The sequence below is a fragment of the Chiroxiphia lanceolata genome, chromosome 6 (genome assembly GCF_009829145.1).
Source record: "Chiroxiphia lanceolata isolate bChiLan1 chromosome 6, bChiLan1.pri, whole genome shotgun sequence".
Lineage (NCBI taxonomy): Eukaryota > Metazoa > Chordata > Aves > Passeriformes > Pipridae > Chiroxiphia > Chiroxiphia lanceolata.
Genome location: NC_045642.1, coordinates 40,788,384 through 40,849,331, shown reverse-complemented (window position 1 = coordinate 40,849,331; position 60,948 = coordinate 40,788,384). Strand labels below are relative to the sequence as shown.

At 37.8% G+C, this 60,948-nt stretch overlaps 1 protein-coding gene across 1 annotated transcript; it reads left to right on the top strand.

The window, feature by feature from the left end:
- The first annotated feature begins 260 nt into the window (after nt 1-260).
- On the top strand, nt 261-29,345 carry SEC23A (Sec23 homolog A, COPII coat complex component). The gene is made up of 20 exons (XM_032691999.1): nt 261-325; nt 4,191-4,432; nt 6,259-6,316; nt 6,575-6,661; nt 7,835-8,071; nt 8,175-8,254; nt 9,043-9,187; nt 9,520-9,678; nt 10,406-10,521; nt 12,629-12,752; nt 13,901-13,981; nt 15,699-15,788; nt 17,051-17,157; nt 18,152-18,305; nt 19,002-19,079; nt 20,133-20,294; nt 21,782-21,868; nt 23,347-23,502; nt 24,096-24,161; nt 27,825-29,345. Exons 2-20 carry the CDS (start codon nt 4,212-4,214, stop codon nt 27,912-27,914), a joined length of 2,298 nt encoding a protein of 765 aa, XP_032547890.1. The 5' UTR covers nt 261-325; nt 4,191-4,211; the 3' UTR covers nt 27,915-29,345.
- Nucleotides 29,346-60,948: the final 31,603 nt, after the last annotated feature.

Genomic DNA, 60,948 nt, shown 5'->3' with positions numbered 1-60,948 from the left:
GGACAGAGCAGCGCATCCAGCACCTGCGAGCACAGGTGCAGCCCCAGCGCTGCCGGAGGGTAGAGGAAGCGAAACTTGCCTCCGATAGCCGGGACGCCTCCTTTCCTGAGCGGGTTCCGGATGCAGACGGAGGCCGGCGGGGCCGCGGCGCGGTGTCCCGGGGGCGGGGAGCGGCGGCGCTGAGCCCGCCCCGCGCTCTGCCCCTTGACGTGGCGCGGACTCTCCCATCAGCCATGTTGATGCGTCGGCAGCGCCGGGGCGGCTGCGAGGGGGCGGGTGGCGAGAGCGGCTACGGTGAGAGCGGCGGTGGCGGCCGGGACGCGGGGTAAGCGGGCAGGGCAGGGCTGAGGGGGCAGCGCAGGGTGCGGGGAGCCCGAGCGGGCCGAGCTGGGGGTGCCGGGGGAGGACAGTCCTTCGCCGGCGCCGTGGCGGCAGCCGCGCTCCCTGCGCTGCGGGGTTCGGGTGCACCGGCCTGGCTGCCGGGTCCGGAGCGAGTGTGCTGGGAGCTCCCCGCCGTGGCGTTGGGGGATCCCCGGGCGGCCCTGCGCTGCTCTCGGGGCCCCCGGTGGCCCTGAGGGACGCGGGGTACCGCCGGCGGCGGGTCAGCGCTGCCCGCGGCCTCCCGGGCCGGGGGTACGGGCGCCCTTCCCGTGCGGCGGGGAGCGCCCGCCCGGGCCGGGGCGGTGCTCGGACCGCCGAGAGCGCCGTGCTCGGCCGGGGCTGCCGGAGCTCGGGTAGGGCCGGCGGGCTACGGCCTTTGCACGGCCGTCGCTGCGCCCGGGGTAAAGGGCGGCTCGCTCCGGCAGCGGCTGCGGCGCTCCTGTGCCCAAGCTCTGCTGTACCCGCGTCGTTGTGCCGCTGGCGGGGGTACCTTGAGGTATAGGTAAAGCTATACAAAATGCAGGCCCTGCTGCTTTTGAATATGTGTTTTTCTTCTAATTTAGGCGGATTATCACATACCTTGGTTATTAAAAAACAAAGAAAGTCCTCAGTAAGAGGACTGGGAGAGCAGGTTTGGAGGATGACTGTGTTTCAGTAGTGAAAATGTTGTCAATTTGACAACTTGCAGTTGCTTTAGATAACTACTTAGCCATTCTCCTTGTGCATTTGAGTTCCTCCTTGAAACTGAAATAGATCTGTATCTGATGCATGATTTGGGCATAAAGAAATTGTTACCAGATTGTTAGTGTATAATAAACTGAAAGTAGGTGTTTTGTGAGAAAAGTGCACAGCGAACTGTTACTGATCTAGTTGTATTTAAACACATGGCCCTATGAGGGACTCTGGTCCGTCTGTGCTGAACTCTTACAATGCCGTAAAGAGAAATGTTTTGATTTTGTTTGTATGTGCTTCTGAGGATTAATGGATATTGTTTTGGGGATCTTCTGTATTGGGACAGATTTACCTGGGATATGTAGATGTTTAAAGGTGCTAAAAGTCAATCAGTGACTCTCTACGCAATTGAAGTGTGGCTTCTTTTATGACACAGATTGTCATGGTGCAGGGATGCAAGGTACATTTACCCTTAGTAGTGGGAGGTAGGAAGGAAGCCAGAAAGGTTTGCTGGTTTTGTCTGGATATCCTAATCTGCAGCAAAGGTAAAGCAGTGACACCCCAACATGGGAGCTGTTGCTTTCAGCTGTTCTGAAAATCCCTTCTCTGTGGTTTTCCGAGGGCAGTGAGTATTTTGTGGCATTTGGGTGTCCACAGTTTGGTGTGTACGCTGTAGGTCAGGAGGCTTTGCTGTTCTTGTATAATGCAGTACCTCTCCACAGCTATCCTAGAAAATGTGCCTGCATAGCTGTAAAAATGGTACTGAATGTAACTTGTCAGACCAAGAGTCCACATTGATGAATGATGAAATAGGTAAGCATTATTGGCTCTTGAAAAGGAAAAAAGGGATGGAAGAAAAGATGGAGGAGAAAGTAATTATTAGCAGGTTTTGCCTTCCGCATAGGGAATACACGCTTTATGAGAAAGTAACAGTATGTAACTCCATAAATCCAAAAAATCCTTTATGTATGTATGTGCATATTATTAGTCACTGCACACTGGTACTTGTACATTGCTCTCTAAGGAGGTAAAAGTAATGTCTGTGTAAAGCCATTTCAAACATTGCTAGAGTAAAATGTTGAGAAAACAGTTTGAAGTCCAGTACAGAAAGTGTGAGTTCACGTTGCAGTGTTTGGAGCTGGAGTTGGTGTACTCTGTAGCCAATGAATGGCTGAAATAGCCTTTAAATTGCAATTTGCTCTGTCTTCTCAGATCATTTTTAAAAGGAGGGATTATTCAGTTTGTGGTTATAGCAGAGATAGTTGCCTAGTGCAGATTCTTGCATCAATACCCTGTTTTTCAGGGATAATGCTCCTTCACCTTTTTTACAAAACACTGATGGATTTTAATCTGTTAAGAGAGAAATTTCTTTAATTCTATATCCTCTTGAAATACCAGGCTGTTCTTTCCTTTCTTAGCTGAATTAACTTCTGTCTCAGATCTCTCTGTAGCAATTATAACTTCCAGATATTCTCTCCTTTTGCTCAGTTTTGTCTGCTGCCTGATGGTGTTGCAGCAATTTGAGTAAAAGTGATGGTGGAAGTGCTCTTATGCACAAAGTCCCATATGCTCCCTGTGTTGCTATTGCAATGACATATTTAGATAGGAGCAGATGTGCACCTAGTATCAGTAAGACATGCCCATTAAAATGTTGATTATTTCCTAAGGATATTAGCTGTGAAAAGTGGTGCTTCTCTTTGTTTTATGTATTTTGTTAATCTGTTTTCTTGAAAGTCAGCATTAGAGTAAAACCACTAAGTCAAGCTATACTTTAAAATAACTTGAAAAGTTTTTAACTGTCATAGAAACGAAAGGTACAGTGCTATTATAATTTTGGTAAATAGAGGTAGGTTTTGATAAATGGAGAGTTTCTAGGAGTCTCACATAGCATATGTAATGGCAGGACTAAGAATTTCAGTGTGCTTGTGAGAATTCCTGATTTAAATCCCAGTTCAGGAGGATTCCAGCATTTCTGATAGCTGTTCATTAACTTAGTACAGTCTAAATTGAGACCTAGGAGCATTTCTACTTCCTCTGACAAGGTTCATGTAGACTTTTATGATAAATTCTTGATTATTAGCCAGTGTGAGTTTAGATATCCTAGTTCCTGGAAAAACCTGTGCTATATGTACTGTAAAAGGTACTGTGAAGCATGCAACAGATATTCAAGAACAGCGTGCGTATAGCTGAGGGGTTTTGTTTTGGAGGGGAGGGAGTGCACTCCTTTCTGGCTTTCCTGTTGAGTGTTGGTACCTGTTGAGTGTTTCAGATGTGTCTGTGTTCCCCAATGCTCTGGCTTCTAAGTAACCATAGCTGAAAATTTTGAAAGCCTTGGGTCAGTGCCCAAAATTGTAAACTTGAATTCAAAGAATTGCTGAAAAGTGCTTCTGGATAGACAATGTATTGAAATATGGCACTTGTATTTCTTATGAAGTTATTTACTAGCTTTGCTGTAGGAAATTACTCTTGTGGAATATCATGTTGCTATTCCTTTATGTTTGCATGTTGGCAGCATCCTGAGTTACCGAAAATATGGTTAGAAAACTCTTACAAAATTTTATACGGCAGAAGACATAAAACAAGTACTCTTAGGAGATATACTTTCTACTATTTCATTCTTAAAATAAGTTAGAGAATTAAAACAATTTGCAAGAATGACTGACTGATTTTTTTTGTTAATTAACAGAATGAACAACTAAATGCATTAGTGAAAGTCCTTAAAGCAGTGTGGTAACCAAGTCTTTTTTTATAGTATTAGTTTGCTGTATAATCTCTACTCTGACCAACCCTAGAATTATTGCTTTAGTTATATTACTCCTTGTCTGAGTTTGTTGCTTAAGTCAAGAAGTGATTAGAAGATAAGTATTTTAGCAGTATAAATACTGCTAAAACTTGCAATATATCAACTATTTGTTATTTTGAAGGAGTTGCTGCATCCTATGAGTCTTAATTTTTTTTGTTTCCTCTTCGAATTCTGCACACTGCTTTTAGGATTTAGGAAGTACTACTCAGTGTTTTGTTGATTGTAACTCAATTACAGTATTTGAATGAGTGACTGTTATAAAGTGTATTCAATGTTTAGTGGCTAAAAATGTTTGTATGTCAACATTCTGCTAATGGTTATTTTTTTATTTTAGTGATAAACAGAGAAGTTGACCATGACAACCTTCCTGGAATTTATCCAGCAGAATGAGGACAGAGATGGAGTTAGATTCAGCTGGAATGTTTGGCCTTCAAGTCGTCTTGAAGCCACAAGAATGGTAGTCCCAGTGGCTGCCCTCTTCACACCACTGAAGGAACGGCCAGACTTGCCTCCTATTCAGTATGAGCCAGTTTTGTGCAGTAGGACCACGTGTCGAGCTGTTCTGAATCCCTTATGGTAAACCTAATGCATATGTTATTCCAGTATTTTATCTTAAAATCTTGAGAATAGTGCTAGTTGAACTGCGCAAAAGATCTGGTGTGTGCAAGTTCAAGTGCTCCTCACATGAGTATACAGCTCAAACTTACAGATCTTAGATGATTCTGCACATAGATTTGTGTAGGTAACATATATACTTAAGACACAGCTTTCATTAAGGAGTCTTTTCAATGTACTTAATTATTGATTAGGTGTGTTATTTTTCTGGAACTATTCTGGAACGTCTTGGGAGTTAGTATACTCTTAACATTTTGCCTCTAGAAAATGACTTGCAGTAAAAAGTTATAATACTGTATCTTTTGAACTGTTGGGCCCTGATATAGTTTAATTTCCAAGTGAACTAAGCTATTTTTATTATTGACCTTAGTTCATTTGTAGATCAAAGCAGGTTAGCTGGTTTAGTTTACCAAAGCAGAAGGTGATAGACAGATAGATAACATCAGAAGTAGGCATGAGAGAGGGTGAAAAGCTGTTTAAGCTAAAGGGTAATATTGGCACAAGCTCAAATGATTGTGGACTAGTCATGGACAAGTTTAGGTTGGAATCAAAGGAGGCGTTTCATATGTCATTCCTGTTACAGAAGTATGGAAAAGAAACAGAAAAATTTCTAAATTGGAGTTTGATGGCATGGGAAAGATCCAGAGTGATAGTGAGAGATTAGACGTGATGTAAAAGATCCTGTAGAACAAATTCAGTTTTATGAATGACTTGTCCTTGCTTGGGAGAAAAGGCAGTTTTGAAGCAGATGTAAAATTGTGCTTCAGTATTTAACACAGTGGCTGATTGTGCTGGAAGTCAGGCTTAGCTGAAATTAACTTCTTCAGAAGCATTATCTTTTTTTGAGGACTCGAGAGCAAACAGTGGAAAGATAAAGTTGTAAAAGGTCAGTCAGATGCCTGACATTACAACAAGCTGTGGGTGTGTTTCCTGTATCTTGTGTGCAAGCCATGACTGGAATTTCTTTTCTTTTTTAAACAAGTGTGATGAGAGACTCAATATGGAGGGACCTTTTGAAATCTGTGTGGCACTTTGGGCTGGGTAATTTGCAGCCCCTGTAATTGGTATAGATAATTTGATAGCGGTAAAGCTGTGTTGTGTTTACAGCATACTGGGACTTATCTGAAGATTTGATGATATTTTAAAAAGATTTTTGCCCTTGCAGACAGAAGATATGGTAGCAGGAAGTGTACATTGAGAACTCTAAAGTTTACTTTCCCTTAAGATGTGAGTAGGGCTCTGTTAAGACATCTCTATGGCATGAAGATACAATTTGCATTTTTTGTATTAACTATATTAATAAAAATGTAGACAAAAGGAGATAGTCTTATCAACTGAAAAAAATGTTATTTTCATTATAGAGGTAGCTGTAATGTTGGAACCTGTTTTTTTAGGGCATAATGTAAATTCAGGATAGTCCCAGACTGACAGCTAATAGACAGAAGCAGAAAACAATGAAAAATGCAAAGGTAGGAAGAGTTAAAAAGATTTGCTAAAAGCATGGAGAAAGTCTCTAGTATAGGGGCTGAGTATTTTTAAGTTTCTTATTTTCTTCTTTTCCTTGAAGACCATTCTTTTGCCTTAAGCACAGTAATTTGCCTGATACATCTGTGTAAGACTTCACTTATTCTGAATTTGTAGTATGGGTATTTAGGAGACAGTATATTAGAAGGAAGCTTTTCCAAAGTCACTGTGTTTTTGAAACACTAAAAGAAATATGTTCCAGGGACAGTGGAGGAAAATGAATTGTTAATGCTATATAAACTTTTCTTATTGTACTTTTATAGCCAAGTGGATTATCGAGCAAAACTCTGGGCTTGCAACTTCTGTTACCAGAGAAATCAGGTAAGAAAATTAAACATTCAGCATATAGAAGATATTTTTATAAGGCAAAATGAAAATCTTGATTTTTCAAATTATAGTTGCAAGCTGAAATTGACAGCAAGAGCAGGAGTATGCAACTGTATCTTCAGACATTGCATTGATATTTTTTTCATAAAACAGTAGTGAACATCTGTTGCAAAGTAGTCCATATGTATGTTTTTGCTTTTGTAGAAGTTATAATCTTTCATTTATGCTTAATTTCTGTGGTTTTATTTGCAGTTTCCTCCTACCTATGCTGGCATATCTGAAATGAATCAACCAGCTGAACTTTTGCCTCAATTCTCCAGCATTGAATATGTAGTACAGGTAAAATCATTAGATAAAATCTTTAACATTTATAACCTTGCAATATACAAGAAGAATTCATTTCAGTTTTACTTCTTCACTGCATTTTAATGACTCTGGGTATATATGTGCTTGTTAGTAGATTGAACATTTATGTCATCAGTTGGAAAAGGAAAACATAACATTTTATAAGAACACTAGGATTGCTAATAGGACTGGTTTAAAAAAAAAAAAAGGAAAGAAAAAGAGAGACCTATTGTAAAGGTGATATTTCTATTAGGTCTGTTTCTTTACAAGGGGGCTAATTTGTGCCAGGAGGCTGCTCACTATTGTTAGTTGCTCAAGCAATTTCAGTTCAAATTTGACTGACTGTTGATTGACCTCTCATTAATAATTTGAATTGAAATTTGTATTGGGATGATTAGTAGTTAGTTTTAGGGCTAACTGGTTTGGAGACAACAGCTAATATGTATTCAATTCAAGTGTTTAAATTTTAATATTCATCCTTTTTTAGCATGGAGGTTACTTGAATAGAAACAAAAAATGGACCTAACCCCCTAAATTGCAAATATTCGCAATTACAAATTTTTGTAATATCTAAATTCCAGTTTTGAGGATTAAAATTTGTAGGACTTGAGTGAGGCAGATCATAATCTGAATCCTCACTGAAGTCTTACAAATTTTAATCAAAAGAAGAGTGAGCGCTGAACGGAATCTGTACTTTTTGCCAACTCTTATAATGCAAAGTAAATGGGTTGTTTGTTTATAGTACAGTTTGGATAGAATAAAAAGAACTGATGATCTCTAGAGTAAAATTATGAGGTGAAATGCCACAGAATGTCATCAGTTTGGAATATTTTATCATTGTGAATAGCTTTGTGACTGTTGTGTTCATTTGGAGCAATGAAAGTTTGTTGTATTTGGCACATGCTTCAAAACTGTTGTGACATCCTGAAAGGATTTTTTCCTTTCTTCTGTAGTAACCATTTCTTTTTTGTGTGGAGTTCATTATGGTAGGGGTTTTGTTCCAGATCCTGATTACTAATTGAGAGAGAGTTAAGGTAGATGGAACCTTAACATTATTGGTATGATTAAAGTTAAAACTTTTACAAAATGTACTTTACTTGTTAATTTTTGATCCTGTAAATATTGCAAGATTTGTTTTTCATGTGATTATAATTGTGTTTCTCAAAGCGTGGTCCTCAGATGCCGTTGATATTTCTTTATGTTGTGGACACATGCATGGAAGATGAAGACTTGCAAGCTCTGAAGGAATCCATGCAGATGTCACTTAGTCTCCTGCCACCAACTGCATTAGTAGGTCTCATTACCTTTGGCCGAATGGTGCAAGTTCATGAGCTCGGCTGTGAAGGAATTTCCAAAAGTTATGTCTTCAGAGGAACAAAGGACCTATCTGCAAAACAGCTTCAGGTAATGAATGCACTGAAGCAAACAAAAGGAAGCCATCAAAGTGATGATAATGAAATAGTCTGTAAACAAATTTTGTAATAAAATCTTATGTATTTGACTACAGGAAATGCTAGGGCTTACAAAAGTAGCTGTTTCACAAGTCGGTCGGGGTCCTCAAGTGCAACAGCCACCACCTTCTAACAGGTAATCTACTTAAAACACCTAAAACAGATACCTTGACTACCAGTGTTTTAAGACAATGAAAACAATCAGCTCAATGGATAATTGTAAAATTATCAGGATGATGCTTTGGAAGTGTTCTGAGATGCATGTTACAGATACATAAACGATGCTTCTGTTGGCTGGTGTGCTGGAAAGTGTTAATAGCTTCTTTAGTGCCCCGTTCTTATGTGGATATCCAGTTGTGCCTTCCCTTTTATTCCCTTTTCTACTCCTCTTCTGTCTCTCATTTGGAAATCACAGCCTGGTGTTTGGTTTTCTTGTGTGTTCCACTATGACATAGAAGAAATTTATGGAATGATAAAAGAGAACGACAGTTTTCCAGTCTGCCCTCCTGAAAATAGCTGTATTTGTAGACCGCCTGCAGCAGCACAGAAGATATTTTATATGTTAATTTGTCTTCTGATCTTAGATTTTCACTGCAGTAGTGGAACTTCAGTTTCTTTTTGAGATTCATAGGTCATCACCTGCTCTGTTCTTTTGACTAAGTAGGGTTCTTTCTGGATAGTGGTGGTATCTCTAAGTCAGCAAGTTTTAGTTTTACAAGCCCCTTGCTGAACTTGTCAAGCTGAGTGTGTATGTAATAATTCCAAATGGCTTTATCTTGGTGAGGCAGAGACATTGCTCTGAATCCAGACTAGAATCTAGAATTAGACATTGCTGGTATATGTCTAATATATTGCTAGTAAGCAACTGATAAAATGTTCATTTAACAATTTAATTCTAAACTAATTCCATGTATTCGTTTCCAGATTTTTGCAACCGGTCCAGAAAATTGATATGAATCTAACTGATCTTTTGGGTGAACTGCAACGGGATCCTTGGCCTGTTCCACAAGGAAAACGACCCTTACGTTCTTCTGGAGTGGCTCTTTCTATAGCTGTAGGACTCCTTGAGGTAATAGCTTTTAACTACAGCTGTGCTAATATGTAGATAATTTTCATGTGGAAAAGCTGCTGCAATCAATATGCGAAAACCTTCCTAATTGATGCATATTAGATTTGTAGGATGATCTGATGCATATCATCCCTTACATACATAGAATATTGTGGACATTTACACGTTTTAATAAGGCAAAATTGAGACTTTAAATTAATGGCAGATTTAAGTTTTGTAGAAGTGCAGTTGTTGTTAGAATCCTATCAGTGTGATAAATACCCACACAGCTATTTATTTTGTTCAATTTGTAGCAAAACCTGATGGGTTTATTTGTCTTTTATTTCCTGCAGTGCACTTTTCCTAATACTGGTGCACGTATAATGATGTTCATTGGAGGCCCAGCTACGCAGGGACCTGGCATGGTTGTAGGGGATGAATTGAAGTTACCCATAAGATCATGGCATGATATTGAAAAAGACAATGCAAAATATGTGAAAAAGGGTACTAAGGTAAGAGATGATGGTGTGGTTTTGTTCACTTGGCTCTGAATAGTGGTGTGTCTTAAGAATGTCTTCAGAAATTTCAGTATATTGAGTTAGAACTTTTCTAGTCAGATTAAAGTTCTTTGGAGTGTTTCTCTGGCTGAAGTCAGAAAAAATTTATATTACTAAATGGTATATCTAGTGTAAGGCTGGTACTTCTAAGGTAGTTGCTCAAAACTGCCTCTGTAGTTGGGGGAGGGCTAGGCTGTAGAGTTTAGACATGGTTAAGTTAATCTAAAATGTAGATTTGGGCTGGTGAACTACATCCAAAACCTGTTGAATTCATCTTAACTGATTATAATGGAAGCTTAAACAATTAGCTCAGTCGCAGGCACCTGTCATTATAGACACATGAGATTGGAATGATAAATTTGGTGCTGTGTTAGTACTAAATGCAAATTTTTGAAAAGAAAAAGATCAAGGTAATTTTTTAGATTTAGATTAAATAGCAAATTTAGATTAAATAGCAACCACTGCTCTCTCTAGTATGAACTGGGCTCTCAGCTTATCAGAAAAAATCCTCAAGTGTTGAAATTCCAGTCTTAATTTTAACTTGAGCTAAAAATATACTTTTATATGAATAAAGTCTGATAATGCTGTTTTAGTAAAATTCTGGGAGTTTAGGATTTAGTATGAAGATGAGGAGAGTTCATGTTGTAAATTGCTATGAACTGTATTTTCATCTTGGATTTAGCATTTTGAAGCCCTGGCTAATCGGGCTGCAACAAATGGTCACGTTATTGACATATATGCATGTGCATTGGATCAGACTGGTCTTCTGGAGATGAAGTGTTGTCCCAACTACACTGGGTATGTGTTTATTAATTTTTAGGTAGTATATGAAGATGTAATTTTTTGGTTTCTTGAATTGTTTAACAGGAAGCATTTACATAAAATGAACTGCTTTAAAAAAAAAAACACACACACTCTGTACTGTGCTGGTTGTATTTATACTGGAATTTTGGAATTTCTCAGCCTCTGGCAAGTTTGTCACCACAATTGTGGGTTTTATAAGAAGGGGGTTTTTCTTTTGATGTGATCTGTTTGAGGCTTGAATAACATGGATATATTTTAAACAGACAATTTATCATATGCACTATTTCTGTTTTTCAGTGTGTGTACATGTAAGCTGCAGGTTTCAGTAAAGATAAGGACCCGTCATCCTTGTTTTTCTTGCTCTTCAGAGTGGTACAAAACGCTCTGTTATTCTTTCTGTCTTGTTTATGCCATTCTTTTATATATTGTTGTTTATAGGTTCAGCTTGTAGTGTAGGTGATTATCAGGTACATCGCTTGCTCCTGATATTTGCTCCCCCTATCCAGATCTGCATTTCAGACACGATCTTGTATTCCCTCCAGCTTGTCTTGCCATCAGTTCGCTTTGATACAATTAAAGCAAGTTCTAGTCCTTCCCATGAAACCACTCCCCTATTTTCTGTCACTGTATAACACCCTTGCCTTTACTGTTACAGAGTTCTGTAGTCTGGTATAGCTCTTCACTCACACTTGTATTAATTTCGTAATTCACTCATTAATTTGGTAAATCTTCCCAAGTCTTCCTCCTTATTTTTTCAAATGCTGTCTTTTCTTTCTCTTTCTGAAAGCCTATTCTACACTTATGATACTTCTTCTTTCCTAGTATAGTCATCTGCTTTATGTACTACTTGAGTTTTAGGTTAGTCTTCTGTATTCACTCTGGATTCTTGTGCCAAACTCATTTCTTTTGCTTGTTACCATTAGTTTTGTCAATATGAAGTACAGGTTAAATTAAATGAAGCATCTTTGCTTATTAGTTTAATAACTGTTATATCTGTGAGTAACAGGCCTTCTTAGTTGTGTGTCAATATCTGTATATGACAGGATCCTAAGCACATGCTACATATGCTCTATTGAAGAGGAATGAGAGTGCAGCCACAGGTTGTAATGAGGATGTGCCACTGAGTTTCAGGCCAGCTTGACACTGCCAGATTGCTTCTTTTCAGAGCTGTGTGTATAGCCCTGGGTTGGGAGTTTTCAACTGCTCAGGGTCTTTGTTTAAATTTATTATTTTATCTGCATATTTGACACCTGTTCCTTTTTTGCATCAAAGTCAAGCTGTGTTTTTTCTATATACAGTGGTGTAATTTTGCTCTTTCTGTCTGCTCATGTGACTCACCCTGTTTTCACTCCTCTAGCAAAACTATCCTTAATATATAGTTTGTCTATTTCTCCTACAGCTTTTCCTATTTTCTTTTTAGTTACATCCTACATACAGGGAAGAATTTCTGATTCCACCCATGTCTGTTTTCTTCTATCTTTGAATATCCACCTGACAACTTCTTTTGGGTGTAATGTTTGACCTATTGACATATTTTACTAATAGAATTCAATTAATATTTTTAGATGAATGAAAATAGTATCTCCCATTACTATTTTCTAAATGCACTATATGGTATTTCATGGTAAGTGGCAACTGTTGCAGTTACATCCACAAAATATTGCTAAGCATAAAAATAAATCATGCTTCTTGAGCATAGATTTAAGCCTGAAATAATGAATAAGCTACCCAAAATAATATAGTTTGGAATTGTAAATATTAGAAGTAAGCTGACTTTGCATGACAGAGTTTTGAGATATCTAAAATGTTGAAGTCCAGTATAGTATATTCCCAGTGTTGTTACATATCTTAATAACCTCATCTTAATAACCTCAAGATGCATAGGGCAAGAAGCTAACTTAAAAATTTCATCCCTAACATTGTAGCAAAATAGTAATTTAATGTTAGTCTATTTTAAGAAGGCAAAAATGTGCCTCACAATGAACTGTCTTTAGTTTTAGTCTTTAATAGAAATAAACTATGTAAATCCCGTGTGCTAAATTATTGCATAATAAGTAATCTATTTGAACTCAAGGGTTTTGTTTGTTTTGTTGTTGTCTAGAGGCTACATGGTAATGGGAGACTCTTTCAATACATCTTTATTCAAACAAACCTTTCAGAGAGTATTCACTAAAGATATGCAAGGACAATTTAAAATGGGATTTGGCGGCACATTAGAAATAAAGGTAAGCATACGAAAATTCAGTCTAGTGAAACTCTGGAATAGGATGGCTACAAACTGTGGAATCTTTGTCCTTTAAAGGAATTTTTAGGAACATGCTAAACAGATGTGTTAAGGTTGACTTGGATATAGCTGTTACTGCTTAGCTATCTTTTTTTAGTTCTGTGATTCTGTAAATGTGAGTTAGGTATAGTGGCAATTCCTTCTTACTCTGCATTCAGTGACAGCTAAAAGAGAAGCTAAACTAAAATAAACGTCTCTGTTAGAAACTCAAAATGCCATGTGCTTTGATTTTGATGTCAGTAGTGAGTGTTTCTTGGGTTTTGGTCCAACTTCTCTACGTAGTTCAGGACAGGTTTCCTTTCATTTTCCATCCTTTTCAGAATCCATTCTGGCACTTAAACAGTGGTCATTTCCACCTCCACCCTTTTGAGAAGCTTAGAGCTGAATGTGCTATAGGTTCAGGTATTGTCTTCCATGATGTTTCTTGCAAAATATTGCAATCCTGCCTTGTAGAAGAATATGAGGTTATTTTCACTTTCAGTAAAATTCTGTTTTACTGGGACAAATCGTTGAACCCTTTTTTTTTTGTATATGTTTTCTTGTGAATTTTGTTGGAAGATCCTGGAAAATGTAAAAAGGGAACCCCAGGTCTAGAGGGATGTACAAATCACTTCAAACAGGAAAATGACATTGGAAAAATGTGAATAACTGGATCTTGCTTTTAGCTGCATATGTCTAGGAGGTAGACTATAAATGCATTTTGGGATATGTGTAGCATTATCTTGCCAGTCTTCAGTTTTACTCTTATCTTGTTAATATTTTAATCTCTTATTTAGAAAAGAGACATTACCCAGTATACTTTACAGGCTCTCACACTTATAAATTAGGCAACTTTTCTCCATGTTTTAATTTACGTTTGTGCTGTTGTTTCAGGTGTACTAATTGGTACAGCAAACAAATGTAATTAAGTGTAGAAAGTAAGCACATGGAAAGTTTCTCTAAGCATTATTGTATTCTGTATTGTATTGATACCTTTCCTAAAGGTATCAATAATGTGATATGCATTGAGGTTTTAATTATCTAATGATAAAATAAGACTGAATTCTTGAGCATGACATGGTAATGTATGTTTTTGTTCTAAATATGAAGACTTCAAGAGAAGTAAAGATTTCTGGAGCGATTGGACCCTGTGTCTCTCTCAACTCTAAAGGACCTTGTGTCTCAGAAAATGTAAGTAAACTTTGCTGAAAATGAGGGTAATATCCTACTATGGAAAAATAGGATTTAAGATTTCTGGATTTGAAGAGACGCTGAAACTTTTCCATAAATGGAGCAAATAGTGTTCAATTTTTACCAATTTTAAATTCAATACGTGTAAGCTTGTATTCATTACTAGATCACATTCACATTGTATGAAACCTTGCAGACTCCTTGTTCCTTGTTAAGATTTGTCCACTTGTTTAGATTTGGTTACTGTAAAATTATTATGCAAAAATTACACCCTGATGTAGCAGAAACCAATGCTTTATTGTTAAAATCAGAGCTATGTCCTTTTATCTAAAGTGAACAGTAAAAATACATTTTTTAGGAAGACTTGAGAGAAGAGAAGGATACGAGACTGTGGAAACATCCCTTTTTTCCTGATTCTGCCTTCTCATTTCTGTAGCTGTTTCACCAAATGCACATTTAATTTATTGGAAGATCCAACTGTTGCAGACTCCTGAAGTAACTCCTTTAAATTATACTAGGCTTAAATCATCTCTTATTTTCTTATCAGATAATATTCTTAACATTTGATTACTAATAAAAAACAATTCATGCAAGTAACCAAATGTCTTACAGTTGAGAAGTCTCATTTTTGTTCCTAACAGTCTGCATAATAGAGCACTTTCCAGATTGAAAATGCTCGCAAATGACCTGCTTTAATCAAGCATTTTTCATTCCTTAAATTTTCCTTGTATTTATGGTTGCATCTTCGTGAATTAAAAATCTCAATATAATCAGCATTTTTTTTCTCAGTCATCTGGTACAGATTTTATTATTTTGTTCCCTGAAGGGACCACATATATTATGATAAAAGTTAAAACCCCGAAAAACCAATTAAATGTACATCATCTTATTTAAACTACATATCTATTTCATAGGATATAATAGGAAATTCAGTTGTGAATTCATGTCTGTTCTGTCATTCTTTTTGCCTTGCAATTGTATAATTTATATTCCAAACACCTTTTTGTTGAAATTATCCAAATTAAAAATTTTGGGGTAAAACATGAATAAAATGAGGATGCATGCAGCTCATTTCAGTGGGAACTGGACAATTCCTGTAGCCATAATGCTTCTAAATTAATACAAGCACAGTGATAATATTGCCAGTATAATTTTCCTTGAATGTTTTATTCAGTTTCACTGTGTCCATCATGGTTAATGAATTATTTTAATGGGCTTTTCTGGATATGTATGTTCCTTTGATGCCAAAAAAGAAGTGTCAGTTGAAATAGGTCACTATCTCTGTACAGTTACCTTCCTAGTTGTTAGTTATATTATACAATATATTATGTAAGCTCTCTATGTGAAGTTTTACTGCTGTGCCCTAGAAAAGTCTTTCCACTTACATGTGCTTCTTGCCTCTGTCTTGGGGCTGTTTAAGCAAAGTCTGGTGCTTTTTCCTGTTTCTGACCTGCTTTTTAACTTTTTCTAATGCCAGCTCCTTGTCTTATAAATGTTTTAATCTTTTAAAACAACAATCTCTTTTTTTTTTTTATTATTATTCCCACAACCAGTGCTACAGTTGTTTTGCAGCAGTGTGTGGAAAAGTGACAGATTGAACAGGGAGAAAGCTCGTGACAGAGTAGTTCTAAACAGTTATGTATAATGGCTAGATGCTGTATTTCACAAACAAGCAAATACTTCTAGTTTGTAAAAATGTTATAAAATCTTTCTGCAGGAGATTGGAACAGGAGGCACTTGTCAGTGGAAGATTTGTGGTCTTAATCCTACTACAACACTTGCACTGTACTTTGAGGTGGTAAACCAGGTAATAAATATTTGTCTACTTGTCTACTGAACACAATAGTCTTATTTTATGTAACTATTGAAGCCTGTATTTTTGTGTGGTTCCCCCAAGCACAGTAGCAGGGATACAAATGATGCTGCCATTTTGTTTTGTCAAAATTTAGAGATGGACATGAACTGCTTAATGATGAGCTAATCTTCTTGACTATGGTAATGGGAACCAAAGAGCTCTACAAATTTTGGATAGTGTTCATAATTTTTTTAACTCCAATTTTTCCTTTCAGAGTGTTACTTATTAAATGTATTTCAATTGCATTATATGAAAATACTGTAATCTGCATATTTAAAAGTGCTTTTCAGTATTTCCCTGATGTTTTAGTTACAAGGTAGTTACTACATAATGTCACATTTTAATTTATGCTTCAATTGCTCAGTATTTCCAAGTAAAGATTGGCTTCATTGAAAGGTGTCAGGGACATATAGCCTGGTTTCCTGTTTCCCTGAGGGGCTGCTAGGAAAGAGGATGAAAATATGAGGAGCAAATGTGCCACTCCTTCCCATACTTCCTCTTCTTCCAAATATTTGAAACTCAGGAACTATGTGAGCTGACTGTAGTTTCTATATAATTAGTATGCTGTATTTCATAGTTTGTTATCTATGCAAAGGTTTGAAAACTTGAACTTACCTTAGCCATTTTTCATTTTACTTTTTGCATATTTATTTTGGTCTCATTTTATTAGTAGCTCTAAAACTGGCCAAGTCATGATATGTGGTAATTAATTTCAACTATCTTTCTCTTTTGAGTTACTTTCCTAGTTAGTGTGTAAACCTGTATTTCCACTGACTAGAGTTTTGAAATTTCGATTTACACCTGGATTCCAATCTTTGTTTTGACAGCAGTTTTGGAGATTCATTTCAGACTAATATCAGGTTTCTTGTCCTGTAATTCCAGGTCTTCAAATAGAATGTAATGAAATTAGCAATCATAAGGCCCCTTGGAAAATGTTGTCTCTGTAAGGGTATGTGGAAAGAGAGAGCATTGGTTGCTTTAAGGATGTCTGGTAGAGACAGCAACTGCTTCCAGCATATCACTTAATAGTCTTCAAATGCATTAGCCATATTTAGTAAGGATACTCAAAGCACTAGACAATTAATTTATATAATTTAGGCTGCCTGTTGCAAAGAATTTTATGATTTTCTAGCCATTATTTACGTATTTTCAAGTTATACTGTAAAATCTTGAGATTCTCCTTTATTTAATTTTTTTTTTCCTCCTGTACTTAGCACAATGCTCCCATTCCTCAAGGAGGACGTGGTGCAATCCAGTTTGTGACTCAGTACCAACATTCCAGTGGACAGAGACGTATCAGAGTGACCACAGTTGCCAGAAAGTATGTTCTGTTTGTGATGAATGAATTTTGAAAGATCAGGATATATATATGCCTTTTACTCTATAGATTTTGTACCTATTTTCTTATTCTGGGATATACAGTGCTACAGGTGGTGAAAGCATGAGCATACCTTTGAGACAGTTGCCTCTCTTGTTCTGTGGGATGATTTTTCTCTGAGAGTTGCAGTAGCTGTGATGGGAGTGCTCTGAAGTAAACCAAGTGGGTTTAGATGAGGGGGAAACTTTGAGTGAAATTCTGTGGTTTAAACTTGGATATGGTTGGACTTACACAATGGCAGCAATCACTTCATAACTTAACTTGAGAATGTCAGCTGCAGTTCAGGGGGAATGTAAATATCTCTTCTTGCACGTGTAACCCTTACCTACAGTTTCCTTGATTCACAATTTTAGGATGTGACGTTTAATGTTATAAAGGCATTTTTCAATGTCCAGTGACATTTCCTTTAAGCTGAAGGAGATCATTGCTTGGTTAATTCGATGGAAAATTCCATTTATTGAAAAAAACTGTGCCTTAACTGTTGGTATGATTATGTTGTTAACTTACATTAGTCGTATTAGTAAAATCTTGGCAACTGATAAAAGATGAGATTAATAGTTCACCTTATAAATTGAAAAGAACAATCAAGGTGCACAAGAAAGTTGCTAGTGTGGGAATATGTGCTAAGCTTCATGGATGGTGCTTTCTGTAACTTACCTTTCGTAATTAATTTTTTTAGAAAATGTAATAGCTGTTCTTAGTGACGTTATATTTTATTTCACTTGTTGAATGGCGTCTGTACAAATAAGGAACATTTCTAATTAAAGAATGGCTAACTGAGAGGCTGCTTGTTTATACCCAGCAGATTTTTTGAAGCTTCAGCATCAGTTTGTTAGACTGCTAACGCTGCTTTCTTTGCCTTAATTTTGAAGGGATATTTTGTGGTTGGACATCTTTCCTTTCACTGTGATGAAAATACTGTATTTTTCTTTTGCAGCTGGGCAGATGCACAAACCCAGATTCAAAACATCGCTGCATCTTTTGACCAGGAAGCTGCTGCAATTCTCATGGCTAGATTGGCAGTGTACAGGGCAGAGACAGAGGAGGGGCCTGATGTGCTTAGGTGGCTGGACAGACAACTTATACGCCTGGTAAAAAGAACCGTATTGAAAGAGTCAGATTGGTTTCTTGCTTGTAGACACAGAAGTCTTAAATGACTAGTGTTCAGTGATTGTTTCTTTAAAAATAAAAACAGAAAATGAGCTGAATGCTTCATTTTCATATGAGGGTATGCAGAATTAACTAAGATATTCTATTTTAAATGAAAAAAAAAGCAAGTGTGTTTTCCATTGATTAATGTTTCCTCAACATGTGGTAATTGCCAGCAGTTAAGAGAAATTATAACATGAGATTTGTAGAAATCAAAGCTTTCTCTACTTTCTGCTGCCTGTAATGATATCGTAGATTAAATTTTTTTAGGGGGAGAAAAAAAGGGAGGCAAAGTATCTAGAAACCTATATGGAATTTTTTTATTTTCAAAAGTTCAATTTTCTGTTTGGGTTTTTTTATTTATTTTCTTTTTTCTTTAAGTAGTTTTCAATAATTTAATCATCTAACTCTGCTTAGTGATTTTAGGGAAAAAAAAACCCAAAAACCCATTAAAGCCACATAAGCAAGAAAATCACTGCTTGTTGAGAACTTATGTCAATGTTTTTGCTAGGTTTCTGTTTACAAAGTTGTAAGCACCACAAGTCATGTGTCTGATAAACCCAAACTTACAGTAATTGCAAGACCAAGCAAGTATGTTTCTTAATTTAGAATTTAGATGTTTTTTTCTTTTGCCCCAGTGTCAGAAATTTGGAGAATATCACAAGGACGATCCAAACTCTTTCAGATTTTCGGAAACCTTTTCACTTTACCCACAGGTGAGTTTGTCTATTGGAAGGTTTGTTTATAAGTGATAAAAAGAGAATGCTCAGTGAAGAAAGAGGCCCTGTAGCACAGAGTGAAGTAAGACATTACGCTGGATATCACGATGAACAGACCCCCTGTCCCCAGTTACTGTCTGCCGTGTGACATTAAGCAAATCACTTCTGTTGCCTGTGCTGCTATATCCCCTTTGGTCCTCTACCCTTACAGTTAAACTTAGTCTAAATGTGTATATTTTTTGTTTCTCCTATAATGAAATCCTCATCCTACCTGAATTTTAATTCATATAATGATACTTTTTTAAGGACTGTTTTAATGAAGAAATTCAGAAATGTAAGAAAATGTATGGGTTTGCTTTATTGTTTCTTTCCCATATTATTTACGATACTGACCACAAAAGAAACATTATTGGTTATATTAAACTTTGAATAGTTTCTTTGCTAATAATCTCTTCTAATAAATTACTCCATTCTGATGGCTCCAGATATGTCACTTTTGGACTCTCCATAGACTTCCATAATGTTTCTATTTGAGCTACCTACCAGTCTGTCTCAAGGTGTTAAATGTTATGGAGAGGTTGATTCAGCATGTGGAAAATTTGATTCAGCAACGAGGGGATATACTTTTTCCATTTTACTAGCAAAGTTTAACTTTACTGTGGTTGATGTTCTTTTTTCTGTACACATGCGATAACTTACTTTGTTCCAGCACAGCAGCCTCCTTCACAGGAACAGTAGAACTTAGAGTAAAGAAAGGATTTAACAATATTTAGTCATACTATTTATCAGTTAGTACTGCAGAAGAAGAAAAATTAAATTTTTCTCTTACTTCGAAGCGGCTTTGTAGGTTTATACGTTCTGATACCTCTTCTGCTGTCATGAGAGTATATAAAAACTGGCAGAGCTGCATATACAAGTTAGAAATGTTAAAGGAATTAGAATTCAATTTTGTTGTAGCATTGGTCTCGTAGTTTGTGGAAAACATTTCTCTCCTTGTACAACTGTCCTTTTTATCTCTGAGAGTTTGGAAAAATGGTTCTTGTTTTGCAGTTTATGTTTCACTTGAGAAGATCTCCTTTCTTACAAGTTTTTAACAACAGTCCAGATGAGAGCTCATACTATCGTCATCACTTTATGCGTCAAGATCTAACCCAGTCGCTTATCATGGTTCAACCAATTCTTTATGCCTACTCTTTCAATGGACCTCCAGAGGTATCAGTAAATATAACTTCATAGTAGGTTAAGAGGTGCTTTTTTTGAGAGAAGTGATTGTTGTTCTCACTATTGCATGTTATAAAAGGTGTTGATTTATAATCTACTTTATGAGAAAGAATATTCATTTAATTTACAACATTCTATGAACAAGGCATATCTCAGAATTCTGATGTAGAAGTCTTGAGATCAAAAGTCGCTTTTTAAAGAGGTGATGTTTTAAACTAAGGAATGGGTTTTTTGTTATTTTTTGAGAGATGTAGCAGATTTGCTTTTGTGTTTGTGGTTCCAGAATGTAAATATAAACAAAAATGGGTTTAATTAAAAATGTACTTTTTCTGTTGAGTCTGAAAGAAAAGTTGGGGTTTTTTTTGAAATGTACAAAATTTCCTCTATCTTAAATAGAGGAAAGTCTAATCCAAAGTTTCTAGTTTTGATGTGGTTCCCGTTTATGTGTAGATTTGGTACAGAACCTTCCAGTTGACCTTGTCATGGCACATTCTGTATAAACCTAAAATAAAAAGCTGATCTTCCAAGAAGCTTCTGAAAGAAGTATAAGACAGGAGACAGCCAAAATAATCTGCTACATAAAAGAGAGTGAGACAGTGAAACAAACATAGTAGTAAAAGCTCTTGGCAGGTTGGAATTCTAAGTTCTGTTAGGATTTTTTTTTTCTTAAACTATCTATGGGGTTAAAAAAAAGGACTTTTAAAAGTGGAGTTTAAAATAATAAAGTGGCGCGTGAAGCTCACAGGTGTAAGATCATTCTCCCATGTATGAAAAACAAGCAATCACATTGGTGTGATGCAAAGGAGAAATCTGATTAAGCAGAGCTGATGTCTCAGTGTAGAGTGAGTAATAATACTTTTTTTTCATTCTTGGAATGGTTAATATTTTTGGTATTCCTAGCAATATTGATTCAAGTCCATCATATGGTACTGATTCAGTTAAATCATATAGTGCCAATGTGTTGTCATTACCCTTAAAAAGGTGAATTAACACCTTAAATATTACATTAGATTTCATAAGTCATGCATATTTACTATATACAGTGTTGGTGGATATATAGGCACAGTAATAACAGCTGCAAGAACAAGACTAAAATAAGCCCCAAACAATCCGTAGCCTCCAGATCTTATACTCAAATCTTCTAAATCTTTATACATTGAAATACAATTCAAATTAATGACATTGTATAGGTAAATATGGAGGTAGTTGCAAGACTAGAAAAGCACATAATAATGAAAGAAGTTTCAGGTCTTGAATACATTTTTTATTACTTTCATGAAGTTATATATTCAGAATCAGGCTGGATAACTTCAGAATGAGATTGTGTGGGTTGCAGATGTGGGACATGAAAAGGAGCAAATATGGAGTTTTAGTAAGTGATTCCTAAGATTCAGTTACTGATTCAAAAAGCTGGCAATGCCATCTGATTGTCCAATTATGCATCAGTTGGTAATTTTTTATTTATTTTTAAACCTTAGCCTGTTCTTCTGGATAGCAGCAGCATTTTACCAGATCGCATTCTCCTTATGGACACCTTTTTCCAAATCCTTATTTATCATGGGGAGGTAAGAGTTGTCATTGCTTACATAAATACTCTTTTTTGGTAGGAGTGCTACATTCTGGAAGTCAAGCACCAGTTCCAGTGCACCTCAGTATTTGACCCTGTCGTCTGCTTGGCTGATAGCAGAGCAGTAGTTAAAGTTTGTAGTTTGGTACTTTGACATGCCTATACACAGATAACTGACATTACTTGATGTTTTGGTCCTATTTCTTATGATGAGTTTATGATTAATCAGCTTCAATATGCAGATTATTTTAGACCAATATTTTTCCTACCTTTAAAAGTGTTATTCCCTGCCCCTCCCTTTCTCCCCAAATTTTCACTCATTTATTTTGGACTTTTAAATTAGTTCTTCAGGGACAGGGAGTCAGAACACAGTTTTATATTCACCCTTCATCTACACTGTCCTGGAGGAATGGAACTGCTCCTGGTAGTTAGGTAGCTAGACATTCCTTAGTAATTTAAATACAAATGCATGTGATTTCCTAGTTCTCTGCTTCTCTGGAGGAACTGAGCTGCTGCTTTTTACTACTTTGCAACTGTAAATGGTTCACAGCTGAGAGTTTGGAAAATACTGTTCTGGATCATATCCTCGTAGCTGCACTGATAAAAATATTTCCTAAACTTCAACGCGTTTTAAGCAGCAAAATGTTATCTCATTTTTGTCAGGAAGCAGCAGGGACGGGCTGCTTTATGAGGGAAAGGGAACAGGGGACTGATCATCACTGCAAGGCAGTCAGGGGTCTTGCCAGTGAAGATCTGGCAGTGTACCTGAGCAAGGCAAGCAGAGTAGTTGTGGGCAGTAGCCAGGCTCAGCCTTTAGTCCACATCACCAGACAAGTCGATGGGGATGAAGCAGGTCCAGGTTGTAGTTAGGTAGTCAGGTACCTGGATGGGAGTTGGGATGAGTAGGGTACATGCTCAGACACAGATGTGGCTGCTGTGTAGGTCAAGCAGGAGTCAGGAATGAGACCTTCAGCTTAAAAGCAGCTGCCAAGTAGAGGAGGAAGGAATGCCTGCTGAGAGTCCCCCCTGGGGTTTTTCCTAACAACAGCCTGTGTCACTGAGCTGTCCTTGAGCAACCAGCTTCACTGCTAGAAAGTGATGAGGTTTTGCTACAGGCTCTGAAAGATAAATATCAGTATAAATACTTATTTCTTATGTTTCATAGACATGCAAAATAGAGAAGTGTAAATAGTATCTTTGACCTTCTAAACTAAATATTTAACATACCAAAGATGACAAAAGAGGAAAGACAGATGGATCACAAAATGTTAAGAGTTTAAAGAAAAAAAAAAAAGAAATCTAGTAGCATGTTACTTGCACATCTTGGCTTTTAAAAATTAACTTGCATACAGGGCAGAAAGGGGTGAGTGATAGAAAAAGGCCACCAATGGCACAATCTCCTCAGAAAAGTCCTGTGTATTTTCTAAGAAAGATTGGTGAATCAGTTCTAAACTTCTTTCTTTTCCCTGTGCCCAGACCATAGCTCAGTGGCGTAAGTCAGGGTACCAAGATATGCCGGAATATGAAAATTTTCACCACTTGCTACAAGCTCCAATAGATGATGCCCAAGAAATTCTTCATTCCAGATTTCCAATGCCCAGATACATTGATACAGAGCATGGAGGAAGCCAGGTATTTATATAATCTAGGAAATGGTGTGTTGGTAATGTCATGAGATGTTTTAGTAGTAAACATGCGTTTCTGTGCTAAAATATATATAAATTGCAAGTGAACATTTTGAATCTTAAAGCTTTTACAGAGCCAGATATTTAGTAGCAGCTTCTTCTCTAATCTGTAAATCCTGTTAATTATTATTATTTTTACCCTACTGACTTGGACTCTTGGATTCTTTGTGTAAGGTGTGTAGGACAGAAAAGACTGCTTGTGTGGGTCTCTGAACCAATACCAGAGTTATTCTTTGTGTTATTTTTTAAAAACTTCTTCATTAATGTCATGTTGATATTCACATTTACTTTGTTAATGCTTAGAAAAAGACAAAAGCTTACTTTCAGCCACATCAAAAAGTGCTTAGCAATTCTGCATTATAGCTATAGCATCCAGGTAGTAGATTTATTTATACATGTGCTATTTGCAGTTCTGGATAGGTGTCTGCATCTCCAAATAGTAGAAATGACATATTTCAAATACACGTGCACCTTTTTTCTGAGTGCAAGAAAATCCTATTTGAGAAGATTAATTTACTGTCTTTGTTTTGTTTTTTAAAGGCTCGCTTCCTGCTTTCAAAAGTAAATCCCTCTCAGACTCATAACAATATGTATGCATGGGGACAGGTAAGTATGAATCTGCTGATGAAGCTTGTACACGGTTTTCTTTTTCCCTATTTCAGAAGTCAAGTGACATGTGTACATATAAGTAATAATGCCAAGTTTTGAAACTGAAAAAGAAATTTAGTTTTGGTCTGATGTAACCAAAATTATAAAAGTTAAGAAAATTCTAGTCTCTAGACAAAAACGGTCTGGTTTGCTATTTTAAGCTTCTGTTAGGCTGCTTTCATGTTTAGCCAACTTTCTTATGCAGTGTTGTCTTAAGAGTACTAATTTGATGTTTGCCTGACAGAGACCCCCTGAGGACTTTCACTGAGACAATTTTGCAAAATCAAAAATAGATAGTTTAGTGAGGCTACAGATATGAAGATTTGGAATGCAGTTGCTGCCTTAACTCTAAATATGTTAAGGCTAGCCAATGATTGATTAAGTTGAGTTTACAGTTTACAATTAATTAAACTTAACTTATAATTAATTTTAGTTTCATCAAGTATTATCCGCTAGATAGCAGAGGCACAAATCTTACCAAAGAGGTGTTCCTGCTTTGGGGAGGAGAGAGGAGCAAGCCCATCAACCTGTCTGAGAGGTAGGGTTGTCCACACCATGGCAGACTTAAAATACCAATTTTATACCTGCTGTAGTCAAACAGGATTGATTCCCTGTTGGCTGCCATAAAAGATGGTAGGAGAGCAGCCACTTTATAATTTTCATGTTGGTGGGTGTGTTTTTCATGTATAAAGGAGGGACAGTGAGGGTTTAGGTAGCTTTGATTGGGTTGAGCTATGTGCTTGCAGATGAACATGTGCATATCTTGCTGAAAGGCAGAACCGAACTGTAACACCTTAGTATTGCCATCTCCTTCCTCCAGCTGAGCCATTAGTGAAGCTGTTTGTCCTTCATCTTATTGCTTCCTCTTCAGTCAGCGTGTTGCAGCCTTGTATTGTTATCTCCTTGGCCACCTATCTCACAGAGCTTTAGACCTCATCCCTATAAATACCTTCACAATCCTGGCAATGAGAGTACTTACCACACGTAAAGACTAAGGGACCTTTTTGCAATAGGGGAAAAAAATGTTGACGATAGTTATGGACAAGAACAAGAAAATATGTCAGTGCCAGCGTACTGACATTTTCCAGAATTTTTGTGGCCCAGTTGACCAGGAATCAGTTTACAAATCTTGTCTTCAGGAAGGAAGTTATATAAGAGTTCACAAGTTAAACTTTCTGGAGCAGCTTGTACTCTTGAATGTTGCATCTCTTTTTTCATGTTTTCCTTCCACATTCAGCTTCTTTAGTGGGAGGAGAAACACTCCTGTGGGTGAATGCTAGTGCAGTTTCATTTTCTCATGCAAATGTAATGGCATCAGACACTTGAAGCTACATATTAACTGTGCTCTTAGACTATTTTGCTAAAGTGTTGACAGTGTAAAGTATTGAGTGAGAAAGCTCTGTAGCAATCTTTTGGCAGTGGTCTTTGTCAGGTAAGTTTTTCAGGGTTACATTTTCATAGGATTGTTTCATATGATTTTATTTTGTGCACAGCTGAAAGTCCACATTTACCTGAAGAGGGCACCCACACACCACTGAAACCGTGTTTCAGGAGGTTATGAATGGCCTAGTTTGGTTTTTAATATTCTAATATTCTTTAAGCTTTAATAGATAGGTGCCTTTACAGTATGAAAAACATTTTCAGAAGATAGCAGTAAAGTTTTCATGCATCTCTATTATGTGGTTGGTTATTGAAGATGCAGTTGAAATTTTCAGAAAAGGACCTAGGGGTGCTGATCGACTGGTGACCTGGGGGTGCTGATCGACAGGTGACTGAACATGAGCCAGCAGTGTGCCCAGGGGGCCAAGAAGGCCAGTGGTATCCTGGCCTGTATCAGAAGTAGTGTAGCCAGCACGACCAAAGAAGTGATTGTCCCCCATACTCGGCACTGGTGAGGCCACACCTTGAATCCTGTGTTCAGCTTTGGGCCCCTCACTGTGAGAAAGACACTGAGGTGCTGGAGCATGTCCAGAGAAAGGTAACAGAGCTGCTGAAGGGTCAGGAGCGTAAGTCTTATGAGGAGCAGCTGAGGGAGCTGGGGTTGTTTAGCCTGGACAAAAGGAGGGTCAAAGGAGACCTTATTGCTCTCTACAGCTACCTGAAAGGAGGTGGTAGAGAGGTGGGGGTTGATCTCCCAGGCAACAAGCAATAGGAGAAGAGACGATGGCTTCAAGTTGCACCCGAGGAGGTTTAGATTGGATATTAGGAAAAATTTCTTCACAGGAAGAGTTGTCAGCAGGGTTGGAACAGGCTGCCCAGGGAATGGGTGGAGTCACCATTCCTGGAGGTATTTAAAAGACATGTAGATGAGGCACTTATGGGCATGGTTTAGTGGGGGGGTTTGGTGGTGCTGGGTTAGTGGTTGGACTCAATGACTTTAAAGGTCTTTTCTACCTAAATGATTCTATGATTCTTAAATAAGAGAGCTCAGGCTTAGTATTTAACAGGCTTGGAAGTAGAGCGTCCTTTAATCTCACCTTGCTGCCATCAGCCAATAGGTAATTTAGTGTGCCTTCCCTGAGAGTAGATGTGTATTGTAGTGATCCAAGAAATCTTACTGCACTTGGATTTGTCCCTTGATTATTAACTGAGAACTGGTTTTAGCCAGTTCTCAAAAAGCCATGTTCTCAACAAGATGCTTCTAAGAATCCTCGTTAAGACTTTTATGTCTGTGTTTTGGAACACTTTGCAACAGTTCAGACAGCTCTAGTTTAATTTGTAAATGTGAGTGCTTAGTACCTTTGAAATTGTTGAGATTTATAGGACTTCTTACTATAGCTGTAAATGGAAATAGTGGCAGACTGGTCTCAAAAGACTTAAGAGAGCTGCTATGTAACATTTGCAGAGTTGCCAACTGCTGCTTTGACTCTAAATTTGTTCAAAAGTAGTAATTAAAACCTGACCATTTAGAACTTCTTGATTTTCTTAAAATACTTCTGAGGTCAAAAAGTAAATTGCAAGAATCCACCCAAAAGGTTTTTTCAGAGCTTTTGTGTTCTGATTTTTTGTGACTTTCAGATTTTTTGGTCTTTCTCTGAGGTGGCACAGAGCTATAGGAGGAGAGAGTTTGCCCAGCTCTTCTTGGGAAAGCCATTTGACCTTTACTCTGTGTCAAATCAGACCCTTAATGGATTTGTTTCTTCCTTTCATCATTTTGATATGTCTGAGCTTCCCTGACAGATACTGATTTGTTAGTTGTGTCACTTGCATATTGCTGTTTCTCTCCCCTTTGTCTCCTCCACTGAGGTAGGAATCATACAGGAGCTGCGCCACTGAAATTTTATTTACTTCTAAAAATTTGTAAGTTAGTATTTGGCAGCTGTCAAAAACTCGTGAGTTTTGTCTGGTTGATGTAAATCTTGCTATACAGCATCTCATTTCTGTATGCATGAATATGAAAGACTGTAGTTGTGGGTTGTGCCTGAATTCATGTAAACATATGAAAATTTATGTAAATGTACAGTCTGCTGGTTTTTTTTGGTCGGAGAATTTCAGTAATGGTGTGCTTCTAAGGTCTTTCTAAATTTATAAAATGTTTATTCAGTGGAACATATTGTGCCTTAAAATGCTTTTTCTTCACAATGTGCATAATCAGTTTTTCTTGTTTCTCTTATTTTATAGGAGTCTGGAGCACCCATTCTTACTGATGATGTCAGCTTGCAAGTATTTATGGATCATCTGAAGAAACTTGCTGTCTCTAGTGCTGCCTGAGATTCTGCAGTGCACTAAAGGCACAGATAATCTGCAGCCATATTTCAGCTTTTTCTCCTTTACCCTTTCCCATGTCTCACTTGACAGAATGCTCTGATATGCACAAGCTGCCTGACTAGATGTAAAGCAGTGTTGTTTTCAAAGAAAAGCTTTTGTTATCAGCAAATGTTTTAATGTGAACTGCAGTTTGTAAAAATAACAGGTAGTAAATTAAATTATAAGCAGAGAAAAAAGAACAGTTATTTTGATTACTGCGATATTATAATTACTTTGAGATCATTTGCAACAATTTTGAGATGTAATTTCAGTTTTCCTTTTAAAGCGTTGGGGTTGATTCTGCTCAGCACTACAAAGGCCCATTGAACAATAAAGGAAATCCTTGGTGATGTCGGGCTTTCCAGACTGCCACATGATTACTTTTACTTACTCAGTTTGAGCATGGAGTGAACAAAGCACCAACAAAAACCATATAAAAATGATATTAACTCAGTCTTTTGACTTAGGCTGATGAACTTTCATTGCCTGCAGAGATATTACTGTTCATGTATTGTGTTTATTTTAGGGGTATTTAATTTCAAATATTTCTTCCCATTTGCCCGATTTGATTCTTTGGGAACAGAGTTTTTCTTTATTTCAACTAGAGAATTTGAACTGAAAAGTATAAAATCTGTTGTTGCACGAAATTTAAATCCACATGTATTTTGACAAAAAAGTATTATCAAACACAGTTAACAGGTGAATATGCTCAAAAAAAACTGGTTCTACTTTTAGCTAAAAAGAAATCCTACACTACCAAAATGAACTGACTAAGAGTACAGCCTTGATTTTTGTCTTGGCGAGTATACTTTAAAAAAAAAATCCACCTTTTTTATTGTTGCCTTATAATGTTACTACACTAATGCATGACACTGCACATCTGCTTTTTGTTTCTGCATCTTTTCTATTATGAATTCCACAGGCTGTAGTTCTTTTTGAAACAGTATTACATAGCATATGATGTAATTAATTTGCTATTTAGTTCATACTTAATTTTTTTTGATGGGTAAATTAGTAGACCTTCCCATTTACTTGTTGAAGTTTACACATAAAACACGTTTACATAGGTAATGTGACATTTTGACAAGCAAAGATGTGAAGTGTGGTAGTGGGCAGTAAAAAATTGTGCCAAGTCTAAAGGAAGAAGGTTTTCACGTAGGAAATTCAGTCGTTTACTGGTGTGAGAAATATGAGGGTGGTTTTCCTGTAAATTCTTAAAAACTTGATTAGATCAATTGCTCTCCGTTTCTTTGACCTAAATGAGATGAACTCCATTTGCCTCAAAACAAATAAAATACATGTTTTTCTCTCACTTTTGTATTTATTGCACTGGTTTCTGTTGGTTCTTGAAATGAAATGTGGAAATAAAGGTAGTAGTGACAAAATTTAAAATAACTTCACCACTTTTATTCATGTAATAATTGGTATCAAACTTCCAGAGGTACTGAACTGTTTACAGTAGTTTAGAAGATGATAATTCAGTAGCCCTCTTGACTTTGTTTTGTTTTAGCTAATAAACAGCTTAATTTTTCTTACAACACCAAATATGTCCAATTTACTTGGCGGTTAAGTACTGTTTGCCTAGCAAATCAGTTCATCACCAAGTCATGATAATGGATGGGGTTTTTTGTGCTTTCCTTCCATTAACCAGCTTTCACCTTGTAATAATTTTTTTTTTTAATCCAAATTTTTGGCAACATTAGCTTATTTTGTACCTTCAGGTATTTGACATTGTCAAAGACCTTTTGGAAATGGGAGAGAACAAGAGGACCATTGCACCTAATCACTGTCCTTGGTGTTGCACAAATGAGTTAAGCAGCTCTGCAGAATACAGAGACAACTGGGAGCTGTCTCATGGCATGAAGCAGGTAAAACTAGGGTCTACTTGGAGGCCTGTCTCTAGTGGTGTCCCCCAGGTTTCAGTACTGGGCCCAGTGCTGTTTAGTATAGTCATCAATGATTTGGATGAAGGGGCAGACACCTTCTCATCAAGTTCACTCATGACACAAAGCTGGGAGGAGCGGCCGATATCCCTGGGGGATGTCAAGAGGAAGGAACCAGGCTCTTCTCAGTTTTGCCAAGCAATAGGACAAGAGGCAACAGAAGGAAACTGATGCACAGGAAGTCCCACCTGAATATGAGAAAGAACTTTACTATGTGGGTGACTGCACACTGGAACAGGTTGCTCAGAGAGGTTGTGGAGTTTCCCTCATTGGACATATTAAAAAAACAATCTGGATGTAATTCTGTGCCATGTACTCTAGGATGACCCTGCCTGAGCAGGAAGGTTGGACAAGATGACCCATTGTGGTCCCTTCCAACCTTATCCATTCTGTGGTTCTGTGAAAACAGGCAAACCTGAGGCAAGGAAGTTCAGTGTCAGGAAAGAGAAACAAATGATTTTGCAAGGCTGGAGCAGCCACGAGTGTCTTTGCAGCTGAGGTATGGTACTGGTGACTTGTAGACATTATGGGAGAAGCTCTTTCAATGGCAAAACTGGTGGCTTTGCTGCATGGAGTCCCTGAGGGCTGTATATCCTAATCACTACTGCCCCCTTGTCCATAGAGCAGGTAATTTCATTAAAGCAAGCAATCAGATTGTCAGGCCTGATTTACCCTTTGTAAATCCACATTTTTCCTCACTGTCTACTTGTCCTTCATTTGTTTCAAAATGGATCCTAAGGAGTTGTCCTAAGTCTGTCTAGGGACTGAGCTGAAGCTGGCCAGCATGTAGTTTCTCATATCTTCCTCTGTAGCCTTCTTAAAGATGACTGCAAAATTTAGCCCCTTTTCAATGTACCTCCCTGGATCATCACATGTTCTGAGGATGATATGGCTTCACAATCACATCACCCATCTTTTTCACCATCCTTCCGTGGGTCCCATCTATCTCTGTAGATGTGAATATACCCAATGTCTCTAAATAGTCCTTCCCTCTCTCTCCTACTTTTGTGTTTCCTCCTTTCTCGGACTGCAGTTGTGTATGGAGGTCTGAAAATTTTTTGAAGACTGAGGCAAAAAAAAAATCAATATTTCAGCCTTTGCTATATTGTTTGACACCAGGTTGTCTTCCCCATTCAACATCAGTTTCACATTTCCTTTGACCCTCAGTTTGCTATTAGCCCACTTAAAAAATTCTTTTTCTTCTACTCTTTATGCCCCTCGGCAGCTTGAGGGGCTGGGCTCCGTCTTTCCCGATTCCATCCCTAATTGCCTAAGCAATAATTTATACTCCTCCTTTGTTGCCTGTCCTTGTTTCTGCTTCTTGGAGGTTTTCTTTTTTTTTTTTTTTTTTTCATTTTAATTCATTAACAGCTCCTTGCCTTGCCAATTGGGCCTTCTGCCAAAGTTTTTGGTTGCATACAAAATCAGCCTGTAATTAGAATTCAAGGGTATTTTGTTAGTACATCTATCTTTTTATTATTTTTAGACTAAATTCTGCCATTGGCCAACTCACAGATCTTGTGACCCAGTTTTTATGACAATCCTGCCTTTTAGAAACCACCTTAAATCTGAATGATTCCCCTCTTTGGAATTTTTGCCTTAATGCAATGCAGATGTAGTTAAGGTGACATTTACTTGTAACCTTTGCAAGAAGCAAATGTAGCTCAGATCCAACTGACCTATCTTTATTCAGATTACTGAATACTTGCAATATTTCTAAGTCTGTAGTGTTATACACTGTGGAATGTGTTTATTGTACATGCATAATGCATAAGGTCATGGCTTTTGGTAGACTCAGCTTTTGATGAAACAATGCTTTTATCTTTGAGCACAATAACCAAGCTACACAAACTGGGAAAAGAAAATCTTTGTTCCACAAATCTAGAGTCTCTATCATCAGCTTGGAAGTCTCATGTCACAAGAACTTTATTTTGATAGGAGGTTTTATGTATGTGAGGACTATGGAGAACCTGTTAAGTTCTTCCCGTGTTAAACAGGACTGAAGATTTTTCTGGGGGGGGAAAGAGGCATTGAAGGTCAGCATACCGAGTAGTGTGAAGTCAAGACTTGTTCCATACCATAAGAGTACTGGGAGAGTGGGCTCAGCAGCGAAAAAAGGATGGTTTTGACTGAAGGAAAATTGATATGAATAAGATGATAGTGGTAACTTGGGATCACTGAATGAATTTTCAGATTCATTACTAGTAATAAGAATATGCTGACTCTCTGTTTTGGGAAATAGATTGAAAAGTTCCTTGCTTGTTTTGTTCGTTTGTTTTCCTTTCCATTCAAAACAGAGAAAATTATATAATAAAACCCCCCCTCAAAACCAGACAATGTAAATGTACCTTCCACTAGAAGATCATCCAGCCATGACTTTGGTGAGGGCAGGATTTGATTTCCCTTTCCAAGTAGCTATTGCACGCAAGGGTTAGACTGCAAAAAGGAGTCTAACTGCACCATGAAGCAGCAGTTCTCCCTGGGTGATTGAAGCAGCTGATTTCACGAGCTGCGGCTGCAGATGTAGAGGCTCAGGCTTGTCTTACAGCATGGAACATCTGCTGGAGGGAGTGAAAAAGTCAGAGCTCTGGGAACAAGCAGTAAGACACTTGCTTTGCATAATACCTCATTTCTGTTTATTGTGTTGCATCAAGAACTTGGCTTGAAATTGAACTGTTTGTATGCTGTTCTTCCCCAGTAAGGGTTCACTTGCCAGAGAAGACAAGCCACCTTCAAGCCTATGGGAATGGAAATTTCAAGACAATTGCAAGAATTTTTCTGCATCCAAGCAAGGGCAACTTCAGTGACAGACAACTGGACAATTAGTGTGTTTTTAATTAAATAAATAATAAAAAAAGGATTGTGAATTTTAGAAGCCCTGCCATTTTCTACTGGCCTATGCCTGCTCAAGTGGGCATTGGAGCTGACCAAAGGTTTTGTTCACCGTATCAGGCTGTGATTGCTGCAGCCGGCTTGCTGCAGTCTTGGTTGCTGTCTTTGGTCTCCCAGCCTCGCTGCTGCCGCCTTCCCCCTCGCTCGTGCCCAGCCTGCCCCTCTCACTTCTCCTCAGGCTGGTTGGGTGCCTGCCCTGCCCTGTGTGTGGCTTGGCTGTGTCCCTGCTGTCCCCCTGCTCCCTGCTGTGAGGGTGGCACAGGCCTGGCTGCTCAAGCTTCACTTTCAGGTGGAAGAAGCACTTGCCAGGGTATCCTATCAGAAAGGGAGGTATCTGGATTTTCAGTCTCCGATGAAATGCAGGAGCTGATGCAGCTCATATACTAATGTGAGCTGATTCCCTAGCTTAAAAATGAATATGTGAATTCAGTAACTTTACGGTGAACAGGTTTGGACAGGGATTTCTTGAATGTTCTTCTTGGCCTATATGTTGCCTATAAGCACAAATCCTTTATCTCAAAAAATCTTCATGAGAAGAGCTTTGAAATAGAAACTTCAGCCAGGCATTTTTTCTCTAGAAATTGACTGCAAATTATAGCACATTAACACAGTGTTAGGAATAGTTTTGTTCTGAACATCCTTTTCATATGTGTAAGTGAATCCCATCTAGACACCTACTCATTTTTCTTTGAGGCTTTCTTTAGCCTGGGACACATGGGCACAGGGAATGCTTTAAAACACTTAATGTTTTTCCATAAGATACTTTGTTGGCAAACAGTCATTATTGTAGTATATTCTTCAAGTCCAAATGCTCAGAATATGCTCTAGGGGTCAATTTCTATTGAAATCAATAAACACACGTTACACTTATATTTGTAGGTACCAAATCTGTTCTGTCACTGGAGACCATGAGACAAAATAGAATCTTTGGGAATTTATGGAGCCTTTAAAAATCTCAAGAAGACTGCAAGTAAAAATGATCAGATGGTGTGGAAGAGAACCCATAATACTTTTCAACCAAAAAGTAGAATAGCAAGTGGTAGATGCTGCTGATGACAACATAAATAGCCCAATGAAATACAGTGTAACTTTGTTTTATTAAGGAAATGTATCACACTGATAATCTTTCATATGTAATGAAGAGTCCAGTATCTCAGCTGAGGTTAGAAATCTGCCACAGATGTTTTGTGCAAGTTGCCTCCAGGTTGGTTGTGCAGACCAATCCTTGAGAAATTCCTGAGTATAGCATGATGTGGTAGGCTGCAGGGAGGGTTTTGTGCCACTGTAGACATTTCCTGACACAAGTGAAAGATGACATGTGGAAGCAGGCCAGGAAAAACATTGGAGCAGTTGCCACTTAGGACTGGCAAGTAATTTTCCTTGAGGAATCTCTGGTATGACTACATGTCTTTATGCTTGACATGACAAGAGAAGAGAAATCTTTTTCATTATCTTTGAATATCTTAATGGTGGTATCTTGTAGAAGGAAAACCAAAATGAACTGGTAAACAAGTAAACTCCATTTTCCCCAGCACTACAGTTTTAATATCAAGAGGAAGATAATCTGATCCCAAGTGAACACTCCCCAGCATGTTAAGGGGAAAGTGTGACATCTCAGTATTCTGGCCTGATGCATATGACAATGTAATAATGATCTTCAAATGCACAAAACCAAAGCCGATTGTCATTCTCTGTAGAGTTTCCTGTCTAAATGCAATGCTCTCATAGGATTATTACTGATATATTTTAACAACTCTCCTCAGACCCACAGTAACTAAGGTTGCCTTTGGACTTTTTTTGGACAATGGACTCAATTCCACTGCTGTTTGAAATAGTACAGTCTACAGCACGTCCAGTGCTGTTAGGGATCTGTCTTAAATGATGTCATTGTACTGATTAAAATTTGAGCAAAGGTTTAAAGAGTTAACCTCTCTGCTCTCAAAAGGGGTCTTCAGCTCATGCCTAGGCCATAAACAGTGTTGAGACCAGGCGAATTTAGTTTGTCCACGTGCTAGTAGTAGTTTGTGTGATAATAATTTAGCCATATCAGGCCTCAGATTTTGAACTTATTTTAGGCTCTTTTTTTTGTTTTTCTCTTCAACTGTATTGCTAAAATTGTTTTGAAAAACTTTTGATTTGCCTGAAATTTGATTTATGATGAGCTGACTTCTCTTCCAGCTGTAGTAGCAAAATGACTCAGTGTATATGTTGCTTACCCAGTGTTTTTGGGCTTGTTTCAGTGAATTGGCTTACAGGTTTAGTTATGCAATGGTTGTTTTGGTTTAAAAGTTCTTCTCCATGTATAAAATGAAACTGTCTCATAATGTGATGCCACACATGTGTGACATTTTCAAACTTCTCTTAGATCTTGAAAATATTGTGTCATACCTGTATAGGCATTCCTGTTACAGAAAAAAAAAGCAGTTCTAAATAACTCAGTTGTTTTGGAAGGATTTTTTTGTGTGCCTGGAGAAGTATAAGACCTGGAACAGAAAACAGATAAAATAGAAAAAGTTGTCTTTCATAACACACCAACATAAAAAAAAATTTCTTTAAAAACTTTTATTACCTATACGGCTGTACAACAACAGACATGAAATGTTTTTTCAAAAATACATTACTTCTAAGAGTAACTCGTTTTCTATCCAAATATCTTGTGATCTTCAGCACACTAATTTCATCCTTCCAGGTAACCTTTCCAGAGTGTGGGTGTAAGTGTGTTACTATACACTGTGGGTAGGGATCCTGAACTGAATGCCATCCATGGTGCTAGTTAAAGTAATCCTACCAGTACCTCAGCTTGTGTGGGGATTCAGCCTGGGCTCTCCCTTTCACTAGCTGTCAGAGATAAGGTGAGGTGTGTCGTCGTTCATATCAAGAAATCCTCCAGGACCACTCTGTTGCTGCCATGTTCCCAAAGACTTTTTCTTGGTCTATTATGAAAGACTTTCACTAATGCTGATAAAATGAAGAGCTGTAATTACAGTGTTCAAATAAAACCCACTTTTCTCAAGCTTACCAGCCTCAACTCTTTTCCTACCCAGGCTTAGTTGATTTGCTATTTAACATTTTTATTACTGCTCAGTATCCACAAAGGGTTTTCAGTGACATGACATATGAATAGATATCTGTGCATGACTCCCAAATCTTACATGAAATTTTAGGCTATGACTTAAAATATTTAAAATACTTCTGAAACTGCTTATAATAATAACACTAACTGTTTCACAACCACAGGTCTGTCATATAAGCTGTTCTGTTCTCCTTTCCAGTCTAAAGCTTTAGGGAGTGAAGCAGACCTGTTTATTAGCTAATCCTATGATAAACTGCAACAAAAATAGGAAATATTCATGTCAGAGTAAAATTTTCATGTAAATTCAGTATTATGAAACTTCTGTTACAAAAATACCTCTAGGTCTAGGACAGTCTTGTTCCAATAATTAACAGTAAATTATTCTTTCTGCCCTTGTAACTCTTTCAACCTTCAGCCAAGTCCCTGCAAAAGTTACTGTTATTTTTTTTCCCTTTCAGTTGGCTTATGCAGGGCAGATTTCTGACTGTCTTGAACTGATCCTCTCACATGTGGAACATGGCAAAGTCTAATTTCTTAGATGATATCAGTAAGACAACATTACCAGACAAGATATACAAGATACCTCTTCTACAGTAGCTGCTCATGTGCAAGTTCCCACAGGAAAATAGGCAGCAATTTCCCCTGTCTGCTGATCAGAGATCGAATAGATTAGTTTTTAAGTTTACTATTTTGACTGAACTTTTTTAATAATATTCTTTTCACTGTTTTCCCTCTCCCTGTCAGCTCTTCTTTGTATCCTTAGAAATGAGAACATGCCTTTAGTCATAAAGTACACAGAGTCAGACATTTCTAAAGCATGCTGTTGAATGGAAGTTAGTATGTTTGAGGTTTGAGTGGGAGCTAATTACAGTGATTGGGAGATGGCTCAGTGACAGGCCCAGAACTAGGGAAGCTATTTTGTCAAGTAGATTGGTGTTGTAAGTGATAGCTTATCTATGCTAATTAATTTACACATGATTTATGTTAGAATAAATTCTGTTCTGGCAACATGAAGGATTTTAATTCTCTAATTAGTTTAATTTTGGCTGACACATGGTATGTTTTGTCTGGCACTAGTTAAGGACATTCACAGGAGTGGAATAGGCATACTATTTTTATTCTTTGAAGTGTTCTGTGATGCTTATAAATATTCCATTGACTTTTATTTTAAAAATTAATTTCTGATATAATGGATTGGAGTATCAAGTTAAATAATCAAAAAGGCACATTGTTTTCCCACCAGTTTTCAATGTATACACACACAGAGTACTACACAGCTCTCTAAAGAACAAGCCCTGCAGCTATGGTGACTTCAATGTAACTGGTATCTGTGTGTTTTGATGGTTGACTGCTCTTGGGAAGGGTTCTGAACAGACTCTATGGACTGATTCAGAAGCTGGAAGACTTCCAGATGGTGAGGTCAGACTTGACCTCAGCACCTTGAACTTATTTGTAGTTGTGTCATTCACCTTGGGTTTTTAAATTAGTTTTCCTCCTCACCTCATTCAAAGGAGGCCAGTTGGCCCTGCTTATCTGCATGACTGGTTTCTCCCTGCTCGCCCCCCCTGTTCCTGCCCCCAGTTCCAGAACTTCCTGTTAAGAAGGAAAATGACCTTTTAAGTCTTACTTTCTCTTCTTCTATTAGAATTAGCCCTCTGAACAACTTTGACATGTGGTTACAGTAAATATGTTTGCAAAGCAATAAAATTAGTCACAGTTTTCGTGGTGACTTGGGATCTGTCACTTGAAAGTGCATGGACATAATAATATCATTCTGCTCATATGTAATCCTGGGAGCTGAGCAATGATGTGGCAAAATTTACCAATGACCACTACATTTTCAAAGCAGTCAGAAGAAAGGTGACTGCCAAAACTCTCAGATTTGTGTTATTATCACTTTCCGTGCATGGGTTAGGAGATTTCTGCTATCTATTACTATCCAGTAAAGGCTTTAACATCACTATTCTTTGTACTATGAAGTAGTAGGGAATAGTCATCATTATGCCTTTTTCTAAAACTATGTCTCTTCCATCATTTGGTTTGAGTCCCCTCTTCTCATGAGAAAAGTTTAAACAGCATGGAGGTCTTCAGTGTGGAACAGAGAGGAGGTAGATACAGGAAAGGGATAAAAACTTCTGAATGTTATGCAGATGTAAAAACAGTAATCATCCATTGTTGAGTATAAGGGCTATCCAAGAGCAGGTTTAAATAAACAACTGCAAAATAGAATTTTTACATATAATATCTCAGCAAGATTTTCCATAAGACTCCAGACATTAAGAGAGACAAGGGCAATTGTAAAAATCAACACTAGAAAGATTTCTCGAATTCTATTAAATACAGTGCTACAGCCTCTGGCTTGGGAAACAAAATGATGTCCCTCAACTTGCTGTATTCTTACAGACTCTTGGGAGCTAGGTCAGACGTGGCTTTTGGTGATTCTGTTAGTCTCAACTTAATGAGTTGAGGTGAAAGAAAATGAAGGAAAATATTAAAACCCACCAAATGCCACCCTATCCTAGTTCACAGATCCTGTGATAGAAGGAAATTCTTTCTAAATACTACTGTCACGGATACAGTTGCACTTTCCAGCTTAAGGTGAACAGAGTGTGAGGATGTTAGAGCCACGTAGTGTATCTCCTAGTTATCTGCATTTCTGTGTGCTTTATCCTGTAAGGAAACATAGCATAAAGATCAACTTTTCAGGAGAATTTGATTGATGCACACAGAAAGGTACGTGCAGATATAGGCCTCGCATATGTTTTAAGATATTTCTGCTTACAAACATTATGACCTTATTCTTTGAGCCCAAATCCACGGGGAATTTGCATTTCAGGAAAGTATGTACGTAAGAGAGAAAAAACTTGAGCCTCCTTCATCTTGGAACTGTTACACCCAGACCTGCAGTGCAGAGGAGCTGGGCAATACATCCAGCTGGTATCCCTCCTTTCTTTACAATCCAGATGGGGAAACACCTCTTGCCAGAGCAAAGGGTACCCAAACCACTGAGTGATCCTGCTTGCTCTTTTTACAGATCTAGGCTGTTGAGAAGGGGTGGAAAATGGGCTTTGGGATCAGGAGGGAAGAAAGAATAGTTACCTGCACTCCAATACTTCTAGCAGCTTCAGCTGGCTGGGTTTTAGCAAATATAGCAGGTCTCATAGGAAGAAGAGTAGACTTTAGCATTTTGTGTGTGTGTGTATGCTCTGGAAAATTGATGGTAATAGTCTCTGTTGAAAAACAGCTCAGTTTTGCTCCAGAGCATATGTGAACATACTGTCTCTCAGCAATTAAATCAGTGTTCATATGTTCTTTTTGTGACAAGAGAATTTGTAAATATTGGTAGTCTATTATGAAACAGTTTCAGGGTAGAAACCCAAGCTGGTATAAGTTTCTTGCTGTTTCGCTGGCAGAAATAATTAAACAATATTTTTAATTTAAATTAATTACAGTCTCTGCAGAATTGCTTGGAGCAGTACTTAACCTTAAAAATGTTCAATGTTTTCGACTTTATTTGATATAAAGTTCACATATTACTATAAAACAATGAGTAATTAATTTTGCTTATGTGATGTCCCTTAAACAGTAAATTTGCAACTAATGTTGACTAGTGTTGTAGCAATGGTTATAACAGCACTATAGTTACATTTAATAAAATTATTCAATAGAATGATCTGATGATCTTCAATGGTGTTTAAAAGCCAACATAGATATAAGTGACTTAAGATTGACACCAAATAAACAAAACAAAGTGAAATTTAATGTAACCTCAACAACTGAACACATCATTAACTTCAGGTATCATTATTTAACCATGCAAAACTGGCATGAAAAATCTTGAGACTGGAATGATAATGATGTGCAGTCATTCTGATCCACTTTAATATACTTGTCTGGATGCAGTGCAAGGTAGTAAGACAGTGGACTGGTGGGAATCTGCAGATGAAACATACTATTTTATTAATATTTGCTGTCTGAATGTCCTTTAACACTTTGTGTGATAGACTTTGCAGATTCGAAAATTGAATCAGAGGGATAAAGTGAGTTGTATGCCAGACATTGGAAAAAGAAAACAAGTCTTGTTTCATCCAGCAGTTGCTGGAGAACTTTTCCATTTGTGGAGAAAAATGTTAGTTATAATAAAAAATACATTTTTCCTCCTTTCCACTTCTTTTTCACACTTCTTTTGTTGTTCCCACATCATGCTATCCCATCTCTGTCCTGAACTGTTTGGTACCCTGACAATTTCATCTATTACCATTCCTTACTTTATTCCTATCCTCCATGTTGTATTGTGCTTTCCTTCTGGGCCACACAACCTGATGTCCTCTTCTGGGACCAGTTTGGGGACTTTGCAAGTGCTGATTCTTGCAACACTTGCTCTCCTTAAAGACCAAACCAAATGAAAGTCATAATTTCAAACAAAATAGTCATGAGTTAGCAGCATATTCAGAGAGCACTTAAAAATTAGTCACACTTAATTATGTATCCTTCTTGTGGAACCTACTTATTCACTGTTTTTATTTAGCTGTATTTTGGGTACAGATGTCTAGGTGCTTTCTTCACATGTTCAATTTCTACTTAGGAAAAAGCCTTGTTCACTTAATTCTCCACAGTGATATTCTGTAGGTTCACTCTCCCACAGCTAGTAGTGTGTGTTACATCAGTGGCACTTTCTACTCTGATATGCTTGAACTGACAGAGACTAAAAGTCTGAGGCATCAGCTAAGGTTTTAAAAGAAGAGCTTATAAACATTTCAAAACTTCTTGTCTTCCAGAATTATTATTAGTATCCTATGACATCCTTGGAGACTACACCAGAGGAATATTTTTTTAAAATTTGACTGCAGTTCCTTCCACATCTCCACTCTCAAGTCAACAAAATAACTTTTTAAGTAGAAAGTTCTTCCTCGATCTCCTTTGGTATTGAGTCATACTGTATAGCAGTTAGTAGCAATTTTTAAACTAACACATCAAACAGACTATAATACTGTGATAATTTCTATGCTTCAGTTTTTCCATGAATCTGATTCATGTCCAGATGAGTGTGTCCTATATTACTGAAATCTTTGATATGCTGAGACACAGTAAATCATAGGGGTCAAAGTAAGAATATTAAATAGGATACCAAATATGAAAAAAAAATTGAGCTGTTCTATAAATGGATTTCAATGGAAAGAAAATATTCAATATCCCCTTCATCCATATATTTCATAGGAGCAGTGATAGAAAATAAAATATTTAAGAACACAACATATATTGCAGTTTTTAAAGCATCTTAACCCATTATTACCTTTCCCTTCTCTATTTTTGGAAGTTCCATGTTTTAACTAACACTTGACTTATTATCAAATTCCTTTGTGTTTTATTTTGTCTTGTCAATTGGAAACTGCTCATGAAAAATTTAAATTTTAACTTTTAACATTATGATCGTGACTGCTCAACATTATAAACACCTTACCCAACTATTTTTATTAGAAAAAAAATGCAAACATCTAAGACAGTGTGCAGACTAATTTGCAGAACTGCACCTTGCTTTACAAAGATTATTTTTAAGAAGTACTAGTTTACTGGAAGCAGATTTCTCTTAAATAATTTTCCATTCTGGGGATAATATAAACATTTCCAACTTTTAAACTGCATTCTATGTGCACTTCCCCCACGTAATCACTGCTTTAATTTTGAAAGCAGCATTCAGAAAGTCATGTAACTAAATAACAAGGATTTAATTTTACATAAACTGTAAATAGAACATGAATACCACTTTAAACTAAACCTGTTATAAAACATAGAGCTCTTAAAAGGCAGTAGGACAGATACAGCTGCTCAAAAATTTAGATTGACCTATATTGGAAAAGGGAAATGAGACCGAACCTCCTTTCTTTTCAGTGGATTTTGCTGTTGTCTTTTATTTCTCAAGTGTTGCTGTGAGGGAAACTACTTAACACCTTGAATGTATCCTGGTTTTAGGGGCATTCTAGATGATTTATTGCATTGTTATGTTAATGCATGCTGCTACAGAACCAAAAACAGTGGTACAGTATAGGCAAAGGGAGTTGCCTGGGTCACTAAACTGTGTGGTGTAGCAAAAATTTCTGGTACAGGTACTAGTCCTTGAACAGTTTAAGGGCAACTGCTGCTGTTGTTGCAGTGTGTGGGAAGGTGGATAATGCTTCTTTCAATTGCCATGGCAGCATGGTTCAGCTTTTCTGAGGCTTTCCTGTTATTCATTGTCATGCTTCCATTCTTTTCCAAGGCAGAATTAGCCTACTTTAATCTCTTCCTTAAGGATGGTTCTTGTTCTGGGCACACAGCTATGAAAAAATATTAACAAAAAAATCTCAAAGGAATCGTAGCCTCAATACCTGGAAATATTTAGCGTGAGACACAGCTAATGATTAGAAATGTCATATATCTGGCACAGACTATGGGATTTCTCCATCACTCAGTTTCCCTCTTTGTGAATGCCGGCAGGTTGATGTCAGCATTCCCATAATTGTGTCTTACATGCTGCTGCTTCTTAGTATAAGGAGTTCAAAAGGTGCTTTCCTTACACCTGACACTAGGATCTGGGAGCCTCAATATGATGAATTAGTCTGCGCCTCCAATATCTTTATAGATACCAACTCAGTATGTAGACTTTCACTAGCTTCTTTCCCCTTGTGTATTCTGTCTTTCTCTAATGTTTTTTGTCTTCAGCCTTAGGAGAAAACTACATAAGTTTTTCCAGTATTTGCAAATAGACAAAATCGGCCACAAAAGTCTCATCTTGGTAGAAAGGGCTAACAGTTAACCAGATTTAAGTGGGATTCTTCTGAACTTCCCCTGCAACCTAGTAAAGATATTAAACATATCTCATTTAGCACACACTTTTGTAATATTGCCATAATTTGAAAGTGAGATGTAGCAATATAAGGGATGGCAAGTAACTGCAGGAACTTCTACAGGGAGGAACTGAGTCAGGTCTCTTCCTTTTGACCACTGAACCCACTTTGCCGAGTTGAGTAGAATGTTGTATCTATTGACTTTGGTCAGAAATATACATTATTGTACTCCCAATGCTGTGTGCTTCTAGTTAAAGTATCTGTCTTGCTGTCTATATGAATTCACTTCTCTCAGCATCCTCACCCCCTTTCTTTCTTTCTTATTTGAGGGATGTAGATTTGTAGTAGGACTATTTGAAGCAAACTAGATATTTTACAGAAAAATAAACTATGATATGAGGTGTGCAATTGCACAGTATTTAGTTACATTTACATCTCTAGGAGGAGTCCATCTGAGTAATACTGGTTAATATTATGATGCAGGTAATATAATCAATATCTTGGTCCTTTTCATGATTCTTTATTTCAGGACTTTTGGGCAAGATTCGTCATTTTGTGAATATTTGCTCTTCTTCTTTTTTTCCTCCTCCCCACTCAAATTTACATGTTTACTTGTACTTGAATGAATTAGTGAAATATTTGGTGGAACACATTTTGGAGGTAGAATAATTTTTTGTAAATAGGATCAAATGTGAGCATATCCTTATCTACTCTCCTGTAGTTAGCTTGATGAACTTACTGGGAACTGGAGCAGGTCAATGACTGAGTGTTAGACCTCTGTTTATTCTCAAAAGGCACAGCCAGAAAACATGTAACTCTTGCAACTATAAAATTCCTGTGAACTTTAAGGAATATTGAAAATGCAGAGCAGCAGAATTGGTCAGCAGCTATTTGCATCAGGTAAGAAAATGTTAATTTTTTAGATTTTTGCAATCATTCATAGTCAGATATCTTTGCTATAAATGAAAGCTTCTTAATTAAGTATATTTTAAACCCAAAGATTTGGCAATTAAGTAGTCTAGTACAGCTGCTTAGAAGGGTCATAATTAAAACCCAAGAGATTAACTTCATACTTTCAAATAACAGGGCATTTTTGTCACCAGAGGGCACTATCCTTCCAGGCTAAGATTAATCTGCTGTTAGATGGGTTTACATCTTTTTTTTTTTTTTTTTTTTAATTCAAGAAAAAGGATCTCAGGCAATAGTTTGGTGCTTTTTTACTTACTTATATGTTAATTTAAATAACTATATTCTGATCATCTTCTTCTTTCCTTTAAGTTTTTCATATTTATATGTGAAGAATATCTAGATTTATGTTAGACTAATTTTTAAAACCCCAAAGACTTTGTGGAAAATGCAAAAGTTAAATGTTATTTTACACTGGCAGAGACCTCTTTGTCGCAATACAACTGCTGTTATAGGAACAGACCTGCATTTGAAGAACTGCAGAGCATTCCTTCCTATCTCCCTGGAGAGGTATTCTTTAGGCTGCTGGTCTGTTTTTATTCTCTCCAACCAACTAGTGCTTCAGTAGCTGACAGTGGAGGTGGCTTGCTGGCCATGCTGACCACACCCCAGCATTAAGTGTTCCTCTTTACAGGTGGCTCCTACTGGGATTTTTCCCTTGCTGACTGCTTTGTTCCAGGGACCAAATCCAGCACTGCAAGGACTCCAGTTGCTATTCACCCTCCTCTCAAGGTGGACTTCTTAGAGACAATATGGGAGAGAGTAAAAGTCACAACTGATGCAGTGGTGGCCATACAGTAGCAACAGGTTGCAGGAGCATGAATCCAAGGTGTTGTTTGCCTGTAGCATACAAGGATGTTTTGGCTTTTGTGTATAGCATTATTCACTAGAAACAATAATTCATGCTATGAATATATATCTTGTCTTTAAATGCTATATTTGTACATTTTCCTATCTTCATGTCATTCTCTTATTAACCAAGTAAGACCTTGATCAGTCCTTTGGATCACAGATATCTTCCTTTTTTGTCTTTGCTAGCTCTGTGTCAGTCCCTCTCAAGTTCTGATAAGTCAGTTGCATGGGTACAGCAATAAGACATCACATCTCTTGGATTTGCCTGCCGTCCATTAGCTGTGTTATACGTTGGACTGAATTCCTTTCTCAAATATTCAAAAGGTGAGGATCTTAACTGAGAACATTAAAACTTGCCTCGTTCCTAGCAATGATGAACACCCACAGCTCTTACTTGTAATGAGACACTTGGAACTGTCAAGTTATTAATCCAAACTTGTGATTGACAGAAAGAGAGACAAGAGTGCAAAAGGTTCAACGTTGTTGTCTTGCACTTCACTGGTGTGTGAAATACCAGGTAGTCATGATAAATACTTCAAGTTACTAAGAGACCCCAACTCTCCAGTCCTGCACAATTTTGTGTTTCACCTTGAGGTGAAACACAATCAGGCTACATATATGAAAGGAGTGCTTGGTGTAGTGTGATGGAAGCTTCCACCAGGGAAGTGCCACCTGTATAATGGTTGCCTTTGTTTCCAGTCCCACCGTGTTTATTCTTGATCAGGATATTGATATCTTCAAAGCAGGGGAAAGAATGCTGTTGGAGCTTTCTGTAACTGTGGGCCATTACCTAGGTGAAGAACAGACAGCAAGAAAATCTGTTATCTTGGTTGACTAGAAATATGATCCTTTGTTTAAGGGCAAAAGAAAGATTTACCTTGTGGAAGGGAACTCTCATAAGGAATGGTCTGAAAGAAAAGAGAAATTTAGTTAACCTCTGCTGCCCCATGAAGGTTCTCATGGTGTTAATGGGTATGTCTTTTAGTAAAGCAGTAAAGCAGATCAGGTAAAACTACCTTTCCTCTCTTCTCTATGTCCTGTTAGCATCAGGCCTAGGCATGTCCTTTATTTCTGATGGATTGCTATGACTGACCCCTTTTTTCCCCTGACCTACTTGATCTGCTTCTGACTGGTCAGAGCCACAGCTCTGCTCCCGGAGCTGCCACAAACCACAGGGAACTGCTTGCATAGAGTAGTAGGTGATCTGTTTTTCCATAGGAATTTTGCAAGCAAAGTGATTAAAACAACAAATCCTTAGACACACAGAGCCTAATCTAAATTTGGCTATTCTTTGCAGGCTTAGGCAGGTCCTTGCTGCCTGGTTACAATCTGCTTCTCTGCAAACTTTTTTTCCCATGCTGTGGCTTCTCAACTGTTTCCAAGTTCTGCTTAAAGTTTCTGCCAAAGATTTCCTGTTCAGGAGTTTTTCTCCATGCTTTTAATCCACTTGAAGAAGAAGCTGCAGGAAAGCATCAAAGAACACACAACCTCCATATGCTGCATGATTACTGCCACTAGTGGCCTTTTGCTCCAGCTCTCCAAAAGTAGCTCAAGCTGATGCAGGTCCTTGGTTAACTCCTACCTGACTATTGCAGCCACCAAAACAGTGGAGATGCAACATTTGTTGAAAAAAATTAGGCCTATGTCTGTCTTACCCTACCAGAATAGCAAAAACAGGAGTCTGTTTCTCTGAGTATTTCAAGCTATGATGCAGTGAAAAGATTGTAGGGGTTATTACAATCTACATTGTCAGCAACAAATGTCAAAAAGATTGTAAATTCTGTATTCAGGAGAAACTTTAAAAGATTTTTCAAGAAGTTTTAACATCCTTTAGTTCTGTTATGAATAAAACCAGTGGTACAATTATTTTCATTTGGAGAGAGCAGATTTAAGCAGATTGTAATCATTCTGAAAATCCCACTCACTTTCTGAAGAACTTCTAAATAATATAAAATGCAAATACTACAGCATCTTGCATAATACCTTACAGTATTGATGTCCCCACAACTTTACAGTTGTTGGTGAGGATGACACTGTCTTATTCTGAAAAATATCTTGTAGCTGGCAATGCAGATGTTTAGTGTTTGAGAATGTGTCCTTTCTAATGCATAGTAGAACTTGTAAGATCTTAGCAAACTGAGAAGATAACTTTGTGTCTTTAAAAGAACAAAATGAAACAGAAACCCCCTTTGTACAAAGGTATTCTTGAATTCTGGCGTCAATATACAGCTAGTTGCTCACTTACTAGTACGTTTGTCTTCATGCCATTTGCAGCATTTGTCACTGACTTCTCCAGCATCTGGCCTTTATGGGTGCCCATGTGTATGTATGTAGTTACATTAAAATTACCTTCCTCAATTACTGAATGTGGCATTGTAAGGCTACATGATTGAAAAAAGTGTTTGGTGAAAATCCTTTCACTGTTTAAATGTCACATTGAGGTGGGCAGACTTTAGAAGGAGAGTTCAGTCCTCAAACACAAAGTAAATTCATTAAGTACTATCATTATTTTTCTTCCCCAAGAGGACAGCAGTTTTGAAGCATGCTTGTGGCTTTGGTGTTTAACAACTCTTTTGTGCTCAACAGCTTAACAGCAAAATTTACAATACATTGCATGAGTTCTTGAAGTGACCTGGCTTGGGTATGCCACAGAATTGTTAAGGATTTAAATACTTAATGATGGAAACTTTGTCTGCTTTTGTGCTTTCCTGTGGCAATTAGATACTGATGATATATAATCCATCCAAGGAAAGCAAATCTGAGTTTGATACTATCCAGCTTTCAGTATTGTTTATAGATTCCCATTCTAGCTTTAAATGAGGTAACTCAGATATTTGTAGAATTTGTGTTGCAGCCACACAAAGCTCACCATGGAAGCAGGATAAATTATCCTCTGTTGAGCACCATGTGGCCGTGTCTGGGCAGAATCACATACTCAGTTTTCTTTTCAGGTTTGCTCAGATCCCTATACCACATTGTAGTCAGTAGGATAATTATGGCACTTTAAACTGAAATTTCAGTCAAACAAAACTAAATACCAGAAAGGTAGAGTTTTGAGTGACAGCCAAAAGACAGCAACTGTGGGGTTGTTGACATAGAGTAGACACTGGAGGAAGCATCTCTGGTTTTACAGAAGAGAGTTATTCTCTTTCTGGTGGGATTCTACATGGAATAGTTACTCTGTGTGTGAAAGACATAATGTAAAGCAAAACTGTAGGTGATTTATCTTCATTAGGCAAATATTTGGCTAAAATCTGACTGTCCTTTTTTGCCTACCTGACAGTTTACTTTTTGCCAGCTTAAGTGAGGTGCCCTGGGTCAGAAATTGAAATTGAAGTAAACAGTTAAGGATATGGAAACAGAAAAAGAGGAGGAAAAAAAAAAGCAGAGAAATGATGAATCCTGCTGCTAGTGCAGTGATTTGGTTTGCAACCCACCCACCTTTTGGATTAGCATTCAGATCTAATGCTTTATATGTTTCAGAGTTATTTTCTCATATATATATCCTGTTATGTAATAATAAGTATAAAATTTGGTCTGCACAGCTACATAATTGACAGATGAATTGAATTTGTCCCACTATTGAAGAAGAAGTTCATGTGCAAATTTGTATACTGTTCCTACATCTGTTCCTGTTGTCTCAGCAGTTACTGGGTTGCTCCTCTGTTCTGGGCAGCCTGCATTTAAAAGATAAGCACTTCAAGGGCTGATTTAAGGGAAGGAAGCAAAGTTTCTGCCGTTCCTACAGGACGGGCTTTTGTGATTTATATGGACCAATATAGTGTTAATCACTGTGTATTTAACAGCTTAGGTGAAAGAAAGACTGGCATGAACTCTTCAGAACTTTATCACTCTTAAATTTGAGAGGGCTGCACAGCATCAGTAATTACATTCAGATTTTCAGCTCTCACAGAATGGATCTTGAAATGAAGTAAAATCCCAAATATTTTGTGAAAGCAGAAGCAGTTCTGGATATGTTCTCTAACACAGGCATTCAAGTATACAGGGCCCTGATTATTCCCTGCCTCCAGTTATTTGCATCTATATGAGAAGAGAGTAACCAGTAGAATTGGGTAGCATTTCAGTTGAATAACCATCTACATGATTACAGTATGTGAGGTTATGGAGGGTCGAGCTTGTAGTACTTAGATGTAAATCCAAAATTTCGGAATAATTATATGATTCCTCTTTCCACCTGCATGGCTGTTGGGTTATGACATATACAAGATACTTCTTTAAACCTCTAAAATTAGAAAAAAAATAGTGTTGAATGTCAAAAGGTTGTAGAATAAGTTCACTAAAAATTTCAGGGTGAGATTCACAGTTCTTTGTCTTTGGCATGCTACCTCTAATCTAAGGTCTTTGCTACAAAAGAGAACTAATTCTCTGCTGAATGGATTTGAATAAAAATGTTTTGTTTGCACTGGGCAATTCACTCATAAGTAATGCCATACTCTTGTTTGGAAGTAGCAGTTAACTCCATCTTGTGATTTATTATTGCATGCTTTTTTTGCCTGTACTGCATGGTGCTTTGGCAGGTCTCCATTTGCTCTCCCATGTTGCTCAGACCACCTGTTCTGCTACCTGTGTGCCTGTAACTGCTCTGCAATTACACAGACAGTGTTTGTTCCCTGTGCTGGGAAGCAGTGATATTAAGTTCCTTCCTGCTTTCAAGTTCTAGCGATCTATACAATTACCATGCTTTTGATTTCAAGTCTTGTTTTCTAGCCTGCATCCAACTGGTTCAACAACAGCAAAAATTATCCCCAGACGACAGAGAGCTGTGAAGAGAAATGGTTCCCCAAAATCCAGACATCATAATGTGGTGAGGATGCTAATGTTGCTAATGTGGATGGTAGAACAGAGTCACTAACTTGGTATGTATCTGCTCATGTGTCAGAAATCAAGAATGTGAAACCAGCTTGCAATAAAACTGGCCATCTACTTTTTTGCGGGAGTTGCAGCAGTGAAGGGCTCAAAATCTGATGATGAGGAATTAGTACAATTTGAGTACAAGGCTGTAATAATTGCCTATTTCACCTTGGCACTGCTGGTACTCAAAATAAAGATGAGGCCCATGGATTAGGACCAATAGGTCACAATGCCTGGTAGTCAGGAGGCAGCCAGCACCCCAATATCTTGTCCATGTCATAACTCCAAAAGCTGGCAGGGGGATCAGGAAGCAGCATGGCACTGTCTTCTGATGTAAGTCAGTCCTACAATGAACAACCACTGTACAAGTTTCGAGCTGGCTTCCCGCCAAGTCCCCCGAAACTCGACAACAAGAACCCGCCTCCCAGAGAGGGAAAAAGGGAAAAAAAAAACCAAGCAGCCAAAGCTATAGCAGAATATATATATATATATATATATATATATATATATATATATGTATATACTTTACATATGAGACAGATACACAAAAGGAGAATACCACACACCGGGGGGGGGGGGAAGTGGGGGGAAAAGGGAGAAGGACAAAAAGGGGCAAGGACCGAACAAGTCAAACGGCCAGCCGAAGGCAAACTAGCAAAAATCTCACCACTTCCCTTCGAACAGGCAGGATGACCAGACACGGTCCTCGGCTCTCCCCTCACGCGGGCAGATAACGGCAGTCACTATAGGCCTCGGCTATACCAAAAGCCCGACCGAAACAGGGATCCACTGTTCTCGAACCTCGCCGGAGAGGAAGAGAGCGAGATCCCTCCCGCTGACTTTATTTATACCTCAAGTTACGTAAAGGAATAGCATGGAATACTTCCGTGATCACTTTTCTAGTTCCTTCCTGGCTACAAGTTGGTCTCCAGGAAGGCCTAGAGTGAAACCACCACAACCACCCATCTTCCTGGAGCCAGAGGCACACTGGATCACCCCATAGTATGCCAGGCACAGTGCCTTTCATGCTGGCATGGCCCCTTCCTCCCAGCAAGTCTTGTTTGGCCGTACATTGCGTTCAGAAGCTGGCTGTGCTGGCGCTAATTGAAGGAAATCTTATAATAGAAGTGTGTTTGTTGAGAGCATGTCATTCTGTAGTTCTGCAGTAAAATATGTCGTACATAATGTATTTTAATTAAACCGGAAATTAATTCAATTAATCAGTGCAAGTCCACCCACCCTCTCCTCCCTATCACATGTACCAACAATAAGGAAACTCCAGATAGGAAAATTGCACATTGTCCTTAATCAGACAGTAACACTATTAACCTTTAGTGTGCTGGGCATGCACTGAAAAGCAGCATTTGTTGGACAGAGGCCTCTGAGTGTTTTAAAGAAAGAGATTCTTAAACCTTTAGGTTATTGAGTTGGCCCTAACTGTTCAAGACCAAGGTGCTTTCCCTTTCCCATTAGGGAATCTAGCTACTCCTCTAGAACTTCAGGGTATGAACATTTCGGTGACTCGCAGCAGCTGACCTCATCTTGCTAGTTTACTTGGAGGTGTCATGTACAGGATTTTTTTCCTTGTTGTTCCTGGTCTTAAGCTTTCACAGATGACCAGTCTGTTATGTCCGTTCACTTGGATTTTGTGGGTAGGCACTTTCTTCACTTTACTGACTAAGAAAACAGACCAGGAACGTGTCCTCTAGTATTAATGGATCTGCATGCAATTAATTAGTTGTTTTCCTGTCTTCAGCATCTATGTCACTCCTGATAGCACCATCAATACGTACTTGACCATGTACTCTTTAAAGCTGTGGCTACAGACCCATTAATGTGAAATAGAGTTTAAAAGAGTAGCCATCCAACATGCACTGAGCTCAGTGTGACAGCTACTGCACCTGATCACCCACCTGACTGTTTGAGCATGCAAACTAGAAAGTTCTTCTCACTGTAGGCGCTGGCAATCCCTGGTGTTCAAAGAAATTGTCCATTTTGGTTGGTTAAAAGACAATACTCTAATAATCAAGAATAAAAATTATGGATGAACCTCTCAAGAGCCACATAGCTCAAGGTATGACATAGTTTCCCAAGGCTGAGAGACAGGAGACTAGATCAGAGGCCTGCCTGAGACAGACGAAGTGATAGGGAAGACTTTTTTCTTGTGAACAAGGAGATAAGAAGTAACTCACAGTGACAGAAAAGCTGCCGGAGAGAGTAGGGAACACGGATGCAGATGCTAGGGATGAACAGGAAGATCTTATTTCTATAAGATATATTCTTCGGAAGCTGCTCTTCCAGTGAGTGAACTTTTGGGACACAGGCTCGAGAGAATGTCCCATTCTGAGAGTCAGTGCCCTGTAGCCAGAACCCTGATTTTTTTTTTGGTGCATTTTTACTTAAAACAAGTCACTGCACAGCGTTTAGCGTAGCTCTCCTGTACAAAGTTGAATAAGACAGTTTATTACCAGCATCACCAGTTTACAGAAAACTGTCCTTCTGCCTCAGTTTAATTTCTGGTAAAACTCTTAATTTCTTGCTTTAATAAAGGCTTTTTGACACCTGTAGCTGTGAGCGAATGACACAAGCCGTATGAGCTGTCTGGGATTTGGCACACTATATGCCAGGCCTCACAAGTCTTGTGTCTTTGCCTTGTTGGTTGCTCTCTATGATGCACTAAGGAAGTGCTGTAAGATGAAGGCATGTCTGCCTGACCTTCTGTATGGTCTTGGTGCTGAAGGAATGCTTGGATGGTACAGAAACACCGTAACTCTTCCTGAAACTGACTTTTGCAGAACAATTATTTTTCATTACTTTTAATGTTTCTACACATCTGGGACTAACTTGGAGCTATGAATCAGGAGAAGCAGTAAGTCACAAGCTGCTTATAGGGTTGTATTGTAGGTGTCTGGATCAATAAAAACTGATCACACCTTTGTCTCCCTGCATGCAAAGCAGAGCTTAACTGACTAAAAGATGGAGATGGCTTTCTGTGGGGCATTTCCCATGTCTTTACTCCATTCCTGGTTTAGATGTGTCGGGCTTTTCTTGTGTGAGCAAAGTGAGCTCTGCCTTGAATGCTCTGAACTCAAGCGTGGTATTTATGTCATCCTTGTCTTTGGATTGAGTTAGACTGGAGGTTTTCTCCTTGAACTACATAGAGGGATATGTTGGACAACCTTTTCCATCTGACATAATTAACTCAATCTGGCTAATCACAGCAATAGTTAGGCTGTTTTGTTTTGGTTTTGTTGTTTGTTTGTTTTTCTGGGAGAAAACAGTCACTTTCCCAGTATAAAGAGGTCATTTAATAGACAGGTTAGTGATTAACAAGCTCTGACTCACATTATATAAGTATTGAAAACAAAGCACAAATTCCCAATTTCATAGCTGTTATTAGAACTCCACAATCATTCAATAAGCTGTATTAGAAGTCATAGGGAAGGTTTTTTAATTCCATATGATTTTTACTGACTGAGCAATCTATTCTGTTTTCATCAACCTAGACAAACAACAAACAGCAATAAAACATTAATTCAGGGTTACATTTAAACATGGTAGAATATATATACAGCTTCAGTGAATGCAGAAGCCTGTGGGAGTGACAGGTCAACAAGGCTGTTATTACTTGCTGTTATGAGAGGTATTGAATTTTCAAGATTGATGTATATTACACACAGAGTGCCCAAGGATTATACAAACAGAGTTGAACAGCAAAGCCAGAAGGTGAACAAGGGATAGGACCTGAAATTTATTGTAAACTCTTCTTACATATATTTTTGTCTGATTTTAGCTAAAGATTTGTAAAAAAAAAAAGGAAGCTGAAACAAAACGCCATCTTTTAAAAGGTATTTTCTCTGAAAGTTGCAGTAACTGCAAATACTCAAACATGACTAATACACCTGTTCTGACTATCACACTTTCCACTTGTAACAGCAGGGAACAGTTAGAGAGACCTCTATTATTGTTGTTCTAGTAGGATCATATTTTTAATGATCTGCAACTCGCTCCCTGACACTCCTACTTATAAAAGTTTGTTGTTCGGTTTTTTTAAGAAAAAATTACCTACAATAATTGTATCTTTCTGGTTGTCTAATTTGAATGAAAAATATCTAGAACATGTCAAAATGCATAGTTTCAGCACAGCTGTTTACCTTTGTGTAATACCTACTGTAACATAAATATTGAAATCTATTACATTACTGCATCTGACTTGGGGGTAGGAGAAAAGAAAAAGTTTCCGAATTTCTTTAAGGAACCTTGATATCTGAATTTTTGCACTGCTTTTAAACAATATTACTGGTGTCAATAATGGGTGAGGATATAAACTAAGTGTAATTGATTAGGAATGAGAGTTAGAGAGGGAATGGCTTCAAGTTGCACCAGGGGAGGTTTATATTGGATATTAGGAAAAAATTTCTTCACAGAAAGGGTTGTAAAGCATTGACACAGGCTGCCCAGGGAAGTGATTGAGTCAACAACCCTGGAGATATTTAAAAAACATATAGATGTGGCCCTTGGGGACATGGTTCAGTGGTGGACTTGGCAGTGTTAGGATTACAGTTGGATTTAATGATTGTAGAGGTCTATTCCAATATAAACAATTCCATGATTCTATGAAAATAATCTGTTATGTTCAGTAGCAGGAGGACTTTTTTTCACCTGCCTACTTTTTTCTTATTGTTTTTGCTGTAAATACAACTGAAGGTTCCTGTCGAGAAAAGTGGGTTGGTTTGGTCTTTTACTGTTGGGGTTTTTTTAATAAATTTTAATTTCTTTTGGACTTGACTCTGCAGTTCTGCAATAGCACAGCTCTGATGCTCAATGAAGAGGAATAACAAGCCAAGCACAATCTTTCTAGTTTTCCCTTGTGTTGTCCAAGGGCAATTGACTTTCTGTCCAAAGATGATTGACTTTTACTGTTTTGCAAAGGACTTTTGACCTTGCTGTTTTCCTTGTTGTCCAGCTACTTCAAGGTCGTCCTGCCTCAGACATGACTTTTGCGGTGCTCAGACTGTATTAGAAGGCAAGGTTAAGGTTTAATATAATGCTACTGACTCTTTTGTCACAGGAGGCAAAAGTAGTATAACATAACTGGGATAAAACAGGCATATCCATGCAATGATGTTACAAGTCCTATGAATATTGAATATCCTGCCTGATTTATTTTGTAAAACAAAATAGCTGCTAGGGAGTACAGCTATTGTGAGGCATATCCTGTCTTGAACCTTTTTTTTTCAAATGTACTTACTTTTCTGCCTATCTGTTGGAATGTGCATGGCACTGAATAAAACATTCAACTCAAACCTACACCAAAATAGTTAGATTGGTTCACTCAATTGAAGTCAAATAAAATAAGTTTGTGGTTTTATTATTTATTACTCAGGGAAGAGGATATGTTATTTACAGTTCAATTCTTCCTTATGTGATCTCTGAAAAAGAGAAGGCTCTAGTTCTGGTCCCCTGGCTTTACTAAAGCAAAAACCACCAGGAAATCCATTCAGCCTGATTTCTGTAGTGAAACATGTAAAACACGTTACTGATTGAGGGTGAATGGGTATTGTTATTGTGATGGTTCTGTGCCTTTCAGGGAGGAGGATGACAATGCTGTAGAGGGGATGGGCAAGCCAAGCCATGAATGCACAAAACCTGTTTGTGTAGTGAGACCCCTTTTCCATGACACAAGTTGTAGTACCTCTTAGAAGGTGAGCTGCTCTGTTGCTCTTGTTACATCCTTTGCTCACATACCTCTGCTGTACTTGAGAATCTGTGTTCCCTTCCTTGGCTGTAGCCAGTGATAAATATGTCAATGATTAAGACAGTTTCACCAGAGCAACTAGAGTCCAGATGAAATCAGTCAGCATCAAGCCTGTATCTAGAGGCTTGAATGAAACAGGGTATTTATATAAATTAATTTGTAATAAGTAAATATGTTAATTCAAAATGGGCTAATTAAAATTACCTTTAATTCCCATGTAGATGTTGCTATTCAAAAATAATAAAGCCTCACTACATCTGTAATAATTCACTTTAAGACTAAATAAAGCTAAATCTTTGGGTCTTTGATTCTAAGAACTTGATTCAGTACTATTTCTGTTAGACGACAGAGGTAAAACCTGTAAATAGATCCCCGTGCTCTTCCACAGCAGCATCCTCCTGAAGTGTACTATCTTGAAATATCCTGAATTCACTAGTCTTTGAGCTGGCCCAGTTTTAGGACAGTGTAGAGCAGTTTTGGGTACTCACAGCTGCTTATGATCTTTCTGGCATACAGATGTGCTGACTGTGTCCCTGTATGGGCAAAGAGAATAGATGCTTTCTAAATATCTCCATCTGCTAATTGATAATATCTCCATCTGCTAATTGATAATAGCTAATTGATAATAAAAGGAGGATTCCTATTAATTTTTCTGCCTCCTTTTCAGTCTTAAAACAATATGAGAAAGCAGGAGCAGACCAAAGACTGCTTTCAGACTGTCCGTCCTTTTGGTCAAATGTAGTCATAGTTTTTAAACGGAACACATTCACAGATTGAGGACCATCCCTCCTCATTGTGATTTATCATGGCAGCTCTTGCTGGCAGGTTTGGGAATAATCTGGAAGATCAAAACTAGAAACTCAGAAGTAAAAAACTTGCTCTCGCCCATTCCTCTTTGTAATTCTTATCCAAATAAAAAGAAATGCACTTGGAAGTCAGCATTTTATGTGTTCTGATCACGTCAGATGCAAGCCACAGCACCAGATGCCCCTGAAGATATATTTACTGGCAGTCACTCAAGTGAAAAGTAAAACTCGATTAGTAAAGATTAACAACCAAATAAACCTAGAAAGAACAACTCTCAGGCCAACATACGCCTATAAGGTCCGAATTTGTATGGATCAGATCCAAGAGAAGCCATAATATAACTGCCTGCAAAAGTACATGTATTAACTGTCCAATAGAAACACAGATTTTAGGTGCTGTGCAAGTGTTAACACTATCTGTGTTTCTGTTTTTCTCATTTGTGACCTACTTTGGAATACTGCTGTATCCCTGTCTTGAGGTTGTTTCATTCTCAATTGGTTCAACATAAATTTCAGATTCTATATGCTTGTTTATATAGAAGCACTGTCAATTTGATGCCAAAGTTAAATAAGAGCTTGCTGGTTTTGTCTGACATTTTCCATACTTAAATAGATGCTAAACCAAGATAAAGGTAATTGTGTTAAATAGCAGAGAGAAGTGTGTGCTATTCTTGCTCCTACTGTGCCAGCTACTGAAGGGCAGAAAGGGAGATGTAGCAAAGGGCATGGGTAGCAGGTCTCATGTGAGTCAGGCAGTACGGCTGCGAAGATCAAGCACACCACTACCCGACTTGTACTGTGAAACTGGGGGACCAGGGAAAATGTTGAAGGTGATTTAAACTGAGGTCTTTGCTTTGGGTCTGAAACAGAGTAAATGTTCTCGCATTACTGCCTATAGCTGGTAAGTGTTATAGGGAAATGCCTTTTACTGCTTTCTAGCAGAAACACAATACCTTATTCTAAGAGTGTGTATGGATTCAGCATATACTGATTCACCAAATGTTGATGCAAAATTCCTTGTTTGGGAAGTATGCCAGGAAGGAACTTAATTATACAGACAGCATAATTATACAGCTGTTACAAATATGTCTGTAAAGTACAACTTACAACAGAGAGCTTCAAATATGTGCTACAGTTCTTTTTCTCTTTATACCTTCTAAATAAAAGGCAGTATGGACTAATCTTGTAATTTTAAATGTTGGGGATAACATTTGTCTCATTTTCCCATTTCTTTGACTTTTATACTTACTCATTTAACTGATTTTGTTGGAAAGAAGACAGTCAGAGTGGCAGATAAAACATTAACGCATATTTCCACAGCATAGTGCACAGGGCCCTTAAGCAAAGGCTATAAATGTGAAGTACCAGTTTGTAGTATAAATCTTATAGCCTTTGCTTCCTTTCTGATGCAGACTGTCTGCAGTCAGAGAAGGCTCAGGCAGTAGTATTTAGCAGATAACCTGATTATTCCGAAGCAAAAGTTATGTGTTCTTGTGATTTAAGCTCTTGCAAGCTAAGGAAAAATGTCCATTAGCTGTAAAGTAATAAGGTCTTCTTTCATTTATAAGGTCTGGTTCTGAGAAGCCATTAATCTGTGGGTCTGCTGCTTTTTCCACTTAGTATAGTAGAAAAGTACTCTTTTCCGATGGGACTTTTGTCTATTTTAGAAAGGTACGCAGCGGGTGTGTGTATGAAGCTAAACAGAGGATCATGCGACATATTAAAATTAAGCCAGGAATTTGCTTGAGGAAATGGTAAGATAGTAGGGTACATTCCTAATATTACAGGGATATTTCTGTAATTCAAGCTACTACCTTAAGATAAGGGATGATTTGACCCCAATTGACTAGCTGCAGTTTAGGAAAAAAAAGAGGGGGGTGGGGTGCAGCTAAAGGGTGACAATTTCTGATCTCCTAGTAATGATTCACATCAGTGTTTGAAAGGGTAATTGAAGACAATTGATCCATACTGTTTCCTAATGTAATCCTCTGTGAATAAGTGAAACCAACACATTTCTCAAGGTATATTCCCTTCTTTTCTCTCCCAGCTAAAGTATCTGAACACAATCAATGCTTGATCAGACTGCCCAGAATACAGCATTTAATTGTTATGCTGAAAGGACAAATGTGAGAAGAACAAACAATTAGATAAAAAGGGGTTGAAATTCTGGCAGAGGGGCTCAGATATTCTTTGTTATATATAAAGATTACAGCTGCCATTACAGCTGTATAAAGATTACAGCTGCCATTAGTTGCATTATCTTTTTCATTGCAAAAGGTTAGGGATGGGTTTTCTAAATTATATAGAATAAAAGCATTTCTACTAGAAAAAAAATTATCATAAGAAATATAATTGGTAGTATGAGAAAAGCTTTTGATACCAAAATATATTACAGAGTAACAGGAAAAATAGAAAACTTACACAAAGACATTTGACTGAAAAAAAGGGTCAACACAATGACACCAATCAATGTATTTCCAGTTATGTTTCTTCTGAATGGAAAATGCTTAAGAACAAGTGATTGGCTTGAATTAATATTGTCTGGTGACATACTGACACTTAACCATGATATGTTCATTAACTGTGTTGCTACCATTAGTGATAATTAGTTAGCACTATGAAAGCTATAATGGGAATGTTTGGTTAATGTATGCAGCTCCTAAAGTTTTAAAAATCATTCCTGTAAACAGATCAAAGTTGATAGAAGAGTAACGTGACCACACATAACTTTATGATGTTTTTTCCTGTCTCTTAGTCATTGGCAATGTGACCTTCAGCAGTGGTAAAATGTGTGATGAATTTAAAACCTCTTTTGTTTGCTGTTTTGTCTATATACATGATCTTAAAGAAAGGCAAAGCCTACACTTAAAATTTATTATCCTTTAAAAAAACAAGTGCAAATGGTAAGCACTAGTGTTGAACTAGGGTTACGTGTACATACTCAAGCTCATGTTAAGTGGAAGCACAGCACTCCTGGGGGCTAATTTGCTCTGCTTAGGTTGTATCTTATGCTGACCAAGCTTATTTAAAGCTTGTAGGGAGATCTTGAGCTTTATGTTGGCATGCAATGTAGGTAAACCATTAGTTTAAGATTTATGCTAATTATTTTATTGCTAATTCCCTAGGAAGGCTCACAAATCTGTAACTATAGATTGTGGTTAGAACTGTCCTGGATCATAGTTTATCAAGATAGTCTGTCAAGATTTCCTAGTGTGCTCATTGTCCAGCTTTCTAGAACAAGTGGAATTTGGATGGGAAAAGAGTACTTTTACTAGTAATATAAACTAGCGTGGTACACATGTTTTTACAATGGTAGGAACTGCCTTTACCTTTTAACACAAAGCTATGAAAAAAATTAGATAAAAAGGACTGGCCAACCCCTTTCATTTTTCTTCCTTTCATTTTTCTTTTGCCCCACTGAAATTTTCAAATAAATCCTCATGCAAGAGAGGCTAAGGGACAGAGGTTTAGTCATCCAGCTGTAGTTCAGTGTCCTCAGTGCTGCAAAACTTTAAGAAACATTTAACACATCACATTTATCAGTTAGACAGTCAGTGGAGCTTATGCAAAGTGAGGTGCAAGGAATTAGATTTCAGGTATGGGCTCACCATGTCTGCTATACTCTTCCCATGCCAGAATCCATATGCAGCAGTAGGAACTTCATAGTAAAGCCTTAGGGAGAGCATAATGCACATAGGGACGCAGTGTGCTTTCAAGCTGAACCAGAGAGGCTTGTAACCAGACATGGTGTGTTGACCTTGGGGTGCTATAATGAAGTTGAACTCTCGTGACTGTCTCCACATGGTTTGTGCTCTGCCATTAGGCAGATGGGCTCTCTGGGCAAGACTGGAGTTTTCCAGCTTTTTCCATGTGATAGTGTGTTGACATAGGTCAGCAAAGGAGCAGCAAAATTGCTGAAGAACAAAATCTGAAAGAACCTCTTTGGGCACCCTCTACCTGGAAACTTTAAAATGGAAACGTCAGCAAGGAAGACTGTGTCTGTTGGATCATATGTGGAACAGAGAAATATTTGCTCAACGCACTCCAGAGAGAGGATCTAAACCTTCTGTTCAGAGCTCATCACATTTTCTAAACAGAACTTGTGCCTTCCTCCCTGAAACTCCTTCTGAGGGCAATTTGTAATTTTAAATTAATTTTGCTTTTTTCCTTCCTCACTGAATTAAATAGAAAAAATCCAGAATCATCACATCTTCTCTTTTTTCTTTGTCTTTTTTTTAACTCTACAATTTTTAAACTTTGATAATAATGTCAATGTAGTAGAATGGAACTGCTGAATACACTCCACTGAACAGAATAGAATACTCCACCCTTTGGTGGAAAAAACCATCCAGCCTCGAAATAGAAAATTGTCAGCTTTCGAAAATGTAATCCAGATGAAAAGTTTAACTATAAGTAAATTGAATGCTGTAGTTTTACCATATCCCTGTAATTATTTAAGATACTTGAATAAAAGTTTCCTGGGGGAAAGAAAGGGATAGAAATATTTTGGGGGTTTTTTTTTGCATCAGATCCAACCTTTAAGGATCATGCCGTTAAAATCACCGTTCTGCTTTTAGTCTTGAATTCCATCTTGGTGTTACAGGACGTTATTGATACCTTGACCTTTTCGTTTCTTGGAGCACCTAGTGGAAATAATGAAGGAAAAAAATCTACAAAGAGTCAATTGACGGTACCTACTGGTATTTATTATTTGTTCTGTGGCATTTTTGCACCGAGTAAAATCTACCTTAAGAATACAATGGTGTCAGAAATTTCCATTGCAAACACAGAAAAGAATTTGTTCATGAAAAGTGACAGGCTTTTGCATATATATGAATCTGTTTAAGTTTCCTGCTTAAAACCAGCCTTGAGATGCTGGTTACTGCTGTACTTAGGTCTGATTAATGCTAGGTTTTAACAAGCAGGAGTCAAATTCAGTCCTAAATAAGAGATGCTGGAATAAGGACCTAACATTCAGGCAGATATGGGGTAGAACTTATCCCTAACACATG

Coding starts and splice junctions, on each gene's coding strand:
- SEC23A (XM_032691999.1), top strand. CDS start 4,212: ATGACAACCTTCCTGGAATTTATCCAGCAGAATGAGGACAGAGATGGA. Junction 9,188..9,519: donor TAGCTGTAGGACTCCTTGAG/GTAATAGCTTTT, acceptor TATTTCCTGCAG/TGCACTTTTCCTAATACTGG. Junction 20,295..21,781: donor CTTTCAATGGACCTCCAGAG/GTATCAGTAAAT, acceptor TTTAAACCTTAG/CCTGTTCTTCTGGATAGCAG.